The sequence below is a fragment of the Cebidichthys violaceus genome, unplaced genomic scaffold (genome assembly GCF_023349555.1).
Source record: "Cebidichthys violaceus isolate CVI_PGR_0920_01 unplaced genomic scaffold, fCebVio1.0.p SCAF_86, whole genome shotgun sequence".
Classification (NCBI taxonomy): Eukaryota; Metazoa; Chordata; class Actinopteri; order Perciformes; family Stichaeidae; genus Cebidichthys; species Cebidichthys violaceus.
Genome location: NW_027176971.1, coordinates 279,130 through 335,239, shown reverse-complemented (window position 1 = coordinate 335,239; position 56,110 = coordinate 279,130). Strand labels below are relative to the sequence as shown.

Genomic DNA, 56,110 nt, shown 5'->3' with positions numbered 1-56,110 from the left:
ATTTTCATATTTTTGAAGAGGACAAAAAAAAACCCCTGTTTCATGACTTGAATGCTAATTTATTCCGGTTTATTTATAATATAAATACAACACATTGATACAATCCATTTGGCTATATGAGCTCGTCTTTTTAGGGGGAAGCTCAGTTTTCAAATACGGCGACACCGAACAGACAAAAAAACGGCTTTTTCCTGTTTTTAAAATCGTGAAACACGTTCGAAGAAGAAAACAAAACCTCCCGACTTTGAGTTTTAAAATGCACCAACATGTTCTGATGCTACATGCCAAGTACACAATCCTATTATACATCAAAGTGCAATGTCACAATGGGTTAATGCTAGAATTCATAATTCAGTAATCTACTAAACACTGTATGATTATTTCATTCAGAGTGCTGCTGCTCTTCGTTCAGGACATGCGTGAGTGGATTTAGAACCCCCCCCCCCCCCCCCAAATAAAAAAAGACAAGGATTAAAAAAAAAAAAAGGCACTTTCACATACACACACATCTCAGCACATCTCACACACACACACACACACACACACACACACACACACACACACACACACACACACACACACACACACACACACACACACACACACACACGTCAGTTACCAGCCCGTTGGAGGCCACATTCAGTGTGCTGTTCAAGTGTTTCTGTTTTGTTTTTGGGGGCGTTTACACACAAAAGCCCCACCCTGTTAGCTTATTGTGATAGTTTAAGGTTAACTAGTGACTTCATAAGCAGGTAAATCAGTACACACACACACACACACACACACACACACACACACACACACACACACACACACACACACACACACACACACAAAGTGGCATGCCTTTTGCACTTTTCCCCAACTTGCACTTGGCGTGTTGTGGCATTCAAGGCGGGCATGAATTATCTATCATACATCACTATTCTAGTGCTGCTGCACTTACAAGGGAGCAGAACAAGCAGGAAACACACACTTCTTCTTCTACACACACACACACACACACACACACACACACACACACACACACACACAAACGAACAAGAACAAAATCATACACCCATCCCAGAAATAACCGTTCTGTCCAAGCTCCCCTCACCTCTCCACCCGATATATAAAAACAACTAAAAACACAAGAAGGCTGTTTTTTTTTAAAAAAAGTGGAGCGCGTGTGCTCGCCTCACATTCGATAGATGGCTGAACAGTCGTTTTAGATTCTGGAGACATTCATTAACTAGCTGGACGTGGTTTGAGGTGTTCGTGAGCTTAGCAGCAGAAGAAATTATAAAAATAAATCACACCGGTTGTTCTAACAGTTGCCTTCGTGTCCTCGTCTTCCTCAGATACAGCAGCCGATTCTGGACTTCGGTTTCTACTTTTTTTTTTTATAAACAGCAGCTTTTTTTGTTGTTTTTTTTTTGGCAGTACAGCCAACATTCACGTCACTGAAAATTACATTTTTACTGGAGCTGAACTACACTCCCCACGTATCCCCCCCCCCCCCCCCAGCTCGCTCCTGTGTCTCTTCATGTCTGCACTTCTTTTAGCTAACCTCTGATAAATGCTTCAATACATGGAGAAAGTAAACTCCTACACACCAAGAGAGTACACACCAACCCGACAACACGTAGAATATCATATCATAGGTCATGTCATATATTAGAGTGTATTACTACATTAAAACCCTTTGTCCTCTGTCCTCTGTCCTACTCTTCTACCCTCATGTTGATTAGAAACCCTGATCTCCTCTTCTGGCCCAGTTTTGGCCCGGGTAGGCCTGATTTTGGCCTTTTTGTTGGCCTGTTTTGGCTCACATGGTGCAGGATTTGTCCAGCGGCGGGGGCAGCGGTGGGGTGTTGCTCTTGGGCGGGACCGCGGGTTTGGGCTTAAGGGCGGGGGGCCGCAGCGGAGCCCCCATGCGGGCAGCCGCCACCGGCTTAAAGGAGCCCAGGGTGTCGGGGGACGGGTTTGCCGGTCTGGGAGGTCCCGGCGGAGGTCCGGGGAGCGGGCTCATGGGGCTCAGAGGACTGAGGGGGCTCGGGGTCCCGGGGGTCCCGGGGGTGCTGGGAGTGCTGTGGGGGCTGGGGGACTCGGAGGAGCAGCTGGTGATGGAGGAGCAGCTGGTGACGGGGCCGTTCTTCACCTGCTCCAGAGTGTCCAGCACCACGTCGGGGGCCGGCCGGCAGCCCTGCCTCAACTCCCCCAGAGCCACCGTCACCGTCTCCTCGATGTCCTGCAGGACGAGAGAGAGACAGAGTACTGAGTACCTGAGCAGGTAGTGAACAGAGTACCTGAGCAGGTAGAGTACAGAGTACCTGAGCAGGTAGAGTACTGAGTACCTGAGCAGGTAGTGAACAGAGTACCTGAACAGGTAGAGTACAGAGTACCTGAGCAGGTAGTGAACAGAGTACCTGAACAGGTAGAGTACAGAGTACCTGAGCAGGTAGAGTACAGAGTACCTGAACAGGTAGAGTACTGAGTACCTGAGCAGGTAGAGTACAGAGTACCTGAGCAGGTAGAGTACAGAGTACCTGAACAGGTAGCGAACAGAGTACCTGAACAGGTAGAGTACTGAGTACCTGAACAGGTAGAGTACAGAGTACCTGAACAGGTAGTGAACAGAGTACCTGAGCAGGTAGTGAACAGAGTACCTGAGCAGGTAGCGTCCAGAGTACCTGAGCAGGTAGAGTACTGAGTACCTGAACAGGTAGTGAACAGAGTACCTGAACAGGTAGAGTACAGAGTACCTAAGCAGGTAGAGTACTGAGTACCTGAACAGGTAGAGTACAGAGTACCTGAGCAGGTAGAGTACTGAGTACCTGAACAGGTAGAGTACAGAGTACCTGAACAGGTAGAGAACTGAGTACCTGAGCAGGTAGTGAACAGAGTACCTGAGCAGGTAGTGAACAGAGTACCTGAACAGGTAGCGAACAGAGTACCTGAGCAGGTAGAGTACAGAGTACCTGAACAGGTAGTGAACAGAGTACCTGAACAGGTAGAGTACAGAGTACCTAAGCAGGTAGAGTACTGAGTACCTGAACAGGTAGAGTACAGAGTACCTGAGCAGGTAGAGTACTGAGTACCTGAACAGGTAGAGTACAGAGTACCTGAACAGGTAGAGAACTGAGTACCTGAGCAGGTAGTGAACAGAGTACCTGAGCAGGTAGTGAACAGAGTACCTGAACAGGTAGCGAACAGAGTACCTGAGCAGGTAGAGTACAGAGTACCTGAACAGGTAGTGAACAGAGTACCTGAACAGGTAGCGAACAGAGTACCTGAGCAGGTAGAGTACAGAGTACCTGAGCAGGTAGTGAACAGAGTACCTGAGCAGGTAGAGTACAGAGTACCTGAGCAGGTAGAGTACAGAGTACCTGAGCAGGTAGTGAACAGAGTACCTGAGCAGGTAGAGTACAGAGTACCTGAGCAGGTAGCGTCCAGAGTACCTGAGCAGGTAGAGTACAGAGTACCTGAACAGGTAGCGTACAGAGTACCTAAACAGGTAGATTACAGAGTACCTGAGCAGGTAGAGTACTGAGTACCTAAACAGGTAGTATACAGAGTACCTGAGCAGGTAGTATACATTGTACCTGAGCAGGTAGAGTACTGAGTACCTAAACAGGTAGTATACAGAGTACCTGAGCAGGTAGTATACATTGTACCTGAGCAGGTAGAGTACTGAGCCCTGCCATCAGTGTGTGAATGGGTGAATGATGACAAGTGTGTGTGTGTGTGTGTACCTGAGCCAGTGTGTCGGGGTCCAGGGCTCTGGAGCGATGGGAGTCACTGAAGCCGTGCTGCCCGCTGCTCGAGCGCCGGATGGGCGTGTCCTCCGGCCTCCGCAGCGAATCGTGTCGGCTCACCGTCATGGTCACGGCGGCGGCGGAGCGCCGGCGGCGCTCGGGGCTGTCGAGGGGCGGAGTCATGCCCTGACTCCGCCCCAGCAGCAGCTCCCGGGGGCTGAAGTGACCCGTCACCGGCGGCGAGCTGCGCTCCATCACCCCCCCGTTACCGTAGCAGTGGCTGTCGTTGGAGCGGCCGAGGGGGCGGCGGAACAAACCGTCGGTCCGCTTCCTCCTGTGACTGTAAACAGGAAGTACAGACAGAATCAGCTGCTGTACATTTGGCTAATAGTACTCTATATTAACAGTATATTAAAATGGTTGTATTGGTACTTCAGTTAAGAGTATAAATAGGGTATCAAAGTCACTCTCCTGTAGTATTTAGACATGTAAACGTGAATATATAGTCATGAAATGTAACACAAAGATTCTGTGATATGTATGAATTAATAATACTTGTGAGGAGCGACTGAGGGAGTCACATGAGAGACGGGAGTGATAACAGCGTGATGAGATTCACGAGGTATTTTTAGAGGCGAGACAACAGTTCCCTCTGCGGTGATAATGGAGGTCTGCCTTACATGACGGACCTGTTGTAGGTCTCTGGTGGTCTGATGTCGGTCGGGGAGCTCAGCTCGCTCCTGGACCGCTTGTCGTCGGTGCTGCTGCTTCCCCCGTCGCTGTCGGCCTTCTGGCTGAGCGTCTCCGACATGACGTCGGCCCTGAAGACACACGAACGCACCAATTAATCAATGACGAGATCGATAACGTGGAGGGTTAGCGACTCCCTCGGTCCAACGAGGCCGTTAATGAAACGAGCCACAGAGGAGCTTCGGTACGGATGATTCTCACAATTGATTAAAGGGTCCTTTTAAAGCTAGCATGGTCAGCTTTATGACAATATTAATAATATTATAAAATAAAATAATATAACATATGTTATATTATTTTATAATATTATATATAATATTAAACTGAAGGTCAGATAAAAACTAAATAAATAAAAACATAAATCTTGAGGTAAATCAAAATAATAATATATATATTACATTTAGTGGTATACCAGTCATATCTATCTTATTGTATTATAGAATATGTATTATTTATCACGCTGTATCTATTTATTTGCTTTACTATAATTTCATTTACATCGACTGACACTTTAAATCTACAATAATTAATAATGTTAGTGCATCTATTCTTCTCTTTGGGTATAGGATTAATTGTATATGTATATACAGAGGAATCAGAAAATACTTAATACCACAAAACGGATACTTTAATCCACCAAACCTGCACAGAAACCAACTAAAATGAAATAAAAAATGTACACAATATCCAAATAAAAGCCTGTGGCTGCCTGGTGGAGCCGGGCACTCGCCTGTCCTTCACCACGATGTACTGGTGAGGCACCAGGCCGCGGTTGCCGTTGTGCCGCCCCTCCCACCAGTCATGCGACGCTCTCTGGAAGAGCTGCAGGGACGCTCCCTTCTTGAAGGAGAGCTCGCGGCCCGACCGGCCCACATAGTCGAACCTCGCCACCGCCTCCACACCCTCGCCCTCTGCCAGAGAGAGAGAGAGAGAGAGAGAGAGAGAGGGGGGAGGAGGAGGAATATAAGAGCCAGACATTGGGAAACAGAGGTGAACCTGAGCTTGTCAATCAGCCATCTCCATGCGGCTTTGTTCCTCCCACAGATCCACCAATCAGAGGAGAGCATGGAGACAAGTCTTTTCTATAAAATCGGAGAGAGAGAAGGAGAAGGGAGGGAGGGAGATGTCTCCATGGCTGCTGTTGCCGTAGCAACCCCTCTCCACCAGGACACAGACAGAGGGATTGGGAGTATGTGTGTGTGTGTGTGTGTGTGTGTGTGTGTGTGGGCGAACTGTGCGTGAGGGTCACGGGTCACGCATACCCTCGTCGCTGGTCTGGGTTTCGGTGCCGCCGTCGGGCTCGGCCTCCTCCAGCGCCCCCGGCTCGCTGAACGGACTCTCGCTGCAGGAAGAGGAAGAGGAAGAGGAAGAGGAAGAAGAAGATGAGCTCAGATCGACACGCTGTCCGTATTCAACATGGGAACAAAAGGGAGGACGCACAGATGGAGACGAGGCTGCTAATCAAGAGTGTGAGGGAGAAGCACACACACCGTGTTCACAGTATCGGGCCTTCTGCACAGATTACCACAGGAAGAAATCAGAATGTGACACTGTGGGCCACTTTGTTTTGGGGAATGTAAGCAGGAAATGTTTCCTATATTTTTATAGCCTAAATTGGCAAATTTGCACCATAAAAAGAATGCAGAATTAGCTATTAGCAGCACATCCAGACAACTATCACTGCATTAAGAAAACTTAAAAACGTGAACATTCAAGCTCTGCAGCATCTTTTTTCCTCTCCGATTTTAAAGCGGATTCTTGGACGTTTATCTTTGATGGACATCAGAGATAAAGATATCCTTGGTTAGTGTACGTCACACTGAATGATATCAAAGTGTGTTTCATGTCTGTGTGTTGAGATTGGACTTATGTTAAGCCCAATCTTTGAGCTCCTTTTTTGGTCTCCACCACCAATGCTCCTCTATGTTCACCAGCTGGTCTCTAACTGAGTCTGTCTGCTGGTGGTGTTTAGTGGCTTTTTTTTATAAAGTGTATAGGTGTACAATGAACACCTTCATTAAAAGTGCACCGAATTATCTATGAGCAGCTCTTGTTTGCAGTGAATCCGTGGATGTACGGAGAACTATCGCTGTGTTACTTTGACATTGAAGAAAACTTGAATTCTTTCTCAGGCAAGTTCTGCAATGTCCTTTTTAAAAAAAAAGATTTCTAAGCAGATTTCATGGACTCTCTGGCGCCCCCCTGTGGAGGCTTACTCTGTCTTTGTCCTGCTGAATGTCCACGAGGGCATATGAGGCTTCATGAAGCTACCAAAAGGTTCAGAAGGTTAATCTCAATGGAGAGTTGAACATTAGGATATTGTAATGAGAAAGAATCAGATTATTAACGAACTCACCAGTACTGGTCTCCGGTCATACACTTCTCGTAAACCGGGCCCGGCAGCTCCTTGGTGTCCGGGAAGATGTTGTCGTGGTTCAGGATGACCGTCTTGACGACCTCGTTGACGTGCGCCTGACAGGCCACCTGGTCCAGCGTGTCCGGCGTGGGCAGCAGGGTGGGGCCGAACACGATGGCCAGGTTCCCAGCATCCATCATGTTCTCGTCGCTGTACTGGGAAAGGCTGTGTGTGTGGGGGGGGGAGGAACAGAACGCTGAAACACTTGGCAAAGATGTGTTTTATATATTGTATTATACGGCTCTCTCTTAGGACCCAAATATCCAATTATAATCACTTTGCACCGTCATTATAATTAGTTATGATCCTGTTTTTGATCGATATTTTTTCCAGCAATCAGTGTATTTACCATCTTTAATTGTCTCTCTGTACAGTAGTTTTAAGTGGCGGAGTCCGCCATCCCTGTGCTGGATTTAATCCTTTAAAAAACAGTGTTTGCATGATCCTGTTTTAAAAACAATCTTAAAATAAAAACCACAATATCTAAAGCATTTATTCTGTTTGCAGCAGAGAGATGAAGCTCCTGTCTGTCACAGTGTACGTTAGGAGAAACTATCAACATATACAAATAAGCATAATGTCAACAACTATAACATGCACATAGTTCAAATAATGTTAGTTGTGTTGAGAAATATCTTGTTCATGTTTAAGAAAAATGTGTTTTTGTGTTTATTTATTTATTGAAATTTTACTAAAACACATTTGAGATTTTTTGTATTTTTAAAAACTTTATGAGAAATTCTCAATACCTTTATCAACTATTATGGTTTATTATCTTGCATAACCTTTCGGCTCAGGTTGTACAGATTTTATTCACGCCGCAGGAAAGAAATCCTCGAACTGTACGACATACAGCTGAACGGATGATTTAAAAGACTCTCAACTCCTCGACAGTGAAGCTGCTGGTTTGATAACACTGAAGCTAAAAGCACTTCACAGGGCTGCTAACGGGAGCACCAATACGTTCAAACTGGTCCATCACACTCGAGTTCTATCATCTCTACGAGCTGCAAGTGTGCACTTCTTTAGCCTCTCCCACCGATCCTCAGCTTTAAAACCACATGGGAACAATTCTGGGAAATGGAGGGAAATTATCATCATTCGTATTGAGTAAGTACGCAAGTAAGAAAGTTAGCAAGGGAGTAAGTAAGTAAGCAAGCAAGTAAGGGAGTAAATAAGCATGTAAGTAAATAAGTAATTAGCAAGCAAGTGAGTAAGTGGGCGGGTAAGTAAGTGAGTAAGTAAGTAAGCAAGCAAGTATATAAGTAAGTAAGTAAGCAAATAAATAAGTAAGTAAGCAAGTAAGTGAGTAAGTAAGGGAGTAATTAAGAAAGCAAGTAAATAAGTAATTGGCAAGCAAGTGAGTAAGTGGGCGGGTAAGTAAGGGAGTAAGTAAGTAAGCAAGCAAGTATATAAGTAAGTAAGTAAGTAAGTAAGCAAATAAATAAGTAAGTAAGCATGTAAGTGAGTAAGTAAGGGAGTAATTAAGAAAGCAAGTAAATAAGTAAGTAAGCAAGTAAGTAGGTAAGTAAGTAACAATTGGGAACAATTCTGGGAAATGGAGGTAAATTATCATTAATGGAAAGGTTTTCTTCATGAATTTTTTGTATTGAGTAAGTACGCAAGTAAGCAAGTTAGCAAGGGAGTAAGTAAGCAAGTTAGCAAGGGAGTAAGTAAGCAAGCAAGCAAGGGAGTAAATAAGCATGTAAGTAAATAAGCAATTAGCAAGCAAGTGAGTAAGTAAGTGGGTAAGGGAGTAAGTAAGCAAGCAAGTAAGCAGGTAAATAAGTAAGTAAGCAAATAATTGAGTAATTAAGTAAGTGGGAAAGTAAGGGAGTAATTAAGCAAGCAAGTAAGCAAGCAAGCAAGTATATAAGTAAGTAAGTAAGCAAGTAAACAAGTAAGTTAGCAAGTAAGTGGGTAAGTAAGTAAGTAAGTAAGTGAGTAAGTAAGGGAGTAATTAAGCAAGCAAGTAAGTAAGCAAGTAAGTAAGTAAGTAACAATTGGGAACAATTCTGTGAAAGGGTAAATTATCATTAATGGAATGTTTTTTTTATTCATTTTTATTAAAGTGGATACTCACTGGTTGAGGAAGGCGAACAGGTAACGCATCACCACCAGCGTCGCCCTCGGGACGCCCAGCAGGATCTTCCGGATGCACTGAGCCCTCTCGTACATGTTCTCGATCCCTGAAGAACAACGTCATCAGAACTATCAGAATCAATCAGTGCAGAGACAAAGAAGAGACGTCTGAAACACAACGCCAGCTCTGCTGAGGAGATGAGTTTCACAACAGACAAAGAGACACTAAAGAGAAGCTAAGACAAAGAGGCCGAGAGGAGGAGGAGCGCTCATTTATGTTTAAGGTCACATATAAGAGACTTAGCTACATGAGCTATTTTAGCTACGCTACAATAGTAACCTTTAGATGTTAAAGCTCTCAATGGTTCGGGAGCGCCTTGCATTACAGACTCTATTGTTTAGTAATCCTTCAGGAGCTCGAGGATCTTCTACTGCTGGGTTTTATACACACATAAGTATGTAAGTAAGCAAGTAAATAATAAAGTAAGGAGGTTTGTAAAAAAAGCGAGTGAGTAAGTAAGTAAGTAAGTAACCGAGCAAGTAAGTGAGTAGCAAGTAAGTAAGCGAATAAGTGAGTAAATAAGTATGTAGTAAGTAAGCAAGAGAGCAAGTTAGTAACGGAAAAAGTAAGCAAGCAAGGTAAGCAATCAAGCAAGTAAGCAAGCAAGTGAATAAATAAGTAAGTAAGTAAGTAAGTAAGTGAGCAAGTACGCAAACAAGTCAGCAAGCAAGTAAGGAAGTAAATAAGTAAGTAAGTAAGCAAGTAAATAAGCAAGTAAGCAAGTAAATAAGTAAGTTGGTAAGTAAGGGAGTAAGTAAGCAAGTAAGTACATAAGTGAGTGAATAAGAAAGTAAGTAAGTCAGCAAGTCAATAAATAAGTAAGCAAGCCAGCAGGTGAGTAACAAGTAAGTAAGCAGGTTAGCAAGAGAGTAAGTAAGCAAGTAAGTAAATAAGTAAGTGAGTAAGTAAGTAGGGGAGTAAGTAAGTAAGTAAGCAAGCAAGGAAGTAAATAAGTGAGTAAATGTGTTATCTTTTTAAAAAAAACGTTCTATCTTAGAGAATTGAGAAACTCCAATAACGTATGCTGACATAACATCAGGGTGTTTGATAAGGGTCCCTTGAACTTTTAAAGAATGACATCATACATACGCTACCACAGCTGGTCACATTAAAAGTATGCTGAATAGTCTATTATGAGTTCATGTCTGCAGTGAGCTCATGGATGAACCGACGACTATCACTGGATTACTGTGATACTGAAGACAACGTTAAAACTATCCTCAGGGAAGATCTGAAGCGTCAGATTTCTGTACTGACATCAGAGATAGAGTGTAGAACCGTGTGTGTGTGTGTGTGTGTGTGTGTGTGTGTGTGTGTGTGTGTGTGTGTGTTCAGGTCTGCTGCAGACTCACGGACACAGGAGATGAGGTCATTAAACCTCTCCTTGGGAAACAGCGGGTTCTCCAAACCCCTGAAGTAAAGCTTCAACACTCCAGCCACCGAGTTGATGTCGTGGTTGCTCTCCTCGTCAATCAGCGGGTCGTTACCTGGACGACGACAACAACAACAACAACAACAACAACAACAACAGAGCGAGTCAAACCACATCCTCACCCACCCGGAGCCCTCGGTCTGTTGGTGATCTTCTCACCTCTCTCGAAGGAGTTCTTGATGTCGTTGACCTCCACCTGAGATCCCGACACCCGGAATATGCCTTGATGCTGAAGACCTGTTGGGAACAGACGGCGGGTGTCTTTAGGTCTGTCTGTAGTGTCAGTTAGTCACAGTAAACTCAGATTAAAGAGACAGATGTAATATTCAGAGCAAAGCATTGTTCTGCTGCGGACGTATTGTAGACACATAGAAACATCTATATCAGTTTAAACTACGTTCAGAGTATTCTAAGCTCTGCTCTCTTCAAGGCCTCCAGACTCCATTCACAAAAACAGTGATTTTACCTGAGAAATCACAGGAGTTGCTGATCTCTGTTTGCCTCCAGTATTTCCTTTATTTTTATTTTATCCAACACTGTGATGTAATCATGACGTTGACAATAAATAGGTCTATTTTTACTTTTCAAACATTTCTAAATAACAGCTCAAAACATATTTATGTAATTTGGCTTACAATTCATGTAATTCTGTAAAACTGTCTGTTTATTGTCTCATTTTTTTTGTCTATTTTTCCTTGTTTAAATGTGTTTCAATGTATTTATTATGCTCTATAAATAAAGTTTATTATCAATATTATTATGATTATTAACTCAAGTATTATGGCAAGTGATAATGATATTGAACATTTGTTTGCAACACAATTGTGGAAAAGTAACACAAAAACATAAACTAAGAGCAGCAACTCCAGTGTCCTGAGAGGTAAAGTTCATGTTTTTGTCAATGGAGTCTGGTGTCTTTAAAGAGATCATGAATAACAGTTTAATTCTTTGTCTGGCGGCAAGTTTCAGCAGTGAGAATATCCTAAATAAAGCGTAAACATGAAGTGATACTGATTCTTTTATGTGTGCTTTGTTTCTGTTTCAAAAGGTTTTCAGGGAGTCTGCACGGGTTGACAAGGTTACATTTAATACCATGAAACAAAATGCAAGTAAATAACAGAATATATTTATATATTATATATATATATATATATATATATATATATATATTATATATATATATATATATATTCAAACTCACCGTGTAGGTTGATGTAGCGGATGCAGCTCTCCACAAGCAGCGGTATGGCTTTAGTTGAATCCTATAATTAAAGTCATCAAGGACACAATTAAGAATCCTTGTTTTTTACATTTGATTCGTTATGATTATTAAGTTCTTATCGACTCCTCGTCCTCATTGTTCTCAGCGGGTTCAGACAGACGTAGACAATCTTTTAATATTAATGACGAAGGATAGTTGAAGGATAGAAGTTAAACTTAAACTTAGGAAAAAAAACTTTAAAAAAAACCTTAAATTTAAAACTTAAAAAACACCGTAAGCTAAAAAACAAAACTTTCCCTGAAGTTACAGGGTTTAAAGGATAGCAGTTACACTTTTAATTTAAAACCTTTAACTTTAAACAAACACCTTGAATTTAATAAAAAATTAAGCTTAACAAAAATGTAAAAAAAAAAAATATATATATATATATCTTTTATAATTGGTAGACCAATTAAGCAGTTTACTACCATGTGTGCCAAAAACACCAGGAAGTCACACTAATTTTGAAAAAAACCTCCAGCATACATTGAACCAGTCCACCTCGCCAAATGTATCCCACAATGCAAAGCGCTGGAACGGTCTGCAGTCACAACAACAGCGACCCAAAACAGCAAGTTCTTGCCATTTCATCACTAAATTCACTTCTGAGAATTTTTGAGACGAGAAATCAACTGTTTAGATTGTGAATATCGGCAGTTTTTACCAAAAAAAATAGGCGAATCAATAATTTGCTTTAATGTTTTCTGAGTTGAACGTATGTATGAAAATGCTGTATCCTGTCTGCAGCTCTGACTGAACTATGAAAGTGTAACTGAATGACTTCAGTTCCCAGAAACAACCTGACAGCGGTGGCGCTCTACCTGGTGTTTGCTGTGGGAGTTCTTCCGCCCACGACTGAAAATGAGCAGAAAGAAACAACGTTTTCATAAAAATAAGAATAAAGAGAGAAAAGGTGAAGATGAAATATGCACCGTGACATGAAATCATACCTGGTGGTCAGGAGTTCAGCTTTATATCCTGCAAGAGAAAACAGACGGGGAGGATTGAAAGGATGTGTTCAACGTTAACTATCAGAGTGTTAATAAAGTTTAACGTTAACACGACAGTGTTAATAAAGTTTAACGTTAACCATCAGAGTGTTAATAAAGTTTAACGTTAACATGACAGTGTTAATAAAGTTTAACGTTAACCATGACAGTGTTAATAAAGTTTAACGTTAACATGACAGTGTTAATAAAGTTTAACGTTAACCATCAGAGTGTTAATAAAGTTTAACGTTAACCATCACAGTGTTAATAAAGTTTAACGTTAACCATCAGAGTGTTAATAAAGTTTAACGTTAACCATCACAGTGTTAATAAAGTTTAACGTTAATCATCACAGTGTTAATAAAGTTTAACGTTGACCATGACAGTGTTAATAAAGTTTAACGTTAACCATCAGAGTGTTAATAAAGTTTAACGTTAACCATGCCAGTAACGTTAGCAGCACCGCTAACGGCTAACCAACGGAGGTTCACTTCAGTTACATTATAACGTTATCGTGATGTGTTCACATGTAATCTGTAAAATGTAGTTTTGGTGAAAAACTTGAATAAATCCAGTAGTTGATGTTGTTTTCACATGAATATAAAATAGATATTAGAGATGAATTATGATCTGTTTACCTTCCTAACATGAGCTATAAGGACATTATTATACTTCATTAAACATAATAATGACTAGATATCAATGATCTTAACTTCCTGTTGGTCTCACCTTCTGCTAAAGCTTTCTTCAGGATGTCGTGTTTGGCCTGAAGCTTAGAAATGAGATTACTTCCCTCCAGATACTCGCGGAATTTCTGAGGATTTAGAAAATAAAAACACACATGAAGTCAGCAAGTTTTCAAAAACACCACTAAATATTTACAATGAACAAATGATCGAAGCATATTAACATGAAGTTAGCTGCAAATATGAGTCTAACGGGACAAAAGTGGCCAATGAAACGGCTCTCTGCTCCTCACGGTAAAGTAGAAGAGCTCCGTCTCCTGCTGGTTGGCTCGCTTCTTGGCCAGACTCGGCTTGTTCAAGTATCCGTCCGACACGCTGGACTTCACGGACTCCGAGGACGGGCTGTGGGTGAAGCTCTGGGACACGTCGAAGTCCTCCAGCACCGTCATGTCCTGCAGGGTGGTCAGAGTCGCTCCCCAGGTCTTCTTCACCTGCAGGGGAAGAATAATTGTGTTCTTTTATGTCTCATATCTGCATAAAACGGAGTTTTACGGCTGTACCGAATAGTTTTAGCTTCTTGTCTCATGTGTATTTATTATATTTAAAGCTGATATTTCACTACGTTATCAGATAAATATCCCGCTACACTCATATTAGTATTATACAATATATATTATTATATGTAATATACTCATATTATCAGTATTAACCTGTTTGTAGGCTTATATTCTAATATGATCCAAACGTTTCAAATAATTCCACAGTGTTGTAAAGTCCAAAAGTCAACATTCATGTAATAAATGTGTGTTGGTCTGTGTGTGTGTGTGTGTGTGTGTTGGTCTGTGTGTGTGTGTGTGTGTGTGTTTAGGTGTGTGTGTGTGTGTGTGTTGGTCTCTGAGTGCGTGTGTGTGTGTGTGTGTGTGTGTTTCAAGCACAACTTGCTGTTTAAGCATTCTACATATGCAAAGTGTGTTTGTACTTACAGTGTTGTTATTTGTTGCTGATAACCAGGGTGTGTGTGTGTGTGTGTGTGTGTGTGTGTGTGTGTGTGTGTGTGTGTGTGAGCCGCTGAGACGTGCAGACGCAGCTCATTAATCTGGACTCCTTCAGCATGTTTATGCCCTTCAGGGCGAGTTAACAGCAGCGAGTCACGGGTTTATTTTTAGAGGCTACATCTGCTTCATAAAAACGTTAAATTAACAGAACTATGTGCAAAGTTTCTCGCTGTCAGAGGAACGTTTTAACTTGTAAGAAGGGAGGTTGTTCCAGCGATCGGTGCAGACGTTAAAGCTCTCTGAGGGGGGGGGGGGTGGGTTGTGAATGACTGAATATTGTTCTGTGTGTGTTTTTGTGCGTCCGAACCTCTTCGTTCTCGATCTTCAGGGACGCCAGGCGGGTCTGCAGCTGCGTGAGGCGGAGGGTGAGCTCCGCCTGGAGCTGAGGCTGGGAGGCAATCTGGGTCACCTGACAGGAAGTGGGACAAAACGACGGGATGAAGTCGGACAGGACAGAGAAGAAGAAGAAGAAGAAAACGGGGTTGTGCAGTTTAATTCTAGTGGCTTTGTGTGCCGTGTGTTCCACCACTTTCTGAGCTTTTCCGTGACCCAAAAATACACTCATATAAATAATTGGTAAGGAGCTCTAGATCACAGAACATGCCGTGTCATTTCTGTCTCTGTTAACCGACTCATTGACGTAGATCTTTTTGGAAAGACGAATATTAAATTCAACGTTTTTCAGCTGAACTTTTGTCCACATTACAATTTTTGGTACTGTTTTGCGAAAAGCTTTTATTTTGGAAAAAAGGAAGCCAGAGTGTGTGTGCCACAGAAATATTAATATCCTGGCTGTAAAAAGGAAACATAAATAAAAAATATAAATAAAAAATAGAGTTAAAATGCTAATTCTCTCTTAATAAATATTTAAAAAAATGATGTGATAGTATATATACTATATTATATATAGTTGGATGCACTGACTGCGTCGCCCATGTGAGCCTGGAAGCTGAAGCGTTGGGGGGGACAGAAGGCGGTCGGGTAGAGGCCCAGCAGACGCTGTCGGTCCCGGGCCGGGTCCAGGCCCTCCACGGCCCCCTCCAGCACCTCCAGACCGGCCCTCCTGGAGGCCTCGAGGCTCAGTTCGGCTGACAGGTAGGTCCTCAGAGCCCGGCTCAGACTGGAGTGGTACCCTAGGTCACAGCACTGAGACACGATAGACGGCATCACGCACTCATAAAGCACCTCAAATAACAATAAAACACATTTAATGTTACTTCACACAGAAAAAACTGGACAATGTTTAGGTTTATGACACGGACACCTGCAAAAATACTACATTACCCATAATCCTCAGCTGCTGATTCACAACCAGTTAAATGTTCTTCCACAGTGACTTTCATTTTAGACCGCAGTTTCACAGTTAAAGACGCTAACTAAGAATTTAAAACTAAAATTGTGTGATTGGATGTTTCTCGACAAAATGCATCTTGGGAGTTGTAGTAAAAGAAGAGACTTTAAGTTCTTCAGCTCCTCTCATTTCATAATTTTTATGGTTTTATGGTTATAGTCAACCATAACTATGTATCTTCATCATCATAGCTACACAGGTGACTCTTCCTCATGCAGTGAGCGCAAAGCTCCCGGACAGGAACACTCACGTCTATGATGTCGGGCAGGTCGTGGATGTAGTACTTGAAGACGGAGGCGTTGGTGGCCTCCAGAGTCAGCAGGTACTCGTTCCTGGCTTTAAGAGTCTTCAGCTTGTTCTCGGAGTACTTTGCCTTCCTCTGATGAAGAAGGAAACACAGTTAAGATCCTCATCATCATTCGTCAGAGAGAGATTTACACGCCGAGGCGTCAGGAGGAAACTCTTAAGATGTTGGATATATTTATAGAATTTCTCCTCGGTTCCTCTCGTGTTTCCTCGGCTCCTTAACTAAAAAAGGGACACAAGACCCTCGACATGAAGACGTACCTTCTCCCTCATCTTCTCCATCTTGCGGGCGGCGTTGCGTCTCTGGTGGCGCTCTTCTATCCGCAGGCCGAACACCGGCTCCACGCCTCCGCCCGACCCCGACAGGCCCTTCACACGGCCCTCCTGGCGCTCCGCCTCCCGCAGCTTGGTCTCCGCACTGATCGTCTCCACGTGGTACATGTGGTACGTCTTCATCACCTAGGGAGCAGAAACTTCCACCTTCTATTTCATGCTTCGTCTGAGTGTGGTTTTTTTTTTAAAGAAAAATACATTAAAAGCACTTTTCAAAGACCTGCTGACGTCCACTTACGGTGTAAAGCTCGTTCAGAAGCTTCATGAGGTCTTCCTGAAGCTGAAAGATGATCTCTTTACTCTAACAGAGGAGTCGAAAAACATCATTACTACATGTATTCACACATGTTGAGGTACTTGTACTGGAATATTTGTGTTTTAATGCCTCTTAAAGCACATTTCAAGGGGAAAAGATGCACTTTTTACACTTTCATCTGAAAGCTTTCGCTTCTTTTCAGATGACGAATTTTTTTTAAATAATATATTTAAAAATCAAGTTTACAAAATAGTTGAAGATTAAACAAAGTGGTTTTCAACTCTCGTTACGTTTCAGTTCCACTCTGAGCTTCATTTCAATATCTGTTTGAGGCTGAAAGAGGTGGAATGAAACGGCGACGAGTGTGTTTCCAGAGCTTTAAAAGTTCATTTGGAACAATTTCGGTCGCCTAAAATGTCTTATTGCGCGTTTCGGTTGTGCTTAGCTCCGCCCTCTAACGTAAAAAAAAACAAAACAAGATGGCGACTGGCAAAAACTCAAACCAATGTGTGACGTCACGGTGGCTGCATCCACTTATTATATACAGTCTCAACGAGTACTTATACGAATATTATATCATACTAAACGACCGCGCCGAGCCTGTCGCCATGGCCACGGGGGTGTCAGCGTCCACCCCCCCCCCCCTCCTCTAAGAGTTTGACTGTTTATAGCTGCTGGCAGCCGCTGCACTTTAGTCAGTATGAATAAAAGACGAGAGATTAATAATGAACAAGCTGAGCTAAAGTTAGAGGCGCTTCCCTGTGTCTGTGTGTGTGTGTGTGTGTGTGTGTGTGTGTGTGTGTAATTAGTTAAACTGGGAAGAAGCATGACGGAATCTCAGGGGAAAACTGACTTTACTTTTCATTAGAATCAACTCTGGTACTTACAGAAGCCGGAGGAAAAAAAAATAAGAGAGGAAGAGTAAGTAGTACTTCCATTTCACTACATATTCAAGGTACTTAAAGTAGTATTTCCACTTCATACTTCACGACATATTCAAGGTACTTAAAGTAGTACTTCCACTTCATACTTCTACTTCACTACTTGTATTTAAGAGCTTTAGGTTTCCTACTTTCAGTTTATAAAACATGATCCATTGTTACGGAAAACACAGTACTTTAACGTTTGATACATTGAGTACATTTATCTGATAATACTTCAGTACTTTAAGATACACACTTTAATGAATGAAGACTCTTCTCCATTAAGTACACATGAACAGAACGATTCCAGGATTTATTACGTCTTCTTTCATTTTCTTTGCAGAGCGCGTAGCAACGCTTGACCTCACAATCCATTACTGCTGCTGGAACATTTACAGAGATTTACAGTAAAACGTTTGGGTTTTATTGGCAGTAAAACATCCTCTTAATTACGGGTTGTTGAGGTGCCATGACGTGTCAGAAGCTCTTCCCTCCTGAGAATAAGTGGACAGAAAGAGGCTCGATCGGAGCCTGAAACCCTCCTCGTGCTCATGAAAGTATCCATTGCTGTTTGCGGCTCGAAGCTCAAAGAACAAACAGGAGGAAACAAAGCATTTGTTGGGGACTATTTTAAGCGGTGGACTGATCCACATTTGGAGCTCTGGTGCAGTGGTTCCCAACCTTTATTCACCCTACTTGTATCTTGTAAGATATATATATATATATATATATATATATATATATATATATATATATATATATATATATATCTGTATTGAGGATCGAGTCATGGTCTTTGAGCTCACCCTCTTCAGAAGTCGGGCGGAGTCCTCGCTGATGTGAGTGAGGCGCGAGATGACGTTGTTCAGGTAGAGATCACTGAGGGTGGCGTGGTCCTTACTCTCCCTCCTCACCTGGAGAGAGAGAGGGGGAGAGGGGGGGAGAGAGAGAGAGCGAGAGAGAGAGGGAGATGGAGACAGAGAAAGGGGAGGAGAGAGAGAGAGGGGGGAAGAGAGACAGAGAGAGAGAGAGAGACAGAAAGAGAGAGGGAGAGAGAGGAGGGAGAGAGACAGACAGAGGGGGAGAGAGGGACAGAGAGAGAGAGACAGAGAGAGAGAGAGGGAGACGGAGACAGGGGAGGAGAGAGAGAGAGGGGGGGAGAGAGACAGAGAGAGAGGGAGAGAGACAGAGAGAGACAGAGAGAGAGGGAGTGTGATGGAGGAGTGTATAATGTTTTACATATGCATTATGATTAAATGTATTATGATTAAAGGGTCTTAAAGGAACCCACCTGGTTTAACAACAGGTACCAGCAGTTTACAGGAGAGAGCAGGTTCTGGTCTTTTCTGGAGGAGAGAGAAACACACTTTTAATTTCCTTTTTTTGTATCTTAAACGTTGAACATATAGGCTTTGGTTTCTTGCTCCTACTTGTATTGCTGATGGTCTTTCGTGCTGCGTGTTTTGGCCATGAACCTCTCCGCCAGCTTCTCCAGGTTTCGGGAATATTCGGTCTCGATCTCGGACTTCTTCCTGAAGAAGTCCTGCAGGTCCTGAAGCAGCTGGACCCGCATCTCCGTCTGCTGCTCCAGACATCGCTGCTGCTCCACCAGCTGGGCCCGAACATCTACACAAACACACAAACACACAAAAACACACGTACGTCATTGTGCACTAAGACACTACTATGGGGTCAGATCAGTGCACACAGAAAGACTCACAAATACATTCCAATGCACACATAAATAAATTACGATTTATATAAATGTAAAAAAAAAAAAAATCACAAATATATTTCTGCATTTGTATGTATTTGTTTGTGGGGTTTTTGAGACTCCCCTGATTGTCGCAGGATTCGCAAATGTGCTTTTTTCAACACAGACCTATCTGTAGCCAATCAGATGTCAGATACATTTACATTTATAGAAATCGTAATTTATTTATTTGTGCATTGGAATGTATTTGTGAGTCTTTCTGTGTGCATTTGCAATTATTGATACTGATCTGACCCCATACACTTCGGACAATTTCTTTATCCGTGGAAGCAAAATAGCTGCAACATTTATGTTTAATTTTGCTGCCACAAAGAGAGGAATGAGTCCTACAAACCAGGAAACAAGTCCTATTTGGACCCTTTGGACGTTTGTGGTGGGAACCAGTGAGGATGACTTCCTGCCGGACTACAACAATACGTCATCACTGCAGCTCTCCATTGACTGTTAGACCGCCCAATGGCATGATGGGTAAACACTTTATTCTGAAAGTTCTTAAGCCACGTTTAAGTCAAGTCTGATGTTGCCTTAACAGAATGATCCCGGTCTGTTCCACTCAGTTCATTGATTCAACGCTGGGATCTGATCGGTTCTCCGGATCGGGAGTGAAGAAGTTGAATCTGTGAATCTTTATTAGTCGTGTCTGCTGAGCGACAGCGGCTCTCCAACCTCCACCAGGATGACTGACGGCAGACATTTACTGAACCACCACAGCTTTCATGTCAGTAGGATTCATCTGAACATGAACGTCTACACACACACGGTCACACGTGCTTCTTTTAAATGACCTTTTGTGCATTTAAACACTTTAAATGTAAAATGTTTCGTCTTTAAATAACAGTTAATATGTATGTGTAATATGCACGCTTTCTTACGACCACTTGTATTCATTTCATTTGTAAAAGGAAGGTTTGTGGTTTTGTCTACATAATCTGTATGAAATGCGCTGTACAAATACATATTATTCTTATTTACAAAAATAAAATAAATGATATATTTTTATAAAAATAGTGAACAATGTTCATCACGATTTCTCAGAGCTCGTTTTGATATTCAGTTCACACTTAAAACAGAGATTCTTCTCTTGTATGAGGAGCTGGAAACAGAACGACTGTTTAACGTGTTACAAAGATACATTATTTTAAATAAATGTTTCATTTTCTGTCAGAGGAAGAATCCATGAAATCATCTGTTCAGCACCGCACGTCCTCCTCCTCCTCCTCTTCCTCCTCGCTCTATTTTTAATCCTTTATAATTACTGATGAAGACGGCCCGTCTTTTTTTTTCTCAGAGGAGTCACCTTGGGAGACATCCTCTGACCGCATTACAACACACACACACACGCACGCACACACGCACACACACACGCACACACACACACACACACACACAGTCAGCATGGTAATGCCTGGCTGCACGCTTCGCTGGTCATGCTGTTTCAGAGCTGGATCTATCTGCAGCAGCAGGGAGAGAGAGCGGGTACAGAATACACAATGATAATAACACACACACACACACACACACACAAACTCACACACACACACACACACACACACACACACACACACACACACACACACACCAATCCCTGAGGGGACCCTATCCACTCCACTACCTGTTGTCTAGGCAACCACACACTGCGTGCGAAGCATGTGATGAGGAAGGTGAAGACAAGAGCTCGGATCTGCCGCATCGATAGACACACACACAGACACAGACAGACACACACACACACACACACACACACACACACACACACACACACACACACACATACACACACACACAGGATATGCTTCATAGATCTCTATAGAACAAATGTCACGGCCTTTGGTCCCCACAAGTCTATGAAACTCTCTCTCTCTTCTTCTACTACTGTACGTGTGTGTGTGTGTGTGTGTGTGTGTGTGTGTGTGTGTGTGTGTGTGTGTGTGTGAGTTTATCGATTCTAATTTAAAATGGCTGCCCATTTCATGTCGCTCTCACACACACAAACAGTGTGAATGTGCAATACTTTCATATTAAATGAACGACTGCTCTGCGTCCTCCGAAACACATAAAAAAAATTCAAAAAAATACTTGTTTCTGATTGGCTGTCGGGACCACATGGGACATCCCAAATATGGTCTATGGCGTCCCAGCAATCAGAGGTTTAATCATTTCTGTAAAATTGGTGTCGAGCCTTTAAGTGTAGATTGATACGACTCTCCACTTGTTAGCTTAGCTTAGCATAAAGACTGGAAACAGGGGGAAACAGCTAGCCTGGCAGCAACAAAATCTGCCGTTCACATTGCAGTTTACGGGTTAAGCCCCGCCCCCCTAGCTTCTACTCCGCCAAGCTGTCAGAGCCACGTTTACCGTGGAGCCCACACTGTCACTAACTGCACTCCTCTGAAGAAATATTATCGCATTTTTGGGAGAAAAAAGGAAAAAGTCGTTGCAATATTTATGCATTTGAAGGATTATCAGGATGTCAAAGTGATTCAGCAGTAAAACACATTGTTATTGGTACAACTCGCTGTTTGACGAGGTTTTCCTAATATTTCACTGCCGCATATTTAACATATTTCCAGATTGCTGATAACAGTTTATCATTTTACTTGCATCAGTCAATATAAAGAAACTGAAGAGCATCTATTCTCTATGGTGATGTATTTGTTCTGTATTTAATCTCGTGGAATAAAACAAACTAGACTCTTTTTTTTTTTTTGGCCTTTCTCACAAAACAATTCCCACTCAAAATCTCCGTGGGGGATTTCAGACACCACATCAAAGAGATGTGAACTTCACTGTCGACAAAATGATGTGAGACTTCCTCTTTAGAGGAACACCCACCACCAGAAGGAAGAGCTGCTCCAGAGGCACAGACTGAAACAAATATATATTTTAGCAACTATCAAAAGGATTGCCAAGAAATCTTGTACAAGCATTCATGTCGCCCCGTGATGAGTTGTAGGAACTGTTCCTCGAGCGCTACCAGCAGGTCAACTATTCAGTTACATTCAGCCTCAGCTGTACAGCTTTCCGGTTCTGCAGAGTGAAGCCGATGCATTCTCACTAGTGTCCACCAGGGGGCGACTCCTCTGGTTGTATAGAAGTCTAGTCTAAAATGACTCTACTTCTCTCTTGATTTATTCCCTCAGTAAACATTGTAAACATGAGTTTATGGTCTCAATCTCTAGTTTACAGTCTTCTTCAATACAGCATGATGTTCATTTAGTACATTATGGTCCATTTAGAGTCAAACAGACCATAAAGCAGGGGATGATTTAGGGGGCGGGGCTAACTGTGATTGACAGGTCTCTACGTCACTCCTCCTCAGTCCAAATGTGGTCACTTCCTGTTCACTGGATGCAAAACAAGATGGCGATGGCCGTAATCCAAGATGGCGATGGCGAAGTCGCTCATACGGCCATTAACGGTGTGTGTGTGTCCCCCCCCCCCCCCCCCCAAGGTTTACACTTCTAGCTCTGTCGGCACTATTGCCTTTGTTAGCGCCGTTAGCACGGTTAGCTGCTAAACACCAGCTCAAACATCTCCATGTTGAGAGCCGTGTGCAGGAAGGTAATAAAATCACATAAAATCACTTGCGGTGATTGACTTCAAGCAAAAACCATACGAGCGTCACCATGTGTGTTCGGACAACATTATTTGCATTTTTTCACCATTTTCCGCCAATTCATAAATCAAACAATCCCTCAACTAATGAAGGAAATAATCAGATTGACTGTCCGATTGACTGATAATGAAGACAATGGCCGGCTGCAGCAGAGCAGCGAGTGAAACAAAGGTTTGCCGTTTGCAGAAAAAGGAGGTTTATTGAAGCAAAGCCAGCGCGGAGGAGAGATCCTATCGGTGGAGCTCCTCTCCTTGGATCACAGGCGATTGAAAGTGAAAGGAGGACATCCGCCGCACTTAAAGTTTTTGATGTCTGAAACGCCGCTTCTTAAGAAACCTCCTTGTGTGTCCTCGTAACATCCCCTCAAGACAAGACTCAAACCCTTTGATCAGAGCAGCTCCGGTCGGCTTCGGCACGATGTAGCGCGGCGGGGAAAGCACGCCGACAATAAAAGCCGGCAGAGAGAATTTTGTCTCGTGAAATCTCCGGGCTGATCGGATCAGAGAGCTCTACAAAGCTCCACTTGTTGCTTTAGCTGGACCGCCGCAAAGGCCGAAGCGTGACGCAAAGGAGGAAGATGCACAATCATCAATTTCAAGGTTATTTTTTGGCGTGCAAAGAGACATTTTTGCAACATTTTCATATAAATAAAAGCACATTTCTGCTGCTTTTTTATCACATGAAATCTTTTCATATTTGCACTTCCATCAACGACGGATTAAATCTGGATCCGTTACGTCTTCACTGGTGCGACAAAGTCGAATGAGATTTATTTCAATCGCCTCTGTAGCTTCACATTAGTGAGATTATGTGCAGCTCTGGGACGGATCCCAAAAAAAGGCTCCGCGTTGTAAAAGATAAAGACAACAAACCATTTAAAGCAGGAAAAATGAATTCAATGCCAAGAACGGAACAGTGATCAGCACCTGGAGACGACCGGCGTCTAGACTTTCCTCTTCAAAGAGTCTGAGCTCCAGCAGTGAAACGATTTCTACTGTATGCTCATTATACGTCTAGAAAGATTTAACTTGTCTGGGCTGCGAGATATGACAGAGAAATAACTTGGTTAAAAACTTATATTAAAAAAACATACAAACGGACTGCAGTTTATTTTGTCTGCTGGATTAAGTCCAGTTTAATTATCAGTTTTAGCAGAAAACAGAGGAGCGAATCAGAGCGTTAAACTGCTTTGAATTCATGGACAAAACACGACGCTGCAATTCGTCTTAAAAGCTGCATTCTCTCTAGTGTCCATCAGGGGGCGACTCCTCTGGTTGTATAGAAGTCTAGTCTAAAATGACTCTACTTCTCTCTTGATTTATTCCCTCAGTAAACATTGTAAACATGAGTTTATGGTCTCAATCTCTAGTTTACAGTCTTCTTCAATACAGCATGATGTTCATTTAGTACATTATGCTCCATTTAGAGTCAAACAGACCATAAAGCAGGGGATGCTTTAGGGGCGGGGCTACACAGTGATTGACAGATCTCTACCAGAGACGTATACGGCGTCTCTACGTCACTCCTCCTCAGTCCAGATGTGGTCACTTCCTGTTCACTGACTGCAAAAAATCCAACATGTCGATGGCGAAATCGCCGAACTCGAGGCTTCAAAACATCCACAAACCGATGAGTGACGTCATGACGACTACGTCCACTTCTTCTGAGGAGTCACTTCCAGCTGGCGACCATCGTTAACTCATTAATTATTATTTCAACGATCCATCCAAACCGTCGTCTAACGAGAGAAAGCGTCACTGTGTGTGTGTGTATGTGTGACATCACAGGAACAGGAAGCTCGCGCCCTCATCCCCAGGTGACCGTTACCATGACGACCTGGTCCAAGGACACGGGGTGAGTGTGTGTGTGTGTGGGGGGGGGGGGGGTCGGCAGAGTACCGCTGGATCATCAAGAAACATACACACACACACACACACACACACACACACTGATTGAGGGGCCACATTTCACTCGAAGAGTCACTTCATCATCGTCTTTCCATCCCTCAGTTTGTCCTGCAGGTATGCAGATGTGAGGTCACTAAACACCTGCATGCACACGCAGGCAAAAAACCAGAGCAGCAGCCGCCGCATGCAGCAGGAAACTCTTCTTCATCTCTTCCTCTTCCTCTTCCTCTTCCTCTCCCTCTCTCTCCTGCAGAGCTCTTTTCTTTCCTCTTTTCTTTCTATTTGCATTTTCTCATTAAGGCGCTCCTCGTCTCCTTCAGACAGAGGAAGAGGTGTCACACACACACACACACACACACACACACACACACACACACACACATCGGCGAGGTGACGCTCCAAAATATCAGGAGCACACAAATATGTATCGTCAGCGTTCTGCATGATGCTACCTTTTTTTCTTTTTTTTTTCAGCGAGGCTCACCTCAGTGAGCGGACCCCACCTCCTCATCCTCCTCCTCCTTCTCCTCCTCCTCCTCCTCTTTCTCCTCCTCCTGTGTATACATTACACACCACCTCCTGCACGGACCAATCAGGAGCCAGAGCAGAGAGGCAGACTTGGAAAGCACATAGTTACAACGCAAGGATCTATACGCTGGGCTCCCGGCAGGAGGGCAGAGAGAAGGGCCCCGCTATAGGGCTCTGTGTGAGCGGTCACTTCCATGTGAGTGTGTGTGTGGGCAGAACGCCAGAGCAAGGGCCACACACACACACACACACACACACACACACACACACACACACACACACACACACACACACACAGGTATGAGAGAGTGTGTGTGTGTGTGTAAACAAGACGCACGCATGAGAGCTGTAACGCTCTCCATTAAATTGAATCACTCAAACTGTCGATTTCATCTTGTGTGTGTGTGTGTGTGTGTGTGTGTGTGTGTGTGTGTGTGTGTGTGTGTGTGTTGCACTGACAAGAAAGAAGCACAGCAGGGGTGGAGAGGAATGAGGAAGGAAAAGGGAAGGAGATGAGGAGGCAGAGTAATTGTGCAACGAGAGATTTTTTTTCTGAATGGAGCAGCTCCAATTTTGGCTGATTTGAACTGGAGAGTAAAAAGAGAAGGTGACGCGCCGTAAGAGCACGCCTCTCCTCTCAGTCATGTGGATTTTAGGCGTTTTAGATGATGGTGGTGATGGTGATAGTGGTGGTGGTGTGTGGGCGGAGGTGACAAGTGAATGTGGAGGTGTGAAGAGCCATGTGGAGAGGGAGGAGCGAGAGCGAGAGCCTGCACAGGAATGACAGACATGAAGAAGGGATGAATCTGAGATTACACTAGAAAAAGCTTGTTTCCTCCGTTTATTTTGCAGGAGTCCGAACAAGATTTGGCGCCGGTAAAAAAAAAGGTCGGACATTTTGAACCGAGCCCTCTGCAGCGGCTCTCGTCACAAAAGAACGAGGCAGCCGGTTAGGAGTTGTGCTAAAAAGGTCATTTGACTCGTGCCAGTCGCCACTCCTACGAAGCAGGGATGGTGGTAACCATGGCGCCAGAAGGAGGAGGAAGAGGAGGAGGGAAGGGGGGGGGGGGGGGGGGGGGGGGTTGTCCCACGGTCATGATGGCAACCACTATTTCAGGGCCGAGTTCGTCATCATTATCACCTTTAAAACAGGTCCCCAGTTTAGCATCATGCCTCCAGGTACTCTATGGGGACCACACACACACACACACACGCACATGCACGCACGCGCACACACACACACACACTGCTGCAGTCAAAGCCTCAGAGGAATACCAATAGAAAGACTCTCAGACGGTCAAGAGACACACACACACAAAAAAAACTGCACACATGGACGAAGATCAAGAGGCTCTGCAGAATAGATACCCCCCCCCCCCCCCCCCCCCCCCCTCCACACACCCCTCCACACACCCCACCCCCCTCAGGCGCCATGCAGCACTCAGGATGAACCCAGAAATCCTGACGTCTCACGGTGAGGTGTCAGCTCCCATACACACCCTGAATGATGAGCGCATGAGCATGCAGGCAGACAGGTGTGTGTGTGTGTGTGTGTGTGTGTGTGTGTGTGTGTGTGTGTGTGTGTGCGCGCGCGTGCTGGCTGGTTTATGTGAGCGTGCATAGGTGAGAAAAAGGTGGGTGTGACCGCGCGGATCGCGTGCAAAAAAAGGTATAAATGTTAAAATGTTTTGAAATGCTCTCACCTTTCACTTGGCTCTCGTATTCTGCGAGGATTTCTTTGTCCTTCTTGCTTTTGTTTGAGTTTGACATGTCGTCACTGTAAAGGTGACCGACCGGCAGGTGAGAAGAAGAAGAAGAAGAAGATGAAGAAGAAGAAGAAGAAGAAGAAGAAAAAAAAAATCTGTTTATTTCCCTCCGCGTGCACCGCCCGAGGCTTCACCCGCAAACACGCTAGTTAGATCCATCCAGTGCCGCAACAACACAGCCAGTAGTGGCCCCGCACCTCCACGCTGAGGAGCAAGAGGAGGAAAAGGAGGGGGGGACGCGCGTGAAAACTCACGCACACTCAGTGAGAAATTACCCACACGTGACCGCAGCCGCCGCTGTCGCGAGGACCCGCACAAACCATAAAAATGAAGAATTAAATAAAAAGCTGCAAAATAATTTGCGGATTCTTTTTCGTGAAGCTCGTGCAAACATGCAATCACACCCGCGCGCATGCACACGCATGCACCGGTCTGCAGGGAGGCGAGGACAGCCGGGCACACGCCCACACACACACACCTCGCTGGTGTTTGATGTTATCTTTCACCTCGCCGTAACCTTTCACGCATGCAGCCGCACACAAGCGTACGTGCACGCACGCGCACACTTGGACTGAGCAGGCTGAAAGCGCGTGAGGATAAAACCACCGGTAAATGAAAATGCCGGTGAGGAAATGGGTGTGTACGCGCTGGAGGCGGGTTCAGAGACGTGATTGACAGCCGAGGTTGACCAGTGAGTCACAGAGCATCGTGGACATTGATGAATGGAAGACGAAGTGCGATCAGCTGACTTAGAATGATGTCGGTACAAATAAAATACAAATCTGTTTCTGAATAAAGAATTTAATCAATAAAATGAGAACATGTCCAACATGTTATACACCATGTTCAACCATTTACATCATAAAGGGATGAAGAAGTCTGAGTCAAGTCTCAAGTCTTTGAGCAAGAGACCAAGTCAAGTCTCAAGAGTCCTAGTCAAGTCTCAAGAGTCCAAGTCAAGTCTCGCAAGAGTCCAAGTCAAGTCTCAAGAGTCCTAGTCAAGTCTCGCAAGAGTCCAAGTCAAGTCTCAAGAGTCCTAGTCAAGTCTCAAGAGTCCAAGTCAAGTCTTGCAAGAGTCCAAGTCAAGTCTCAAGAGTCCAAGTCAAGTCTCAAGTCTTTGAGCAAGAGTCCAAGTCAAGTCTCAAGAGTCCTAGTCAAGTCTCAAGTCTTTGAGCAAGAGTCCAAGTCAAGTCTCAAGAGTCCAAGTCAAGTATCAAGAGTCCAAGTCAAGTCTCAAGAGTCCTAGTCAAGTCTCAAGTCTTTGAGCAAGAGTCCAAGTCAAGTCTCAAGAGTCCAAGTCAAGTCTCAAGTCTTTGAGCAAGAGTCCAAGTCAAGTCTCAAGAGTCCTAGTCAAGTCTAACTTTCCAATTACAGTATATTTTATCTAAATCTTATCTTACTTATATTATGATCTAACGCCGTGTAATTTTGTGTCAACATTTTTAATCAAGTTTATTCCCCTCAGTGAAATAGCAGCCTATTAAGTTTGAATGAATACAATAGAATAGATACTTTAAATGAGACCAATGGAAACATTGCATCTATCACGTCCTCATCACCTCAAAAGACATTTTTAAAAATGAGTTGAGTTTCTATGTATGGCTATTTGTCTCCACCTGGTGGTGAAATGTGAGGACCTTCACCTGATGGATCTTCCACATTCAAAGTTTGACTCTTGTGTTATGTTGATATCCTCATTGTTTAAATTGTTTATTTAATACTACAAATGTCTAAAATAACAGTTATGGCTGTAAAATAATCTTCAAAGCAACTTAAGTTGTGAAATAAATGTAGTGGAGTAAAATAAACAATATTTCCCACTGAGAGGTAAATAATATGAAGTAGTATAAAATGGAAAAACCCTCCCACAATTTTTCTAAATTTATTTCTTGTAAATTTGTGACTTTAATCTCAGAAAATTTCAGATTCTTTTTTTCTCTTCATTTCTTAATTTTTACCACTAAATATGCCGTTGTGTTTATCAGCTGACTAAACAGATAATCACAATTTGATTTGATAATTCTCCATTTAGCACCAATTGTAAAGGATAATCCAGCGATTGAAATAAAATCCTCTTTATGTGTTTACTGTTGAACATCAGTTGGTGATTGTCGGACTTCTCTGAGCTACTTTAAGCTCTTAAACACTTCATGATGTCATCTTAAATCAGAAACATTAACATGCTCCCTTCGTTGTCAGCAGATGCTTCAGGAGCCATATTTTGGGAATCCGACTCCTCCTGTTTGACACACAGCTCACTGACAGACGCACAAAAGTTATGATCAACCTCACTTTATTATATTTACCTAGAGGCCACGAGGAAGTCAAATGAACCAGTCATTCACAAAAAGCCAGCGTTAAAGGAAAGCCAGGAAAATAAACACACATTCCGTGTTTATTTCCTGCATTTACTATCGTGTTAATCAGGATTTTGAATGGAAGAGAATCACTACAACGTGGACGTATCCCTTTGTTGTATTCTCTTAATCCAAGCCAGACACCAGAGGAACAGTGTGTTGTTAATGTGTAAGGAATGTGTTTACGGAGATGGAACATCCCAGTACTTCCAGCTGTAGTTTGAAGGAACACGAATGAATCACTGCTGTTTGATTTTACTGTTCAGAAGTCGGAGTTATCGGAGACGTCGGCCGCAGGAATGTACGGTAATCTAACAGCCTTCAGCAGGTGGAGATTAAACGTATATGTTCTGTTGCTAGGACTTCTCCTAGCAACAGAACATATATGTCCTAGCAGCTTCTCTTAAAAGTCTGACGCTCTGAAGTTCTCATTAGTTTCTTACTTTTTTGTGCTGCAGGAAAACACAAGACACACACCGTCAAGGAAATAGTTCAACATTAAAGGTAGATGACAGCAAGATCGAGATGTCTGCATGATAAATATGTTAGCGTAGCTTAGCACAAACACTGGAAACGGGTAGAAACAGCTAGCCGGTGTCTGTCCACCTCTAAACTCATTAATCAAGGACATGCAGATTATTCAACAGGGACCTTATTCATGGAGAATATGTGAGAACATTCTTAGAATGATGATGTTTTCTAAGAATGTACCCTTCCTGGTAGGAAGCACTGTTTGGAGGATTTTTACCAAGTTTGGTTTTTGGCCTTTTTCATGTTGGTTTTTGGCCATCGTCATGTTGGTTTTTGGCCTTTGTCATGTTGGTTTTTGGTCGTCACCATCTTTGTTTATTTTTTGCAACCAGAAATGACAGGAGAGGGCGGCGCAAAGTACAACCAAACACTGAATAAGAAATTTTTCGGCGACCAAAACACACTGTGAAAGAGTTTAAGTTAAAAGACGATTACACGGACAACACCGTGGTAGAGACCTGTCAATCAGCGTGTAGCCCCGCCCCTAAATCACCCCCTGCTTTATGGTCTGTTTGACTCTAAATGGAGCATAATGTACTAAATGAACATCATGCTGTATTGAAGAAGACTGTAAACTAGAGATTGAGACCATAAACTTTACATATTAAACATTTGGAAAACAACCATTTACTAACACGTTGAGTATAAAATCAAATCAAACAAAACAAAATAAATAAAAATGAGGTTGATTGCGCTCTCATATCTGTTTGGTAAATAATTAATCAGTGAGCTTTAGAGGAGCAGGTAGGGGTTTCCTGTCTTTGTGCAATAAAAGATCGGTTGCAAAGGTTGCAATCAAGCTGATTACTCAATTATACAGTAAATACTTGATGCACACTGAAGGCAGAAGATTATTTATAATATATTCTGCATGAATGTGATATTTCATGTTAAGATCCAGTTGCTGGAATCCCCATTTTCTGATTTTCCCGTTAGATTTTCTGCTCAGTATTTATTATTATTTTTTTCAGTGCAACGTTTTGACTCACCACAGCTGACTCATGTTGTACTACATTAGCCTCTGACTCACCCGTGGCCTCTTGTCTCCTGGTCTCATGGTCCAGCTCTATGAAAAAGCACTGCAGGGATTCTCCAACGCATGAAAACAAAATGAATGACGATGATCTTTCTTCACAGGAAAGTGAATAAATACTCGAGGCTCTGAGTTCCGACTGTACAAACAACAGAACTCCGGCTATTAAACATTTTCAAAAGGTCATCTAAACTTCTTTTCAGCAAACAGAGAGAAAGTTGGCAGAGGCGTTTATGACGGCACAGTAAAATAACTAACTTCTTCGCTGTCCTTGGTCCTTCACTCAACTTAACTATGCCTCTAAGTGTTGTTGTTGTTGTCCAAAGAGTTTCAGAAATGTCTCTCTTGTCTTCAGACTTTGTTTTTCTCACCTTGAAGGCCACTCACACCCACATAAGAGTCAACCGCTTCACATTTCCAGGCATCGTCTGAGCCGACAGCAGAGCTAGAGGGTGTACCTGCAGCCGAGGATGTAAAAAAGATGAGTTAAATCACGGAGAATACCTCATTCCTCACCTCAGCCTCAGATACAGATCAAGGACACGCAACATAAAACCCATCAGGCTTTGGTGCTTTCAGGGGATTTGGTAAGAATGAGAATGACCAGCCTTCTCTCATAATACATGTCAGCCAGTACTGGAGGCACGTAAACATCATTATGTTAATGGTTCAACGAGTTCTGTAGGTTAAGTCCATTAAAATGTAAAATATCATGAACACAATAGACGTTATTAGCATATTGTGACCGGCATGGCAATTATTATAATGAGATGATTATACAACAAAAATAGCAAATAGTTACTTCTTAAATGTGAGGATTTGTTCTGTTTTATCATCATTGTAAATTGAATATATTTGTTTTGGATTGTTTCTAGTCTTTGTGCTAAGCTAAGCTAACCAGCTGCTAGAGCAGGGGTATTCAATTAACATTCAAAAAGGTTTGAGAAAATCGAGAAAATCTCCTCAGGCAAAGGTCTGAAACATTACAAATTTATCTAACTTGCGCTATTTAGTGCCATATATATATATATATATATATATATATATATATATATATATATATATATATATATATATATATATATATATTCAAGAAGTATAGTAGTAGTAACAAAGTCTCTGTGTAGCCAACAACTGTCAAATCAAATAAAGAAAGTACATTTTAACAATTATTAATAATAATTAATTATAAATAATAAATAGAAATACATAAATAAATGTTCTTCTGATTACAAGTAAAATAAGGGCTGGATTAAAGAATAACTGACATAACAGAAAGCTCTTGAAAATGTGCATCTTAATATCAGACCACCTCAAGGTGTCTCTCAGAGAGAACCAGGACATTCTGATGTAGCATTTCAAAATTAAAGCCCTTCAAAATCTCATTCACGAGCTAACTTCAAATCACATTCATGAGACAATTTGTCTAATTTCAGATTTGATTTTAGAGGAAATAGTGCATAGTTACAAAATCATTTCACCTCAGGTTGATAGCAGACCACCTCTAAGTGTCCTTCAGAGAGAACCAGGACATTCTGAGGTAGCATTTCAAAATAAAAGCCCTTCAAAACAGCCCATAAAGCAGGGGATGCTTTAGGGTGGGCGTATTCCAAGATGGCGACACTGTGATAGTGTTTACTGTAACTTTTGATACTTAAAGCACATTTTGCTGATCATACTTTTACATTTTGAATGCAGGACTTTTACTTGTAATGGAGTATTTTTGACTGTGATATCTTTACTTTCACAAAAGGATCCGAGTACTTCTTCCACAGCAAACACGAGAGTGGTCTCAAACGCAGTCATGACGTTAAGTTTAATGTTGCGTTGATCGTAGTTATATTTCATGGCTGCTGCTGCTGCTGCAGTTATCTCAGTCTGTACTATCGGGCAGAGCTTCGTTGGCGTGCAGCAGAGATCCTTTACAAGACTTCCCAGAGGCGGCTGCTTTGAGTCCGCTGATACAGAGCCACTGTAATAAAACAGGGATCAAACACGGATCATATCTTGAGTGAAGGGGGTTAAGAGAATTAGTGCTGATCCACCACAGAAATCCTGCAGTTCCTCCAAAGCGCACATTAAACACTTAATCACCATCGGAGGCTTTGGGCAGAAGAGCAAGCAGCATGTGTGTGTGTGTGTGTGTGTGTGTGTGTGTGTGTGTGTGTGTGTGTGTGTGTGTGTGCGTTCAGCCACTTTAGATGTAATTTACAGCTCCGCTCACGGAGATAATGACCACTAAGAACTCACAGAAAGTTCAAAGTGAGAGGGATCATAAAGAAGAATAAAAGTCATCTGACAACGCTGCACCGTAAAACTTCTTCTTTCAGAATAACTGCCTTTAAAAAGACAAGTCTGACAGTTCAGATAGTACACTAATAATAAAAAAAAAACTGATATGTAACTGCAGTCTATAGGAAAATACCATGAGGTCAACAGTTTAAGTTTTAAACCTGCAAGTGTGAGCGTGGTAACATGCTAAAATAAGGTGGTAAACGTTGTACCTGCTAAAAGGAATAGTTCACCCAAAAATAATATAAATTGTAGTACTCACCTCCCTTAGCTCTCTATGGTCAACTATCTAACTTTCTATCAAGTGGTGTTGAGAAGCAAAGCCCCCGAAAAATGAAAACATCAGTTCAACAAGACTTTGACGGAGGCCGAACGAAAGACAGCAAAAAAAGGTCATGAAACGTCCGTAAAACTTTGTGAAAGTTCCTGTCCAGCATTATCCAACATGATTGGATCTTTTTCGGATTATCTACAAGCATATGGACAATACAAGATGGGGACGGCCTAAAACCAAAATGGGGACGGGCAAAAACCAAGACGGGGACGGTCAAAAACCAAGATGGCGACGGCAAAAAAAAAACAAGATGGCGACAGTCAGAGGCCAAGATGGCGACAGTCAAACGCCAAGATGGCGACAGTCAGAGGCCAAGATGGCGACAGTCAAACGCCAAGATGGGGACGGTCAAAAACCAACATGGCGACGGCCCAAAAAAAGGTGTCGACGGCTGAACTCAAGGCTTCAAAATGGCAGTCCACAAACCAATGACATTACGGTGACTACGTCCATTTCTTATAAACAGTTTATAATTATAATAATAATAATAATAGACTTTATTTGTATAGAATATTTCAAAACCAGAGTTATAAGGTGTAGTTGTGAACACAGAAAATAAAAAAAATAAAAAAAGTCCAACATAATATAAAACAAAATTTAAAAAAACAACGTAATAGAAAGAATGTATATTGACCATTAAATACAAAGGCACATGTCATGTCTCTGACGTGGAACCTTGTCTGTTGGGGAAATTATCATATTTTCTACTTTGTGTGTCTGAGTACTAACTGTTTTGTATAACATATTCGCTGAACAAACAAACTGGGGCTTAAAGAGATAATTGCAGCTCTGCTCAAACAAACAGAATAGATTGTCCCTGAGGCGAGCGCATCCTGAAACAGACACAAACACAGACAGCACACAGGTTCAAGGCCAGAAATGAGGCTTTTTTTTTTGCATGTGGGTGGTATATTGTCCGATTTGTGTGGAGCCAATTAGCTGCAGGTTTAATTTTTAAATGCTCAAGTTAGTCATTTATCTGGGATTCACAACCTTTTAAAAATAATAGTGAAATAAGCCAGAGTCTGGGAGAGAGAGAGCACCATCCTCCTCACCTCAAGGGACCATGAATCCAGCCTGAGTTCAGCTTCAAATCTCTGCTACACACTAAAATCACAATAAACACGATTGAAAAGAAGCCACTGGTTCTGCTTGTAGAAAAATGAATGATGCAAACCAGAAAACAGCCACTGACAAAAACAATCAGCGTAGACAGAAAAGAGTTAAGAGGAACGCATTTCACAAAGAAATTATTAAACGAGAAAACACTGAGTAAAAAACAAATGACTCACAAAACAAACCACATTCTGAGTTCTGCTGTTGTTAATGTTCTCCGAGTCGTTGCATCTATTTGTTTTTCTGTAAAACGATCACATTTTCAGTCGTGCTTTGGCCCTCGGGGGCTCCAGATGGGTTTCTGTCTCTGAAGACAGAGGAGACGTCCAGAGTGAGGAGGCCAGGAGGAGGTGCAGGACATGATGGAGGGAAACGTCAACGCAAACAACCAGAAGGCAACCAATGACTTTTCTTTTTTTATTAGACAAGACAGTTATTCTACTCCAGCTGGACGTCTTTACGCTTAACATTTAGTCATGCTGATCATGATCTTTACCTGAGTCTTTTAATATTTAGTAACGGCCGACCACATCCGAACCAATATTTGTTTCTATTAGTTAATAATAGAGAAGGAAAAGGGCCAAAGAGACGTACGACTACAAAGAGTAGACTAAAAAGAGATGCTAAAACCTCCACAAAGAGAAGTTCAAAATGAATAGAAAGACACACAAAACAATCACAGAAATGACTAAAAAGAGACACAAAACAACTACGGAGACACATAGAAGGTTTAAGAGACAAAACAAAAGATGCAACAAAAAATAAAACAAGATGCAAAGCAGCAACAAATACACACAAACTGACAAGATATGCCTAACAACTACAAAGATGCAAAACGCCTACAAAGAGACTAAAACTGACTACGAAGAGACACAAAAAGACTACAAACGGAGGCAATAAAACGACAGACACATATAAAGATTTATAAGAGACACCGAACAAGAAGAGATGCAAAATGATATTGAAATGACTACAAAGAGTTACAAAACAGCAACAAATTGACACACAATGAAGATATGCCACCAACTACAAAGAGACGCAATCATCTACAAAGACGCAAAATACCTACAAAGATACACAAAACTTACAAACTGATGCAAAACAACTACAGTGAGACTCTAAAAAAATATACAAAAACAACTACAAAGATGCACAATTACTAAAAAAAGACATGAAATGACAATAAAAGACAGAAAATTATTAAAAACAGATTTAAAACGACTCGGAAGACTCCAAATTAATAGGATAACTACAAAGACACATAACAATTAACAACTATGTTTGTGTTTCACTTCCAGGTGAGACGCTCTGAGCTGGTGAAAGTCGGACATCTTTAGTGCAGGTGATTCCCGTGAGATTTGATTTCCTGAGAGCTTTACAGTCCTAAAAGTGTTTTCACAGTTGGAAGGAAACGTCTCTGACAGAAACATAGCCTCATAGCAGATGTTACAAAGTGCACCGACTTCAAAGTGTCTTTTCCCTTCACTGTGGTTCAGAGCCATGCCAACCGCTAGCTTAACGTTAGCTTAGCGAGGCTTCAGCGGAGGTAGCGGAGAGAGACAGAAACAAAAACACGAATACTACATTTTAATGATTATACTGACATCATTTTACTAAAGAAACATTTACAAACAGAACTTTTACATGTAACAAATTCCAGTGATAAATAATGTTGAGATATAAGTTGGCTCCAGCTTTATAATAAATGTCAGTTCCAAGTCAAAGTCATCGTTTCTCATGTCACAGAGAATAAAAACGCTGCCTCATGAGTTCTCTGGGATCAGCACACATCAATAAATCTTTGCAGCGCACGACGACAGGAAACAAATCTAGAGCCACCACCGTGACCTCCGTCTTTGAACTACATCCATCATGAGGTGAGGACTAACCGCTGGTTTAGCATCAGCAGATAAAAAAAAAAAAAAAAAAAGAGCTTAATCGTGATCAGAGCGTGACGGCGTTACGCTGAGAGGGTGGGAGAGCACTTGACTTTATGAAGAACAGGATGTGACCCCCTGATGGGCCACATGTAAACATCCCGTGCACACTGTCCTGCTCCAACGCACTGCTTTCCATACCATAAACACAATAATATATATGTGTTTACGGGAGCGCTGATTAATATAAATACCTGGTATGAGCTGTTGCCGATGAAACACTTTGCTGTAAAAAATATAAAAAGAAACTTTTTTATCAGCAATGTGTGTTGATTGGTTTTCACTCAGGTACCACAATACTTCACTTCTCATGGCCGTGTTATAGCATAGCAAAAGTGCACTAAGCATCATTAAAATGTAAAATAATAAGATTCAAGAATCCTTTCTTATCTATTGAACATCTTACATTCCAACGATCCATCCAGTGTCTCATGTTTTGCCCTGAAGGACGCGGGGTATTTTTTTTTTCCCCATTGAGACACAGCAAGACATTTCTTTCAGCCATTGACGTACCGGATGCCTGCTACCAATTAGACGTCTTTGCTGGCACATATTAAGGCTAGTTTAGGATTAAGGAATGTTTACGTCTCTAAATATCTGAGGTACACTCCCAAAATAACAAAAACATTTGGGTCAAGGGGTAACTTAACAGATACAATCTCATCTATAACGCTGTCTAACAGTCCAAGAGACTTGATGCATGTATCCGGATGCTTCTATCGAATTCACGTAGTTTAACTGGAGTCACATCGGTAGCATCAGCCAGTTATATATCGTGGCAACGTGTTCCTGGTATTCACAGATTGTGTTTGGGTCTCAATATGAGCATCCTGCCATTCATCAAGTGTGATCTCCGCTCGTAAATCCTCCCTTCAGGCATTTAACCTCGGTTCATATGGTAGCAGGATTCAGTACAGCCAGAGACCAACAGCTCATATATTATAGAAACCTGGCCTTTACCGCAGCAGTTTTGCATTATTGTTTTCTCTAAAGCAGTGAGTTGCTCTTGACTGGCTGCCAATCTGTAGGTATTTTAAAAAGCGTTATTTTGAAATGTTTAGCGTCTCTGTTGCCTCCATGTTGTTGTTTCATAATCCTCGAAAAAATAAAAGGCGTAACTCAACTGGTTCTGCACAACAATTATCAGTTGATGCCTTTATTTGTTGTGCTTTTTCACCGTGTAATATTCACGTTCCTTGACAAAAACAGCATTTAAAATAAAACATATTGACGTGTGAATTAACAGTGGGTAAAAGCCTTAAGTGTAAGTATAAGACTTTACTTTGCGAGGAGTGAAACATACTTTATTGCTGGTTCTCATAAATCAGCGTTTGTTCACGTGAGTTTGGCATCATGGTTAAGTGAGGACGCTCTCAGGAAGTGACGTTGTAGTTACAGTTCAGTACTTCCCAAAAACATATATAATACTGTTTATTCACAGTTTGAAGACAGAGTATCTGATGACCCAGTAAATGTCTTCTCAGGCTTAGAAAAATGATGCGATTGGGAACCAAAGCTGGAGTGGTGGTGCATTAAGTTCTAGTGGTAAATAGCTACGTTATTAGTATTTTTCATCCATTTTCTGTACCCATTTATTTAGTTCTGGGTCCTGCTGGGGGTCTGCAGCCTCGTATTCAGTGTTGTTTTCTTTGTCAGTCCTCTCATAAAACTCCTCCTCTCTCTCTCACTGCCACATTCTTGAAAATAAACACCCCCTGCTCCCACATTCCAGTATTCCCAGGGCAGGGATTACACTGGGGCAGTGTGGGCACGTCAGTGTGGAATCTTTTGGACTGTGACAATATACATCGGACGGAGTGATTAAAAACCCTGATATGAGCGTGGGTACAGTACATCAGGAAAATGGACACATTCCTGTCTTTATCTGAAATACAAAAGAGATGTCCGGAGATATTTGGTCAAATCAATCACTAATTAGCTCCATTACAGAGTCTCTGTGTCGCTTAGTGGGAGATCTCATAATCAACTCGACAACACGAGAACTATTTTCTTTGGGTGTGGGTATTACCAGAGTGAATCATCACATAACACAAGAGCAGAACTTGTCTTAGAATGACCGTGTTTTTAAGGTTTCTTCAGTCTCAAAGTAATCCTGTGACAGTTGTCCGTACATCCATGAGTACACTACAAACAGAGGCTGCTAATAGGTCATTTGACATGTCTTTGTTGGAAACTAAATGTAAACAATTTGGGCTAAAAATGGGCTCAAAAGAACACAAGTGATGACCTTTTACGGGGTCCTGCTCTCCTGGTGGCATTGTTTTCTGACATCGGCCATTATGTTGTTGTTAGCATGTTTCTATTCATCAGAGTAGCAAATACATTTTGTATTTTCTCCACTTCACCCTGAGCTGATAATAAAACGTTACCTCACCTCCCCCTGAGAAATAGATCCAGTCTGAGTGAAGCATTAGTTTTACCTTGTCCTGCAAATTCGATCCAATCTTAAATCAGATTGAGTGCATGATGTTGATGCTGAATTTATAACGTATTACTTTTAAGTACATTTAATCAAATACTGTTAAGTACAAACATTTTAAGTATTTTTCTCTCATGCAACATTCTACTTCTACTCCACTACATCTCAGGGGCAAATATTGTACTTTATTTTTTACTTCACTACCTTTATCTGACAGCTTTAGTTACTTTGCAAATTCATTCACTAAACATATGAAAATGTACAAGTAGGAGAGCTACAGCTGAAACGATTAGTTAACTTATAAACGAGTTACTTCTTTGATGTACAAACATTTAATTGTTCCAGCGTCGCAATTGTGAAGATTTGCGGCTTTTCTTTCTAATAATGTTAATGTATTAGTAATAATGTTAATGTATTACTATTAATGTTAATAACGTTAATTTATTAGTAATAATGTTATTAATGTTAATGTATTAGTAATAATGTTAATGTATTACTATTAATGTTAATAACGTTAATTTATTAGTAATAATGTTATTAATGTTAATGTATTAGTAATAATGTTAATGTATTACTGTTAATGTTAATAATGTTAATTTATTAGTAATAATGTTATTAATGTTAATGTATTAGTAATAATGTTAATGTATTTGTAACAATGTTAATGTATTACTATTAATGTTAATGTATTGGAAATAATGTTAATATATTAGTATTAATGTTAATAATGTTAATGTATTAGTATTAATGTTAATGTATTAGTAATAATGCTATTAATGTTAATGTACTTGTATAATGTTAATGTATTAATATTAATGTTAATAACGTTAATGTATTAGTAATAATGTTATTAATGTTAATGCATTTGTATTAATGTTAATAATATTAATGCATTAGTATTCATGTTAATAATGTTAATTGGTAATAACATTAATGAATTAGCAATCATGTTAATGTATTAGTTATAATGTTAATAATGTTAATGTATAGTAATAATGTCAGTAATGTTAATGTATTTGTAATAATGTTAATAATAATAATAATAATAATCTCAATCTGGGCCAGAGGACATTTGCTGAAAGCTAAAGAATTTGTCACATTTCAGAGCCAGAAGAGGTAAAAGTGAAACTACTCACACTATTAAATCTTGTAAAGGGAGCATAACACCTCTTGTATGAATTATTGTGAGTATGCAGTAAAATAAATGGTTCTCATATATTTGTATGCACCACCTTTCATCACCATGGAGACTATTCTCAGTCTGAGCAGCCGCTGACAAAAACCTGCAGCTTTTCTACATTCTCTGAAATATGTCTTTTCTGTCTTCTTTGCTCTTTCACATCAAATTGCTTTGATGGAAATGTTTGATTGAACCATCAAACCTCGGACAGTTATTTTCATCGCTGACATTTAGACCAGTTTACAGATTCAGCAGACGAACCCGCTGAAAGTGCAATTTTAAATGCATTAAAAAGTCCAACATCTTTCCTCCCTCAGTGTCCTCTCTCCTCATCTCCCGCCTCCTAAATTAAATTGTCTCTGTGTTAATGAACCCAGAGTCATTATTAGTCCTTCATGCAAGAATTAATCCGATTTCATATTCATTGTCTTAGTCTAAATGAATGAGGCTGTGGTCGGAACAAAAAAAACAAGACGGTCAGACAAACCAGATGCATAGATATTACTGTAATTTTAGCTACAGGTTAGCTTAGCTTAGCATAAAAGCCTGGAATTGGCTCTGTCTGATGGTAACGAAAGTTCACATATCCAGCACCTTGGAGAGATGAACCCAGGCGTGGTTTGTTTCTGTGGAACTCAAATGAAGTGTGCTTTACAACATTGTTAAATTATTGTGTTTGTCAATGGAGTCTTGTGTATTTAGCGAGCTAGATAGAGCTGCTGTTTCTAGTTTTAACAAAAAGGATGTTACTTTTTCGCCTCTCTCTGTAGGGATCCTTTATTTTATTTATTGCAACAATCATCAAAAAGTAAAAGCAGAATCATACATTTAGTAAACCTTCAGTAGTTAGCGTAACATAGAAGTGCTAACGCTAGTTAATGATGTGCAAAAGTACTCTGCCGACGTTAGCGCCACAGGTTTTTACAAGGAATTAGAAATTTAATTTAACTTTTCAAAGACTTCATATTGTCTTTGCAGATTTCTCACGAAGTCTTGTGACTTGACAGGGACAGTTTTTTTCGTTCTTCTTATTGTAGAAAAGAACGTCCCCAAATATACAGTTATATTATGTCGAATTTAATTTAGAGAACAAAATTAAGCCGCTCGTTAACAACCGAACACAAATCCAAAAATGCTGAAAACAAACTCTTCTTAAACTGTACGTCAGAGAGTTTAATCAATTAATTAAGACATTTTCACACTTCAGACTATCAGCTGTGGAGGCGTTCTCACAAAGTCTTCTTCAGTATCTCGATAGTTTCATAAGATTAATTAAAAGGCTCTGCTACAATCAGCTAAAAGTGCTAGCGGCACCAATTAAATCCTCTAAGGATTCTCAGAAAGGTGTGTGATAATGTTTGTGTGTGTGTGTCAGAGACTAATTTATCCTCCTGTGGGACGTGTGTTTCCGGCTGTTCTTGTTCTTCTATCTTTGTGAGGACCCAAACCTTGAAAGCGAGAACATTTGACGTCTTCACAAGGTTGTTTTAGGGTCTAGATGACATTTAAATGAGGTTTTTATTAAAGGCAAAGTTACGTTTTTGGGTTAGATGTGTAGTTGGGATGGGTACAGTTAATGTAAGGGAAGACAACATGTCAGTTCGAGTCTTCAAATATCCTTAGATTATACTGTTATAAAACGTAAACACAGCTGAAGTCTTGTTTCCAAAATATCACGAGTCCCACAAACCAGGAAGTGTCTGGGTTTGTTGCAGCAACAGAACAAAATCTGTCAGCTACACTTCATGTCAAACTCACAGATTCACTGAAATCAACCAAAACATCAACCTAAACACCAACATAAAGACATGAGTCTCTTGAGTGAGCAGCTGAGACGCTGAAGATAATAAATTCAACTTTTGTTGGAATTCAGTTTATGTTCTTCTGCAATCAAAGACTTTTCATGAGGTTGAATGATTAATAATCCATCATCAGCTGGGTCACAAAGTGTAGATGTACTTCAGAAAAGACTACAAAACAACTGACAGATGCAGTACTTGTAAGAGGGTACTCACAACAAAGTACCTCCTCAAATCAGACAATGCTAAATATTTCTGTATTTCGATCACTTGTACTTGATCACTTATCCTCATACAACGATTCGCATTTTATCGATTTATGAAAACTGTTCCTCCAGCAACACGAGTCAATTTCCTCTCGTTACATGAATACATCGGTTTCAAAATAAAGTGCTCACTTCACCGGAAACAACTCAGTGAAGTTTAGGCAACAAAACTACTGAGTTATTTTGAGGAAAAGGTCGTTGTTTGAGTTAAAATAACTACGGAAGTGCCTTTACAAATGAAACAAATAAAATTACAGATTTCTCTAGTTTGTAAACGGAAGTACACAACAATATATATATATATATATATATATATATATATATATATATATATATATATATATATTTCTATGTTATACACATAGAAATGTGAAATCCTGAACTTTAATGAAAACTCTTAAGTGCTGCATCTCCCACTTTAGGCCTTTTTACAGCTTTTACTTCTGCTACCGCTTTAATTTCAAATAAAGAACATGAAGTGCTATTTTCTCCCTGTGTTTTGTTTCTTTCACGTCTCTCTGGCAGCTCACTTCATATCCGTTCTCACTCTCGCCGCTGTATTTCCTCTTTATTTACTCTCGCTCGCTCCTCAAGATTTTTGACCCCTCGGGATGCTGTTGACTTAGTGTTGAATGACGGGAGTATTGAACGAAGCGAACAGGGAGTCAGACCGACTGGGATAATGTAGAGTTAATTAAAGTAAAGTGAGAACTCTCGGGGCCAATGAGAGGGATTGATTTACAGTGTGGTTGAAGGGAAAGGCCACATGTGTGAGTCCTGAAGGTATTGTAGCTCAGAACCAATGGTTCACCCGAGACACATGCCGATACCAACACAATCGCCCGAAGACGTAGTGATCGATAAGCACACAAACAGGATTCAGCTGAAGGCAGTTTGGTCAGTAAAAATGTTCATTTGTTGTGAGAATTTGGAGATTTATTGGAGGACAAACTCTGAAATCCTGATTTAACAATTGAGAAAACCCTGAATAGTTGAAGACAGGACTGAAAAAGTGGGAACAGTTCAGGGTTAGATGACCGGTAATATTCCTGAAACACAAATATTCAGAATAATCCTTAAAAGTTTGGAATATCTCCGACAGAGCCTCATTTATACAACATTTAAACACTAAAAACGTGCAGGAAATGGATTTTTTATATGTCTGTTGACAGAATGTTCTGATTTATGGAGTGTATGCTATTCACCTGCAGTGTCTCCTCCTAATAAAGTCTAAAAATGAATCAAAACTCAGGGCAGCCAGATGATGTGAGATCCTGGAAATCTATTTCTAAAACATAATTAAATCGCTTTTTGTTTGTTTTTAGGTGAATATTTCAATAAGTGCGTTTACGTCTGTTGTCGTTTGTTGAATGAAGCCAAACCAAGAGGAAAAATATATTCAGTCATTTTGGTGACATAACCCGTTATAAAACCCCTTCGTGACTAAATACCTGTCTCCACCATGTGAGCCGGTATCTGAGCTCTTATCAGCGTGTGCACCAGCCTGGATTACGTGTCATTAATAAGCGACTCCGACAGGCTTCATAATCATAGTGTGATAAATCTTTGGACTCCTGACAGCCCCGACTATTACCCACCATTGTTTTAATCACAACACATTATGTAACGTTCCACATCGGCAGCTGGAAAGGCCTCCGCACAACGACTTGACATGAAAAACACAGTCGGCCTCTGTGACTCCTAAATCCCTTCAGCCAAGTCTTGCATATAGATTGAACATTAAGATACTAAGTTGTGGCCTTGTAAGGCAGCGAGTGCCGGTGTCAGGGGACGCGGGAAGACCAGGTTCTGGGGGGACGACTCCTCAAGGTCTCGAGAAACGGACCACTCAGCAAAAAAAGGGCAGGAAGAATTTGTAAACAAATCACAGTTTTACTAATTACCTCCACCAAGGAGCTTATGGTGTCGGCAGGATAACGATTTAACATAGACTGTATGTAAGAAGCGGACGACATCACCATCTTGGTTTCTCTCTTTCGCCATCTTGACTTCGGGCGTTTGCTGTAACTGCTGTAGCTTTGGTGCTTTGTGTTGAGTTTTGCACTTCTCTCTCTGCAGAGCAGCAGTTTGGTTTCTGTCTCAATGTTGAGAAAACAAGCGCCGTCTGTGAGGTTATCGGGTTATCACCACGTAAACACATTAATGCAGCGCGCGCACACACACACACACACACACACACACACGCAGTATGTCATGGTCAGAGTGAAGAGAAGGCTAAATCAATATTCAGGTTAGGGCAGTCAGTCAGCGGTAATTAGATGCTAAGTAGATGCACCACATGAATGTTCCTCTATTAACAACGGTGTGGAATTTAGAAGTTAATTAATCCGCTGACAGTAGAGAAATAATCAGAATTAAAAATACCAAGGATTTTGAGGTTTCAGCCTCTCAAATGTGAGAATTTGCAGCTTTTCTTCAGTTAATTGCGTTTTAAATATTTGGTTTTTTTTTTACTTTTGGTCGGACAAAACAAGACATTTAAAGAAATCACATCGAACATCAGCAAGCAAGCAAAACAAGTTCAATACTAAATTATTACGGCATTTAAAAAAATATATAAAAAGTGACATTTTGAAATCTCGTAATGGAAAATAGAAAAGTTTAAATACAAAAGCGTAAAAATTAAAATGTGTGTAATATTTTAATGTTTTTTATTATCTATTTGGCATTTATTATTTTCCATTTTTATTTGAATTCTGGGTAAAATTATCCTCCATAATTCTTTAAAGCAATGATTCGAAAAAGAAAAAAAAGAGGTTTTCTCCTGCAGGCTCCACTTCATCTGGTGGGGAGAGAGAAAGTGTGTTTGTGATGTTGTGGTATGTGTGTGTGTGTGTTTGTAATGTTGTGGTGTGTGTGTGTGTGTGTGTGTGTGTGTGTGTGTGTGTGTGTGTGTTTGTGGGGGGGGGGGGGTAGGAGCCTTTAAAAGAGGCTGGATCTGCAGCAGTCTCGGATTCGAACCAAGAGTTGCTGTGCGCCACGAGCGGGACAACAAACTGTGGATTTAATATTATTTTGTTAGGGTTAGGGTATGTTGGAGTGATCGAGGAGTTTGACAGCCACGGTCTCCGGTGGCGACGGTAGCGCACCGGCGGGCAGCCAAAGCTCCGCGCGCCCGGAGGAGGAGGAGGACGAGGAGGACCGGCCACCATGCTCTTCTCCTCGGAGAGCTCCTGCAACATCACGGGAGGAAACTGCAGCGATGGGTTCAACTTCACGCGGCAGCTGGACTCCGGAGCCGCAGCTGGAAACATCAGCAGCGGGAGGAGGAACGACACCGACCCGTTCGGGCGGAACGAGGAGGTGGCCAAGCTCGAGATCACCGTCCTGAGCGTCGCGTTCGTCGCGGCGGTGGTGGGGAACGTGAGCGTGCTGCTGGCCATGCACAGGACCCGGAGAAAACCGTCTCGCGTGCACCTGTTCATGAAGCACCTGAGCCTCGCGGACCTGGTGGTGGCCTTCTTCCAGGTGCTGCCGCAGCTCTGCTGGAAGATCACCTTCCGCTTCTACGGACCGGACTCTCTGTGCCGCATCGTGAAGCACCTGCAGGTGCTGGGCATGTTCGCCTCCACCTACATGATGGCGATGATGACCCTGGACCGCTACATCGCCATCTGCCACCCGCTGCAGACGCTCCAGCAGCCGACGCAGCGCGCGTACATCATGATCGGCTCCACCTGGTTGTGCAGCCTGGTCCTCAGCCTCCCGCAGTACTTCATCTTCTCCCTGAGCGAGGTGCACCCGGGCTCCAAGGTCTACGACTGCTGGGGTCACTTCGTGGAGCCGTGGGGGCTGCGCGCGTATATCACCTGGATGACGGTCGGCATCTTCCTCGTGCCCGTGGCCGTACTCGTGTTCTGCTACGGACTCATCTGCCGCACGATCTGGAAGAACCTCAAGTACAAGACCCGGAGGAAGACCGTGGGCTCGGTGGCGGAGGCCACCAAGAACGGGATCCTGGGCCGCGGCTCGGTGAGCAGCGTCGGCACCATCTCCCGCGCCAAATTACGCACGGTGAAGATGACGTTCGTGATCGTGCTGGCGTACGTGGTGTGCTGGGCGCCGTTCTTCACCGTGCAGATGTGGTCCGTGTGGGACCAGAGCTTCTCTTTTGCCGGTGAGTCGCGTGCTCAGACCGAGTGGTGACGTGTGTGCATTCAAAGTTATTACTCTGATGATGATCACTTCACTATTTAATATAATCAAAACATGACATACGTTAGAAACTATTGTCAGATTTAAGCGTTAAATGAAAATCAGTAATGCAGCATATCAAATGCATATAACAACATCTATAATATGTTATTATAAACCTGATTATTTAGGAGAAATGAGAAGATGTCACCAACTTAAATCACTTAAAGGAACTATTCAGAGTATCAAGAACACTGGAGAGTATTTGGATTTAAAGGAACAGTGTGTTTAGGTGGATCTGTTGGCAGAAATGCAATTTAATATTATTAACTGTTTCATATCAGGCTCATACAGAATCTAAAGCCCTATGAAAATTATGAAGAAGTTTATTTTGAAAAGACTATTCATGTAAGGAGCAAAAACGTATTTGTGTTGCTGGACTTTTGCATGAAAACGCACAAAAAATGCGGAAGAACTTTTTCGTAACATCATCTGCAACGTCACCGCTAGATGGCGCCAGATCCTACACACTGCCCTCTTTAATCTATTTATAGAGATTTTCAAAGTAAAAGTCTTGTTTGTCACACTGAAAACCTCAATGTCTACAGAGGATGAACTGTGCTTACGTTGGTGATCCCCTCACTCTAGAGCGCCACCATCACGCTTTGAGCTAAATGCTAACATCAGCATGCTAACATGATCTTGGTTTAGCGTGTTAGCATGATAGCATTTTAGCAGTAAACACAGAGTTCAGCTGAGGCAGGTATCTGGTCATAAACTAAAGGAAGATGTTAGATCCGTTTCGCCACATGTAAAATATCTACTTTTATCAATTAAAATGCATTAAATAAATGTTAAATGTAAGCGTGCTAGGTCACAATGAAAAAAGTGGAAATATTTCGGTTGGAAACTTTGCGTGTTCTAAAGAATAAACTAAATATTTGTGCGGTATGATTGCTCGTGTGTCGAAGGTGAGATTATTCTTGTTATTCTATATAAACCTGCCTGGAGCAGCTGCTGCTGGTCACCCACCTGAGGAATTTCATTACGCTTCCAAAGAGAGTTTCACTGATTCATGAGAGTCCAGGTGCTTACGTTCAGAGGCTTTCTGAACCTGGCAGGAGCTCATTTTAGGAGGAACACTGAGTCAGTTCTCATCCTTTCCTTTGGCAGAAAAACAGTCGAAACCTCAACGTGATGAAAAGCAGCTTAGAAGGTGAGAAGGTTTGTGGAGAAATGTATTCAAGGCACACAAACATGTTGTGGCTGTGTGGACTGTCCAATCAGCAGCCGGATGGAAAAACAAACCAGCTGTCGACCAATCACTGATCCCCAAGGAATCATTTAATTTGACCATTTAAGTTTTAAGTCACATAAATGTGAGTTCATCTCAGCGTCTGGATCCTCTCTATTCATTAAAAAACTTCAGTCGACACAAACAGCCACAGAAGAAGGTTTTAAAAAATTTGATTTAGATGCATATTGATGAGAAATTAGGACTCTGAGCTTCAACACAATGGGGAAATAAAGTCAATGAGAAAATACGTGTGCACACGATGGACAGGAAGCTCTACGTCGGGTGTGTTTGAGGATCGTCTGGCAGCTCTTCAATGCTAAAAGTCCAAATATGTAGATCCTCTTGTTTACCCGAGAGGCTCAGAGCTCCTCCAGAGAACGAGGGACCACCTCAGACCGGTTGTTGACATGGATCTGTGTTTGTGTTTCCCTGCAGACTCCGAGAACACCATGGTGACGCTCACCGCCCTGCTGGCGAGCCTCAACAGCTGCTGCAACCCCTGGATCTACATGGTCTTCAGCGGGCACCTGCTCTCGGACTTCGCCGGCAGCCTGCCGTGCTGCCGCCCGCTGAGGACCAGGTTCAGCCACCAGGACTCGGACAGCAGCATCCGGCGGACCACGCTGCTGTCCCGTCTGCAGGGTCCGCGTCTGTCTGAGCCCTTCAGAGAACTCGACCCGGCACCTAAGAACTGTCCGCAGGGCCCGTCTGCATCCTGATTACTGGGAACGGTCCACGTGTGTCTGGGTGGTGTGGTTTTTTTTTTTTGTCAACACTGAGATCCATGTTGTGTGGCTCCAAAGAACGACTTCTTCATACCCATGAACCCTGCTGCTGTCGGGTTTCTTGGACCGGGTCTGTTCCGGTCTGGTTCAGTTGGAATACAGGTGTTGGTCCAGTTTGGTTCAGTTGGTGCTGTTCTGTTCCAGTCGGGTTTAGCTAGGAGTGGTCCATTCCAATCAGGTTCTTTTGGACAGAGTCTGTTCCAGTCTGGTTGAGCTGGATCTGGGCTGTTTCAGTCAGATTCAAATTGGACCTGTGGACCTGGTCTGTTCTGGTCTTATTTAGTTGGAACTGGTCTGTTCCGGTCTGGTTCAGCTAGACCTGGTCTGTTACGGTCTGGCTCAGCTGGAACTGTTCTGTTCCAGTCTTATTTAGTTGGAACTGATCTGTTCTAGTCTGGTTCAACTGGATCTGGATGGTTTCAGTCCAGATTCAGTTGGACCTGGATGGTTCTGGTCTGGTTTAGCTAGACCTGTTCAGTTGGACCTGGTTTGTTCCAGTCTTATTTAGTTGGAACTAGTCTGTTCCAGTCTGATTCAGTTGGACCTGGACTGTTCTTATCTGGTTCAGCTAGACCTGTTCTGTTCTGGTCTGATAAAATCACAGTGTTTGACATGTAAAGAGTCTAATGTGACGTCGTTGTTCTCATGAAGAGTTTAAACATGTGTGTCTGATAGATTTGCAGCTTTAAATAACACAAAGATGTTTAACAGCAAAGTCACAACACTTAAAAAAAAAAAATGGTACTCGAGCTGCAACTAATCTGTATTTATTTCATTATCAATTCATCTGTTATTTTCTCGATTATTGATTAATCGTTTGCTCTTTGAAATGTCTGAAAATTCTTAAAATGTATGTCAGTATTTTTCCAAAGTACAAGTTTACAAATGAAAATCAAAGATATCAAAGATATTCAGTTTATGTTCAGAAAAAACAGCAAATATTTATGTTTGAGGAGCTGCAAATTGGTGTATTTCTTGTAAAAAGGACTAATGATTAAACTAAAAAAAGCAGATTAAAGTGGCTATAGTCCATTTTTTTTTTGCTTTAACTTGTTAAGAAGATGTTGATTGTACAATGTAATGGCAATAGAATATTGATTGGGGATTGAAGGACAATGAAGGATCCATTTACAGCACAAAGGAGCCATTGTTGGACCAAAACAGGAAGAGGATAGCATCCCGGTAGCTATCGGTAGCTATCGGTAGCTATACCCGGAAGCCAAAATAGCGGACGTTGGAACAACCGGAGTAAAATTCACTTCACCTCTTCAGTGCTTCTTATTTCCAAAAATGTTAATGTGCTAAACTGTAATATGACTTTAGTAAAGACAGTTCTGACTCCACACGGTATTATTCTGCTACAGCGGGAAGAAAAGACAGTATTTCTTTAACTTTAACTTCTTTAAGCCAATCACAATCGACGTGGGCGGAGCTAAGCACTGGATGCAGAGACGGTGCATTTGTAAAATAGATAAAAATATAATAAATAATGTTGCTTGAGATAAGCAGTCTACATCCGGTGAGTCGGACTAGAATGACTGTAAGAATATTTAATAAGAGGTTATTTACATTGTGTATATTATCATGATTTTTTTATCTTTTACTTTGGCTATTAAAGGCAAGAGAGTTTGCAGTTAGTTCAATATAAATAAGATTAACTGTGTGAATACACATCTTCAGAATAATTTTCTTTACCATGTCCAGTTGCACACACACACACACACACACACACACACACACACACACACACACACACTTATGTTGCTTTACATTGAGCTCTATGGGGGGTTCAGCTTCTTCAGAGACTCATTACCAGATGTGTTGTTGTAAAGATATGTAATGTATTCTATATATTGTTGTAAAATATATATATATATATATATATATATATATATATATATATATAGCTACATGTTGTAAAGAAAGATGAATGTTCTTCCTTGTATCCTCACATTTACATTTGTTCAGACAACCATGGAATGATTTTTGTGGTTTTGAATAAAATGTCTCACATGTCAAAACACTGGTATATTATTACCTTTCTTAGTGGATATCGTGAACATGTTGAACAGCTTCTTATTTACACATTCGGTATCTGCATGTCCAATATTTTCTCTCTCTTTTAGCTCTGTTTTTGGTCTCCACCAGCACCTGAAAGACGTGTATCCGTCTCTTTAGCTCAGGGGTGGACAAACTTTTTGATTATGGGTCATATAGAAGAAAAATATAAAGAGTCACGGGCCAAACAATAGCGAATGTGTAGTTTTCAACCAGCTACACGGCAGGAAAATCTAGAGTTTCTAGACCAGAAAACCATCTTCCAGTGTAGGAAGTGTAAGACCGATAAGATAAGATAATCCATTATTAGTCCCACAGCGGGGAAAATTGCACAAAACAAGTACAATAAACAGTCAAACAGTAAATCGCAAAAAACAAAAGCTAAAAATACAATATAATCAGTTTTAGTGTCTTCTAACATTCTACTCTTTTCCTCACGTAACACACGTTCTCTTGACTTCTGTAGAAAAGTACTCCAAACGTTTCTTCTTCAGCACTCACTCGATATCTTCTGTCTTTTTTTGGTTCTGCCATGTCGACCCAATCGAGTGAGGTGAATGTTTTCATCGACTAGTAATCAATGTAGGACAAGTAGTTGTTCTAAACTAAGACTAACTAACCAGAGACATCGTTAACGTTTGTCGTATCATTTTACTCACTGTGCAAAATCAAAGATGTCTTCCATCTGGATGCAGAGCGGCAGCAAGACGCCGATCTCTGAACTGTGGATCTTCGATTCCTCTTTCTCATTTCCGACTGAGGAACTCCCAACTGTCTGGATTTGATTGGACTGAAATGAAAAAAAGGAGAACATAAAAAAGAAAAGGCGTCAGTGCTGCAATCATTTCATCTTGATTGAGTTGTTAACAATAAAACACAGAGAGGCTGAGAGGTGGTGATGAAAAGAACGACTTCCACTTTAACTTTGATTGATTTCAACCTCTTACATTTAAGTATAACAGCACAGCGGCAGCAATCCCACTCAAATCAAGAACTCCTTCTACACGGCTGACTATAAGTTCAGCAGCAGAACACCTCGGTGTGTTATAGGGCGATACCAAAGATCCAAAGAAGACACACAAGAACTCTACTTTAATTCAGCCCAGAGACCCCCCTGCTGGCCCTAGAGAGCCAGATGTGAACCAACTCAAGCCTGTCAGAGTTACCTGATTCCATAAGAATGATGTCCGTGTAACACAATGTCCGGGTTCAGAGTGAAAATAATCAGAAATGGCAACGCTGCACTTAATAAAGCTAGATGAAGCCAGGCTGTGAGGCTGTGATGCTCACTGCAGATACAACCAAAACTGTATGAAAGGTTGAGGTGAAGGTGTTTGGAGACCAATATCAGTAATGTTTTGAGTCCAAAGGCAGCCAAATCCACCAATCAGCACCTTTAAAGCAAACTAACTAACACACAGGCTGCAGTATTACTTCTGTTTTCCAAAATGTCAAACGTTTCCTTTCAAATTGATGATATCTGGTCAAAGTATTGGACAAACATCTTCTTGGGAACCACCAATACCGTCAACTAACATCCATAAATCAGCTTAGAAATGACAGGAAAAGGTAAACCGCTGATATTTATCTGTACGTTCATGTGTTCACTGCAAACAGGAGCGGCTAATAGATAATTCTGCATACTTTTAATGGTGAATTGTCAAAAGAAATATACAAATATACTGTGAGTGAATAACGGGTTATTATCCCGTTTTCTGCGTCCTGTCTGCTTGGAAGGAATTTAAATGTACAATCAATCACACTGTCCACAGGGACGCAGATTAATCAGAGCGCTGAATGCAGGGAATTGGGAAAGAGGAAGTGGCATTGTTAAAAGACAGGAAGTGAGGATGGCTGTGGCTTTAAAGCGGAGCAGCTTTCATCATTATACGGAGGTCGGGTGGAGCCTCATCCTGTTTCCAGAGCGTTTAAGTGGCCTTTATCTTTCTATACATCGACTCCTTTCCTTCATTTAGTCTGTCTGTTCACAACGTGACATCAGTGACTGTTATGCTGGAGTTTACAATGGTGCAACAAAACAAAGTACAATTACAACATCCTTTAAATACATTTTTCCTTTACATGTCAGAGGGAAATATTGTACTTTTTCTACATTTATTTGACACTAAATTATAAACATAAGATGTAGTAACGTACCATTAATCTAATGTAGCATACAAGGTATCTAAAATACTCTTACTTGTAATATATAATGATACAAACAGAATATAATATTCTATATTAATATAACACTGTGAAAGGAGCCGTTCTGCATTATAATAATTAGTACATTTAGCTGATAATAGATAATACAGCGGTACTTTTACTTCAGGGACATTTTGATTGCAGGACTCTTACTTGTAATGAAGTACTTTGTTTTATGTGGTATTTATACTTTTACCTAAGTATAGGATCTGAGTACTTCTTCCCTCTTTTCAGTGAGTTAAGGCTCGCAAACAAAAGTCACGTTTAAGTTACTGAATCTGTATTTAGCTCACCCACTTCTTAGAACTGTTTATCAATTAATAAACTCTATTTTTTTTTTTGCTCAATACAATGTCAAAAAATAAAACATCAGAAGTTCAAAAAGCACAAGTTGTTGACTTTCAATTATTTTTGTATTTACTCGTAAAAGTCGCAGTTCTCAGACGGATAATTAGAGCCAGACACAATATTTTTTCCAACAAATTTGCTGGCAAATTATAGAAGCGTTAACTAAAACTTGATCTAAATTTACATTAAAATACACATTACATATGTTTGTGTTCATTCATGACAGTAGTGCCATAAAGCATGCCTCTTATAAATTCCTTTAAGAACTTGTCTCACGGTTTTCATCTGTCCACCTAAAGACACTATAAAAAGTCTCTTAAGAAACAACCTCCTCAGCTCAGATTGTACTATGAAGGCATGAAAACTAGCAGAACAAATGTCACATGTGTATAAATCTAGCACTCCAGCTGTTCATGTGTTTATGTGCCATGTGTTTGTGCATTCAGGAAGTGGTTTCCCTATCGCGGACCTCCGGCCCAGGGGACAAAGAGACGCTCAAAATCCCAGTGAGATGGAATGTAGAGCGTCTGTACGGAGACGTGTTCCCCAGCGAACGTGAAGATTAGAGAGGTGTGAACATAGAAATAGAATAAGAGTAGAAGAGACTGCTTTGCGTGGTCATTTGAGTACAAAAGAAAGAAAAAGTGGACACACAAATGGAGACGGATGGCTGGCTAGTTAGCTAGTTAGCCTCATTTTCTGTAACCAGTGTAGCATTAAAGCATGGTGGAATTAGCAAGCTAGCTGTGTGTTAAAACTGCACTTAAATACATTGAAATGACTTTAAATATACTTTCAGTCTTTGCCAGATAGCGAGTAGCACCATCTCCTAACCATCAACCCTGCCTGAACCCTTAGACGTTAAAGAAGCATTGTAAGTCTAAAAGATGATCTTCATCTAAAAACATGCTTCAGATACGTGTCCACGCTAACACTAAGTTATTAATAAAGTGAATTAAAGAGCCAGGAGGACTCAAAGTAGGAGATTATTTTCTTTTTGACGGAGCTGAAGCTCTCACATCTTGCAGCCGTCCTGATGAATGTGTTTTGGTTGGTGGTGAGTTTACATAAAGAGGTTCTTGTAGAGCAGCACTGACTGGAGGATAATGAGAAGCAGCAGCAACACTGAACCCTCCGCGACCGAAAACGCTGATAAGAAGCCGTCACTGGAGACTTTTTGTGCCATTTAATCTGAAAACATTCCAGGATATTAAAAAAAGGTACCCGAGTGTTTGCATTCTAGTGTTGTCGTTACCGGGCTGGTAAAGCCTCTGGAATAGCGTGCGGCTCAACGCGGGACACAACAAAAAGTTCTTTTCTAATTTATTTGTGTAGCGGCGAAAATCGAACAAAAGCAGCTCAGAGAGCTTCACAGAAAAACACAATGACAACAAAGGAAAAGCAGCAAGAATGTGCAAACAAAGAGAGACACACGCACACACACGCACGCACGCACGCACGCACACACACACACACACACACACACACACACACACACACACACACACACACACACACACACACACACACACACACACACACACACACACACACACACACACACACACACACACTATGAACCGACAGCATATCTTAGATGTCAGTGCTTTGTAAAAATCATTGTAACCTCGGATAGAGAAATAATAAAAACATGAAACAAACTCATGTTCAATCTGGACTTCATATTTATTATCTTTGCTCCGACAAGATTACTTTGTAGAACAAAGATCTGAGTTTCATATATTCTGACTTACTGGTTTTCTGCAGAGAGATGTAAAGAAACACATATTTAAGTGTCTTTAAGTAGGTTGAGGTTCAGGTTTCCTGAAAGCTATTGGAAATGTATTTAATGTTGCCAGAAGACGAGTTAGTCGTTTCCATTTGTGGGGAGATTAAGTTTGGAGAAGGCTCTGACTCTAAAGTGTTTCTAACACTGAGGCTGTGTTTGTAGAACATGTTAGCATGCTAACACGCTAAATCAAGATGGTGAACATGGCAAAAACGACTTTAGGTCCGTCTTTGTGAGCATTAAAAACCTCCTAGTTATCATCACTTTTACTTCTGGTGCTTCAGTATATTGTATTTGCTAATTTACTTTTACATGAATACATTTGTCATGGAGTATTTTCCCACATTAATATAATGAAATGTTCTGAGTCTTTTTCCATCACTGCAAACGGACATATCAGGAAGAGTACACAACTAATCAACAGTCATTAATGATATCTGTGCTTTATTTCAGACGTAATGCAGCAGTATTAGTATTATTGATTGTCTGTACTTTTCCTGCTATAACATGACAGAATGTCATCTTAAAGCTCAATTAAAACCATCTAAAATGAGAAACATTAAGAACCATTATCTGTAATATTTAATGACCAACAAATGTCAGCCTCTTGTCTCTGTTTATGTATCAACTGGTGGAAACTTCAGTCCAGATGAGCCAATAAACAGCAAGCTGCAAACTGAACCTTATCTGACATTAACTACCAGCGGTCCTTTGGAAAGATGCCCTCATAATGTGATCAGAGAACATCCTGTGTGGGAGCTAGAAGCTTCCTTCAGGGTCTCCATCAGCACTAATTCACTCCAGGGTTAAGCTTGAGAAGGTTCAGAGCTGATGCTCTAACTCGTGTTATATATATATATATATATATATATATATATATATATATATATATATATATATATATAGTTCAACTAGTTAGCTTAAAATAATGGGTAGATTGTTCAACTAGTTAGCTT

At 41.4% G+C, this 56,110-nt stretch overlaps 2 protein-coding genes across 3 annotated transcripts; one reads left to right on the top strand and one right to left on the bottom strand.

The window, feature by feature from the left end:
- Positions 1–1,498: 1,498 nt before the first annotated feature.
- LOC137866569 (SLIT-ROBO Rho GTPase-activating protein 1-like) lies at positions 1,499–27,421 on the bottom strand. Of its 2 annotated transcripts, none has more exons than XM_068702559.1 (23): positions 27,170–27,421; positions 19,072–19,267; positions 18,933–18,987; positions 18,448–18,555; positions 16,701–16,763; positions 16,391–16,588; positions 16,074–16,202; positions 15,397–15,618; positions 14,780–14,881; positions 13,711–13,908; positions 13,461–13,545; positions 12,693–12,720; positions 12,564–12,597; positions 11,683–11,743; positions 10,641–10,718; positions 10,402–10,536; positions 8,990–9,095; positions 6,847–7,071; positions 5,753–5,832; positions 5,221–5,401; positions 4,421–4,561; positions 3,738–4,080; positions 1,499–2,233 (listed from the first exon to the last, which is right to left on the bottom strand). In XM_068702559.1, the coding sequence occupies exons 1-23, from the start codon at positions 27,234–27,236 to the stop codon at positions 1,811–1,813; spliced, it is 3,258 nt and encodes a 1,085-aa protein (XP_068558660.1). In that variant the 5' UTR covers positions 27,237–27,421; the 3' UTR covers positions 1,499–1,810. The 2 variants fall into 2 exon arrangements, with proteins under 2 accessions (XP_068558660.1, XP_068558661.1); XM_068702560.1 differs by having other exon boundaries at positions 4,430–4,561.
- An 18,109-nt stretch (positions 27,422–45,530) lies between these two features.
- On the top strand, positions 45,531–50,587 carry LOC137866579 (arg8-vasotocin receptor-like). The gene is made up of 2 exons (XM_068702577.1): positions 45,531–46,655; positions 48,405–50,587. The coding sequence occupies exons 1-2, from the start codon at positions 45,689–45,691 to the stop codon at positions 48,686–48,688; spliced, it is 1,251 nt and encodes a 416-aa protein (XP_068558678.1). The 5' UTR covers positions 45,531–45,688; the 3' UTR covers positions 48,689–50,587.
- Positions 50,588–56,110: the final 5,523 nt, after the last annotated feature.

What these genes read in the sequence shown, in the direction of transcription:
- LOC137866579 (XM_068702577.1), top strand. Translation starts at nt 45,689, where the DNA reads ATGCTCTTCTCCTCGGAGAGCTCCTGCAACATCACGGGAGGAAACTGC. An exon ending in CCAGAGCTTCTCTTTTGCCG is followed by an intron (nt 46,656 to 48,404) that starts GTGAGTCGCGTG and finishes GTTTCCCTGCAG; the next exon opens with ACTCCGAGAACACCATGGTG.
- LOC137866569 (XM_068702559.1), bottom strand. Translation starts at nt 27,236, where the DNA reads ATGTCAAACTCAAACAAAAGCAAGAAGGACAAAGAAATCCTCGCAGAA. An exon ending in GGTACCTGTTGTTAAACCAG is followed by an intron (nt 18,556 to 18,932) that starts GTGGGTTCCTTT and finishes CTCTCTCTCCAG; the next exon opens with GTGAGGAGGGAGAGTAAGGA. An exon ending in ATGACCGGAGACCAGTACTG is followed by an intron (nt 5,833 to 6,846) that starts GTGAGTTCGTTA and finishes CTCTTCCTGCAG; the next exon opens with CGAGAGTCCGTTCAGCGAGC.